This window comes from Camellia sinensis, chromosome 1 (genome assembly GCF_055761805.1).
Source record: "Camellia sinensis isolate YWXY chromosome 1, ASM5576180v1, whole genome shotgun sequence".
Classification (NCBI taxonomy): Eukaryota; Viridiplantae; Streptophyta; class Magnoliopsida; order Ericales; family Theaceae; genus Camellia; species Camellia sinensis.
The window spans coordinates 186,441,832-186,510,770 of NC_138961.1; the positions used below are offsets into that span (position 1 = coordinate 186,441,832).

Below are 68,939 nucleotides of genomic sequence, written 5' to 3' on the forward strand. Positions count from 1 at the left end.
AACAGTCCTCAAATGATGTTCATGTTCAAGTCTATCTTTAGAGTATATCAAAATATCATCGATGAAGACTACAACAAACTCATCAAGGTAGGTTTTAAAAATTCTATTCATTAAGTCCATAAATGCTGCCGGAGCATTAGTCACTCCAAACGGCATAACAAGAAACTCAAAATGACCATACCTCGTTCTGAATGCGGTTTTCTCAACATCCTCTGCCTTAACTTTCAGCTGATGATACCCGGATCTCAAATCAATCTTAGAAAACACCTGGGATCCCTGCAACTGGTCAAATAAGTCGTCAATACGGGGTAAGAGATATTTGTTCTTTATCGTTACCTTGTTTAACTCCCGGTAATCAATGCACAGGTGCAAGGTACCATCCTTTTTCTTTACAAATAACACTGGTGCACCCCAAGGCGAAGTGCTAGGCCGGATAAACCCTTTATCAAGAAGGTCTTGCAACTGTTCCTTTAATTCTTTCATTTCGGCAGTAGCCATTCTGTAGGGAGCCTTAGAAATAGGCTGGGTGCCTGGCATAATTTCAATGGTAAACTCGATCTCCCTGTCTACCAATTCCCCTAGTAATTCCTTCGGAAACACATCCGGAAATTCTCTAACAATAGGAATATTATTCAATTCAACATTCTCAGATTGTTCAGACAACACATAGCACAAATAACCCTGGCACCCTTTCCTAATCAGTTTACATGCTTTCGTTGCGGATATCAAATACGGTGGAGGCACTACCCCATTACCCACAAACACAATCTCTTTCCGTTCTGGTAGGTTAAATACAACCCGTTTTGTCATACAGTCTATAGTGGCACAATACTTGGTCAACCAATCCATGCCCAAAATTAAATCGAAATGTCTAAAGTTCAAGGGTAACAAATCTACATATAGGGTAGCACCCTTGATATGCATGTCACAAAACCGATATATATAATCGCATAACACAGATTCCCTCGATGGAGTAGACACACATAACAAATATGGCAATAGCTCTAGGGGTCTATTCAGTCTAGATGCAAACGTATATGTCACAAATGAGTGCGTTGATCCAGAATCAATTAATACAAAGGCATCCTGATTACATATTGAAATAGTACCTGAAACAACGGCATTGGCATTCCGTGTATCGCCCGGAACAAGTGCAAAGACTCTCCCTTGTCTCACTGTGTCCCCAGGAGTAATAGATCTCAAAGTATTTCCCGGCTTTGGAACTGATGCAGTTGAACTAGCTGCGAGTTTCCCACTGTTCTGATTATATTCTCGGGCTATGTGCCCTTGCTTTCCACATTTAAAATAGGCTCCTGATGCACGGTAACAGACTCCACGGTGCCTTTTGCTACAAATATTGCACATGGGAGCTGCGTCTCAGGAAGAACTCGAAGTATTTGAGGAGCTTGTGTTTTGCTTTTTCGAAAATTTCTTCTTCGAAAAGAAGCCTTGTCTTTTGTTGCCTTTCCATTCTGTTACTGGCTTAGCTTGCCTGGCTATGTTAGCCTCTGATATGATGGCTCTGTCAAGCACCCCAATGTAGGTTTCCAATTTCAGGACATTCACCCTCTCTAGGATGTCATTGCGGAGCCCACCTTCAAAATGTCTTGCCTTCTTATAATCAGTGTCAATCACGTGTGGTGCAAATCTGGCCAACTCAGTGAATTTGGCCTCATACTCCGCTACAGTCATGTTGTCTTTCTTGAATTCCATGAACTCTGCCACTTTCCTATCCCGGACACACTGCGGGAAGTACTTGTCATAGAAGATTTCTAAAAATTTCACCCAATCAACATCTCTGTGGTTTTCTCTCATCAACATCCACCATCTTCTCGCTTCATCTTCTAGCATAAAAGTGGCTAGAAGCACTTTCTGAGTCTCCGAACAGGGAAACACTTCGAATAACTTCTCAATGCCGAGGACCCATGCTTCGGCTTTCAACGGATCTAATCCCCCGTGAAACTGTGGTGGTTTCATTTTCTTGAATTCCTTAGTGAGAGCTATAATCCGGTCATCGTTCTGATGGTCTGGCACAGGTGGTGCCGGAGGTGGAGGTGGCAGGTGTGGTTGCTGCCACTGTTGTTGCCACTCCTGTTGCTGTCTCAAAGCTTCTGCCATTTCTTGGATCATTCTTTCCATTCTGTCCAGTCTGGCAGTAGAAGATTCCTCTAACTCATCACCTCTGGTTCTCACCATCTATATTTTACACAAAAGATCCACAAGTGTGCATATACTAAGAAGCGCATATTATCAGATAATTTGTAGTGCAAGTAATTCACAACTTACACATATAATTGTTCATATCAAAACATTTAAGCATATAATCAATGCTTCAAAATTCGTGTTTATGAATGCATCCTAGATCTTATCTAGACGCTTATTGCTCTTTTGGACAAGTGTGTGAGTTATTAACTCGTGCTCTGATACCACTCTGTCACGACCCAAACCCGCCCCTATGGGTTAAGGACATGACCGGCCAGTAATCCCATGATTACCTACAGCCTCAAACTGAAACAAGATGACTTGTCAGAGTAAAGGGGCCAAACGGAAGCAAAAATTTAAAAACTTTGTCCATAGAGTCGTGCTTATATGCACATCAAACAGACCATACTCAGATACGTTAATAACCCACATCAAAAGTACAGTTCCACAAAATTCATTACACACAGGATCATCCAAAACGAGTCAACCTATGACAGACTATTTATAGACATACATAAAGTCCTTGCCGGCAAGACAAAATGTAATTACATAGCAAAAGGCAAGGATAGGTCTCAAGAGTGAGACGTAAGGCTGACTTCCTCAAAACTTGGTTTTTCCCTAGCAGACTTCACTGGGGCTGGGTTTGGACTTCCCTTGGCTCACCTACAAACACATGAATGAGCATGAGCGATAGCCCAGTGAATAATATCAAAGACAGAAGTCATATAAACAATATGTACATTTATACAGACTTTAGATCAAGTGACTGTAGTTCTAAACATATTGGCCTTTGGCCCATTCTGATTTCCATCTACGTCAAAATGGCCTTCGGCCCATTCATTTATGTCAAAACGGCCTTTGGCCCATTCATTTGTATCAAAACGGCCTTTGGCCCATTCATTTGTATCAAAACGGCCTTTGGCCCATTCGTTTATATCAAAACGGCCTTTGGCCCATTCATTTGTATCAAAACGGCCTTTGGCCCATTCATTTGTGTTTATTAATATCGGACTCTCGTCCACAATTCCGAATAGCAACTCATAAAGCTTAAAGGAAATAACAATTGGACATTGACAAATATTCGAATATCGATATTACTCACAGTGATCGGCTTGTGGATTTGCCCTGGAACTTGACCCTACACATTTCATGAGCACAAAAGGGTCACTAACAGTTCAATCCGTTCTTTAATTCACATATCTCTCTTTAGGCTTAATTCGCATATCTCTCTTTAGGCTTAATTCACATTTCATTAGCTCATTTACAATGCTTACCATATGCCTAAGAGTGCTTACAAGTGAAAGAGAACGGAAAACAGAACTCAGCATGCAAAAACAGAATCTCAGAAAACAGGGTCCCCGCTCGAACGGACCCTTAGGTCTGCAAAAGTACTGGTTGCCTTCAATTCCAGCTCGAGCGTGAACTCGGCTGCTCGAGCGTACTGCCTGTCAACATAGCTCCTCGCTCGAGCGTCAAATTTCCCCGCTCCAGCAGGAACCATGTCTGTAAAAATGCTGGGAGCTCGATTTCTCCGCTCGAGCGGCACTTCCCCCGCTCGAGCGGAAGTCAAAATTCTGGAAATTCCAGATTGTGTTCGTGAGCTTCATCTCGACATTCAAAGGCTCTAAATGCATGATTTCGGTCCAAACTTCACATAATCATGTACTAACATGGTACAAACATAGAATTACAACATATTGAAGCTCAATTTCATAATTTATCTACATGCATGGCTCATTTTCCACCAACTCATTACCAATGTAACCATTTCATGCATTCAAAGCTTCTACTTCCATGGATTGTACATGCATGTGACGTATAACCTTCATTCTCGTCTCATATGATGAAAAGATGGTTAAATACATGGATTTCAACCAAAATTGCAACATGAGTCATGTAATTCAAGCTCAAATATGCCAATTCAAAACAATACATACATGCATGCATGTATAGTCTTCAAATTCATCAAACCAACTCCTTTCATGTTCTAGATCACAAATTAATCTTCAATTCACGAAATCACAACTCAAATTCATGAGTTAGGGGTTGGTTACTCACCTAGGAGCTTTAATCTTCCAAACTCTAGTCAATTCTTGAGTTAAATCTTCAAATTCCCAAGCTAGAGCCAAAAATTGCTCAAGTCTCTTCGTTTCTCTCTCTATAGTCGGCCTCTCTCTCACTCTCAATTGCCTAACTCAGATTTTGAGTTTTAAGAGAGCTAAAGGAGAGTGCAATGCAAATATACAACAAGCCCCACTAACAAATATTTTAATATAAAATAATGGGGCACTTAATTTATCAATTTAATCAATTTAAATTGACCAGAATCAATTTTCAATTAAATTTCACCGTAGGCTCTAAAAATTATGCCAATCACAGTGGCGTAATCAATTTCGGGTTCTGTGGCCGATAAGGCCCTCAATTTAATTCCCGAAGCGGACTATTCAAACAGATTTTCCTACGGCGAACAAATAGAAATTCAAAATCATATAACATAATGGCACATAAATCACATCAAAACGCATAATCACATACATATTAGGGACCAATTCACATAATACAGAACAGGAGTATCACACTGGTTGTGACCAGGGCTAGGAATCTAGTATCTAAACTTAATCAACAACCCAACGAGAATTCTTCGGACAAGATTGGGGGTAAATTGGATTCGCATACAGATATTCCATGGGCTTCAGGGGCTCAAAGTTCTAGGGGTCAACAGAGGGGAGGTAGATCGGGATTTTCTACTACCAGTATGGGAGGCCGAGGAGCTCGGGGTCAGGGCCCTTACCTAGGTGGACTGAATGAATTTTCAGCAACGGTGGGGGAGGGGACATCACCTAAACCTGTTGAAAAGAGCTGGGCATCTGTTGCTACATCTAATCAGAGGTCATCTGTGAAGTTAATGTACTTTCCTCCCTCTGTAGTGGACAATGATATAGTTATTGATCTCCCTAAAAGGGATGATATTGAAAAATGGGAAGCCACTCTCGTGGGCCATTTTCTGGACAAAAATATGAGTATTGCATACATTAGGGCACAAGGCTCTAATTTATGGAAAAATAAGAGTTTGAAGTCGGTGCTGTCTACTGCTAATGGGTTTGTCATGTTTATGTTTGATACAATAGATAGTACTACTGCTGTTTTAGAGGATGGCCCTTGGTTCATTGGTGGACATTTTATTGTGCTCAAGAAATGGCATAGCATGATGAAATCATCTAACGACCAAATAGATAAATACCCATCTGGGTTAAACTGTTTAATGTTCCTATTGAGTATTGGGATGATGATGGTCTGAGTAGGATAGCTAGTGCTTTTGGTGAGCCTCTCTACATGGATAGATTAACTGCTCATGGAGATAGAGTATCATTTGCAAAAGTTTGTGTAGAGATTGGAGTTGATTCCATTCTGCCCACTGATTTCCTTATAAAATGTGAGGATAAAAGTATTGAGGTTAGGGTGGAGTATCTGTGGAAGCCTTCTCAATGTACTAAATGTCAGGTTTTTGGTCATGCTGATGATAGCTGTATCAGAATTCAAGTGGAAAATATTGTTCAGAGTTCTACAGAGCAACAGGTTCAGAATAGTGATAAGGAATGGAAGACAGTTATGGCTAAAGGTAAAAAGAAGGTAGGTGAACCCTCAATTGAGGTCTCTGATGTAGCAAGGCAAGATGGGGATCAGGTTGATTCTGGGGGTTCAAGAGCTCCCAGTTACTGGTATATTATCCGAGATTGAGATAGCTACCTCAATTGAGGTCACTAATGTTGCAAGGCAACATGGGGGTCAGGATGTTTGTGACGTTCAAGAGGTTGCAATTACTGTTTCATCATCAAAGATTGTGAAAGCTAGGTCTGAGGTGCCCGAATCTATATTGGATCCTTCAGAACTTGATCCTGAAATCCAAGAAAATTCTTTAAGCTTGGAGGAGGAAGTGGCTGACAGAGTGATGTTGACTCAAAGGATGTTGAGAAGTGCTACTAAACTTGTTACTCCTAAGGCTACTAGTTCTTCTAGCAGCCGTAGGAAGAAAAAGAGGTAAATCCTGACTTTATGTGCTATCCCCATAGTGTTGTGTGCGTGATCTTTTGTATATATTTCTTTATGTCTACAAAGATTTGTGCTTGGAATGCTAGGGGTCAAAATGATCCTAGTAGGCAAAGAGAAGTTGCTAAGTTTTTGAAGAAGGTGGACATTAATATTGTTGGTTTGCTCGAAACTAAAGTGATTGATAGTAATCATGTTAGAATTCTTAACCATGTTTTTCATGATTGGGGAAGTTTGTCTAACTATAAGCATGCTATTTTGGGAAGGATTTGGGTTTGTTGGAATCCTGTTTTTTGTACAGTTGATGTCCTGGATAGCTCTGATCAACACATGTGGTGTAAAATTAAAATTTTAAATGGGGATGTTCACTTTTTTGCCTGTATTGTGTATGCTCAAAATACGTATGGCCCGAGGAGGCCTCTATTTAATAAGTTGGAGGTTTTGGCTCATTTGTATAGGGACTTTCCTTGTATTCTCTTGGGGGATTTCAATGCTATTAGGTTCCCATATGGGAAAGTGGGAGGGGACCATAGTTGGTCGTCTTGTAAAAATGAATTCAATTTGTTTATTAATCAATCTGAGCTTGATGACTTGAGCTATGGGGGTTGCCATTTTACTTGGGCTAATAAACAGTGTAAGGATAGATTTATTTCATCGAAGATTGGTAGGGCGTTGGTTAATGGGTTATGGCTCAATAATTTGCCTCACTCCCATGTTTACTTCCATCCTTTTGGGACCTCTGATCACTTTCCTTGTGTTGTTACTGTGCCTTTGAAAATTCATAGGGTGTGCAAGCCATTTAAATTTTTTAACATGTGGGCTGATCATCCGGATTTTATACCTGTGGTTAGGGGTGTTTGGTGTAAGTATGTCAAAGGTTCTCCCTTGTTTAGGATTTGTAGTAAGCTTAGGTCTTTAAAGCCTGAGCTTAAAGCTTTCAATAAGAAGCATTTTAGTGATATCTTGGTGAGAATTTCTTGTGCCAAAGAGGATCTAGATAGTGTTCAGCATCAGCTTGATAAAAATTCGGGTGACTCTAATCTTCAATCCCTTGAGAGGGATCTTTGTGCTAATTTTGCTAAACTTTACAAAGAGGAGGAGTCATTTGCAACCCAGAAATCGAGAATTCAATGGCTTAGCTTGGGTGATAGTAATAGTCGATCCTTTTTCCGTTCTATTAATAATAATAGAAATCGTAGCAGGATTAGTAGTGTTATGCTGGATGATGGGAGCATTATTGTTGATCCGCATGATGTCAAATCTATTTTTGTCTCTTATTTTGAGGGGTTTTTAGGGAAGCCATTTGTTGATAGGTACAGTGGTGGGTCTAGAGTCCAGGAGCATATTAAGAGGAAGCTCTCTCCTGCTCAGGCGGAGGAGATGACTGTTGATGTTTTGGAGTGTGAGATTGAGAGCGTTTTTTGGTCTGTCAATAGTAATAAGGCTCCTGGGCCTGATGGTTATCCGGCTAGTTTTTTTAAGAGTTCTTGGGATGTGGTTGGTAGGGACGTTATTCAGGCTATAAAGTCATTCTTCCATTATAGTGAACTTCGTAAAGAGGTTAATAGTACCGCTATTGCTCTTGTTCCAAAGATTCAAAATCCTAGCAAAGTGGGTGACTATAGACCTATTTCTTGTTGTAACACGGTGTATAAGTGTATTGCTAAAATTTTGGCAAATAGGATTAAGAAGGTCCTCCCTGATGTTAGTGATCCAGTCCAGCCTGCATTTGTTCAATGGAGGAGGATTTCGGATAATATTTTCCTTTCCCAAGGATTGATGAGAGGTTATCATAGAGGTTCTGGGTATCCTAGGTGTGCAATGAAGGTTGATATCATGAAAGCCCATGATAATGTGAGGTGGGATTTCATTTTTGATACTCTTACTGGTATGGGCTTCCCTAGTAGGATGATTGGTTGGATTAGGGCTTGCATTACTAGTCCTTATTTCTTGATCTGGATTAATGGGGAGCTTTGTGGCTATTTTCGGGGTGCTAGAGGGCTTTGACAAGGGGACCCTATTTCCCCTTACCTGTTTGTTATTGTTATGGAGGTTTTAGCTAGATTGTTGGCTGAGAAAGCAAAGAGTCCTAATTTTAAGTTCCACTGGAGGTGTGAGAAGAACAAAATTATTAATCTTTGTTTTGCTGATAACCTTATAATTTTTTGCAGAGGGGACATTAGTTCTGTGTCTCTTATCATGGAGGCTCTTGATGAATTCCAAGGGCTCTCTGGTCTGTCCCCCAGCCCTCCTAAGAGTCATATGTTTTTTGCAAGGATGGATTGTCACTTAAGGGGTGAGTTACTCTCCATTATGGATTTTAAAGAGGGGAATCTCCTTGTGAGGTATTTGGGGGTTCCTCTTATCTCAACTAATCTGAGTAAAGTAGATTGTGATCAATTGGTGGCTAGGATTACCAAAAGGATTCAATTGTGAACCAATAAAGTGTTGTCTTAAGTAAGGAGAGCCCAATTGATTAAATCTATCTTGTTCTCTATGCCGGTTTATTGGGCTTCGTTATTCATTCTCCCTAAGAAAGTGGTAAGGGAGATTGAATCTTGTTTAAGGGCTTTCTTTTGGAATGGTCCTGATTTGAAGAAGACTGGATCAAAAGTTGCTTGGGTGCACCTTTGCGTCCCTCAGAATGAGGGTGGTCTAGGGTACGGGAGTCGACGCCTGGCAATCTCTATCTCACAACCACGACACCCTCGATCTAAGTTAACTGTACCCCAACTAGTGACTCTACTCTGAGCGGAGACGCTAACCGTGCCACCTCTTATCCCAATGCAGACGCAAATGCAGTAGATATAAATGAATGAGACGCACCTGTATCTATCAACACATTTTCCAAGGAATTACACACAACAAAAATACCTATCACAACTGAGGACCCCAGCAACTGCTCTGGCGCGGTAATAGCATACACATGTCCTTGTGGCCTCTGATCAACCTGCTTATCTCTCAGAGCATAGGCCTGCTGCACTGAGTAAGCCGAAGTGGCTCCCTGATTAGCTCGTGAAGTCTGTATTGAGTGAGCTTGCTGGTGGCTCTAAGTCTGCCTCGATCCTGATGCGCTAGATGCACCTCCTAACTACGGGCAAGCGCTCTTCATGTGCCCTGACTAACCTCACTGATAGCAAGTAGGCCCCTGTCCCCTACTCTGAGACTGACTCTGAGATCGATTAGGTGGTGGTGGTGACAACATCTGCTGTTCTCCTCCCTTCTATGGACATGCAAAGGCCTTGTGACCCGGTTGGCCGCATTTAAAACAAGAAAAACACCTGGTGCACTCTGCCCCAAGCCCGCACTAGGCAAGGGAAAGGTAGATCTACACTGCTGCGGTTGGGACTGGGATGAAAATGTGTTTCTGCTCTTCTTGTTTGGCCTATAATCCCCTTGTGACCCTTAACCCCTCAACCTTGACCCTCGGATTCTCTCCTCCTTGGCCTCCACGATAATCTCTACGTATGCCACCACTTCCACAAGTCGATCATAATTCTGGATCATGTGCCCGACAACCTTGAACAAGATCTTGGTTCTTAGTTTCTTCTCAAACTCAATACAATGGCGCTCTCCCGTTGCCACTAACTCCGGTGCAAACCGGAACAAACTAGAGAAAGCCGCTTGAAACTCGGCCACGGACATATTGTGTTGCTTAAGATCCTGAAATTCCTGCCTCAATCTTTCCCTAGCAGTGGGAGGTAGGTACTTGTCTTGGAAAGCCATCACAAATGCTTCCCATGCCGGTTCTATTCAGCCCTTGGCGTATTTTCACCATTGACCCGTGTCCCCCTTGAGGTAGTAACTCACAAGAGTCACTCTAAGCTCACTGTCTTCCATATGAAGCATCTCGAATGTCTTCACTTTCTGTTCAAGCCATTTATCCGCTTTCTTACGCTCGAGGCCACCATGGAACTCATCCGGTTTGGCTCGCAAAAACTCTCTAGTGAGAAAGCTCGCCTTCATCGCTACGGAGTTCTCTCCAGTTTGGGTCTCCGCCTTTTGTACGTTCATCGACTCTCTCAAGGCCCCCGCCATTTCTTGGGCTAGGGCCCCCATTGCGGCTTGACCCGCTTGCCCCAGAATCTCTGCTTGCCCCACTTGCTCGGCCATATTAGCTTGGCCCAACCCTTCCTCTTGCACCAAAACCTCATGAACCGGTAATTCATGCACACCCCAGCGAGCCCTACCATGCCTTCCACTCCTACCACCACAAGTTTGATCCCTTCCTGACATCCTAATTAAGGAACAAGATAAATAATTTAGCACATAAGCTCAAATGTGCTCGCGAATCCTCTCACCCATTTGAATATGACAATTCTACACAATTTCTACCATACAAACAATTCAATCCGCTCTACATAAGCACTTAGTTACGTAAGCACATACGAATTATTCTTTTGTGATGAGATTCGTCCCACAAAAATCAAGAATTCTTAGTAGAATGAGTATTGATCAAGTACCCTTCTAATAAGACCTCCAGGAATTTAATAGGCACAAATAACATCCCAAAAGTCCAATCCCATACGCATATAGTCACATAAGCATGTTGTCGCATAATCACGAAAAACAAAACGTTTCCTAATCATGCGAAATGAACCCACTGTGGCAAAACAAACACTTCCCGCGAGCCCCAAGTATTCAAACCTGATAGCTTTGACACCAAGTTGTAATGCCCCGAAATAACCCACACCAACTAGGTACATTAACTAATATCCATTAAAGAATAATTGCAAGATTCCAACCTTTACACCATTAATCAATAAGGTTTGTACAAAAATTCCACATGCGAGTTATACATTCAAAAGTATAAAAATACATGAATTTATAGCATGTAGAACATCAAATCCCAAAAATAACAAAATGCCCTCATGGGCTTACAATTTCCAAGGCTTAAGCCCAGTTACACAAAAATGGTTTCACGAACCCATACATTTAAAGCCCTTGGCTAGCAAATAAATCACAGCAGAATATAGTCATTTACTCTTCACAAAAATTTTTCCATGCCCTTAACTCGGCGAAATCAGTACATCTTTTCCTGCACCAAAATCCTTAACAAAGTATATACATTTATGCAGATTTTTGATATTAAATACAAATGCCTTGCAAAGCCAATTAAAAGAGAATTTCATTTACATGCCTTTTAAAAAGTCTCAATGTTCAACCATAAGTTGAAATCTCAACAACTCTGAAATTTACAATTTTACTTAATGGGGCAGTAAATATGGCTCAGGTAATCCCTAGGTTAGTGTCTACAAGAAGGCTCAACTAGCACTACCAAAAACCCCCATTTTACCGGTTGCTAATCGGAAGGGAAGTGGTACCTCCTCCGCGCGTGTTTTCGGTCTTTCACCCCGAACACTCAAGCCCATTTATCAATTCCATCTACACCTCCTATCCGGACTTACCAACGTATTTACCCCCAAAACATTTCCTTAGTTCTCTTTTCTCAACAATTCTTTTCTCAATGCGAGATAATCAACTTCAAATCAAAACATGCAATAACCAAACAATAGTGTATGCAAAATAACAATTGATAATGCTACAATAATCATTTCCTTTTCATTCTTAAATATTTCAACAATAATCTCAAAATAAACGAGCTTTCATTCCTTCCGTTCCATACCATCTCACAATGGAACCATGTTCCCATTTAATTTGATCGACAAATAACCATATTTCCATGTCTCAAGCAATTCGAACAACATAGTTATTTCCAGACTATAGCAACAATTGAACATTAATTTCTTTCCAACACCAACAATTCCCCTATTTTATGAGATTCATCATTTGTAACTATAAGTAAGAATCTTTTCTTTCTATAACTCATTTGATATACAAAATAATGCATTAATAATATAATCCATGAGTTCTCACCATTTGTTTTGAAAACCCCCAATTTCTAGGTTTGACTTCCACCACCACAACACACACACACCCAAACATTTGAAAGAAACTTGAAAAAAGGACATTACTTCTTAACCAAGGTTATTCAAACCCTCAAGAGACTATTTAAAAGAAACATGGGTAACCCACCTTTGAAAACCATAACATTCTTGCACCAAATGTAAAACTTTCATATTATCATCAAGAAGTTCCAAATTAAACATCAATCTAGCAAATATATATATATATATATATAGCTCAAAGAAAACCCTACCTCAAGTTCTTGATGAAGAGGTGAGATGAAACCCTAGAGCCAAAGATGAAAAATCTTCGATTTCCACCACACAAAGTGAAGTTCTAGCTTTGATCTCCAAAACTTGTGAGAGATGATGGATCTAGAACCAAAGGATTGCAAGAAATCAAAGGTTTTGGGTGTTTTAGTGGAGGTTTTTAGAGATAAGGAGGAGCAAAATACTTTTTAGAGTGAGAAGTAAGTGTTAAAAGTGATATAGATTCAGCCCGAAAGAAGGGAAAAAAAAATAGAGGTTTCGGACTACCCAGCGCCCTGCACGTTCGGCACGTACCCCCGCATGTGCGGAGCCTACTTCCCGGAAGTGTGGCCCTGATCCCCACACGTGCGGCCACCTAATCCGCCCATTGCCCCGCACCTACATATAATGTAATGTGCAAGGCTGAAAATGCCACACCTTCCTGCATGTGCAGCCCTGGTCTTTCCAACCCATAATTTCTCAACCCAATTCTAGGCACTTTAGACCTGGCCTCGCACTCTTCGGAACCAGAGAAATCCAACATCGAGACAAGTATGAACAAAATTTTGAGAAGGATTTCGTACACAACAAACCCAAGCAATTAATAAGACTCCAAGTTAAACCGACATCCCAACATAACCAACCCAAAGTTAAACGAGGGAAAGAAAAAGAAAATGAGATGTGTAGTGCACCCGATCATCATAGATTAAATAACATATGACCCCATAGGATTTGATTTTTCATCAATTAACCGTAGTTATGTTGACTACTTTTAATAAGATTAAAGAAAACAAAGCTAATATTTTTATTTTGTTGTCATAAATTTTGTATTCTAAATATTAAGTAACAAATACTATTCATTTATTTTTTTGAGTTGATTATAATTTTATCACAGTCTTATTTATTTCATATTTACATTATCAATTTCGTTTATTTAGTCTTTGAAATATTCATGAAAATAACTAACAATACAACATTGGCATGATAAAAGTCTCTCCACTCATAATCAATGGTTTTAAGTTGAATGTACATCCCACATCCATAAAACTTTAACCGGTCAATAATAGGATGGGTTCAGGCCCGCCCATCTTATATTTTTAAAACCCATAACCTATTCATGTGCTTAAAAAAATGGGCCTATGGGTCTCAGGGCAGGCTTAGCTCATATGGGCCTAATTTGACATAACTTTCAGCTTTAATTCTGATTTTTTTTTATTAAATTCCAAAGTTATTAAAAAATAAAGATTTGTAATACAAAATTTTGAAGTACATTAGAACAACTATAGTCACTTTTTCAATCATGAATTCTTTTTCTTTTTTTTAAAATTTTTTTTATTTATTGAAATACAAAATTACCTCTGTTATGGTTATGTTATTGAATTATATGCATCTTTAATCTCATAGAAATTTAATTACTAGTTTCATATAGATGGCATGCTAATTTTTTTATTGTTAAAATTATTATTTACCAAAAAAGGATATATTCTCGTAAGAAGGAGGGGAAAAAATGTGAAAAAAAAAACCCAATTGTGTAGTGTATATAGGTCCAATGTGGGCTTTTGGGATGGTCCTATGGGTCGAGTTTCGGGTCAGGCCTCAAAACACCCATGAGGCCCAGAATCCCTATCCTTCAATCTAAGCCCAACCCCAACCCATATGTTTTAGGGTTCAGTCAAGTCAGGCCAATGCTAGGCCAAAAATAATTGGAAGATTACCATAACCAAAATTTTGAAATGGGAGCCTAGAGAAAGATCAATAGTGTCATCATTATATCAATAAGGAGCCTAGAAAAAGATCAAGAGAGTGTCATCATTTTATGAGAGAGAGAGAGAGAGAGAGAGAGAATACTATTTAACAAACTTGATTATTATAAAATCATAGGAAAATAACAATCCACTTATTTATGCTATATTGCAACATATTTATTTAAAGTTTAACAAATAATAGATTCATAGGTTCTCCAATCTTTCTTTCTTTAGTTGTTGGGCCACCAAAATTGAGCTTGAAGATAGTCTATCACCTTCTTGTCCACTTGGAATGCCTCGACAAGAACATCATCAGAAATCCTCGGATTTGACCCGAACATCGCATTAGCAACAGTAATAGTTCCCGGATTTTGGCTATTTAGGGCAGCAAGAGCTACTGCATTAGTCTTTCCATTATTAAATTGAAAGTGAATAAGACCTTGGGGGAACACAAAAACATCTCTTGGGTACAAGACCTTTGTGAAGAGACGGTTGTCAGTGTTGGGGGTCACGAAACCGACGTAGAGAGTACCGTCCAAGACCATGATGACCTCTCTTGCACAAGGGTGTGTGTGGGGTGGGTTGATGTAACGCCCCAAATTTCTAGCCCAAATGATAATGCAACAATCATGGCTCTCTTAAAGAAAAACCAAATATAACTTCCCATACTTGCATTACATAATAATAATAGGTCCTCATGCGATATTACATTGATTCAACAACAAGTAAATAACCAAATAAGCACCCCAAGGGTTTACAATCTTCCAAGGCTTAAGCCTGGTACACAAAATGGTTATTCAAACCCACACATACATAGCCCTTGGCTTACAAATAGGATCACAGCAAATGAGAACTTTAGTGCTCTCAACACACAGATTTCCACGCCTTCAATTAGGCGGATTCACTACGTCTTTTCCTGCACAAAAATCCGGTAGGTGAGCATAAAGCCCAGTAGGAAATCCTTAACAAAGTATATACACTTTATACAAGTCTCAGGAGATGAATGCACATGCCATGCCATGCCTTTTTGAAAATAAAACACATCTTCATCTTTTGAAAACTATCATGCTCAATGATGTTATGCAACTTCAACTATTCAAAAATTATCAATTTAATTAAAGGGGGCGGTAAATATAACTCTGGTAATCCCTAGGTTGGTGTCTGCAGGTAGGCTATATGAGTACTACCAATTGTCATTTTTACTGGTATTAACCGGAAGGCTCGACACCTATCTGCGCAACTTTCTGGTCTTGCCCCAAGGACACTTAAGCTAACTTAAACAATTTCATCTACACCACCTATCAAGACTTACCACCGTATTTATCCCAAAACCATTTCATGAAAACCATTTCCCAACATTCTTTTCTCAATGCAAATTTCCAAAGCGTAACATAGTTCAATGAATTGAAATGCCAATGTATGCTTAATAATGCAATGCAACATTACTTCCATATTCAATTGTTCCACACAATATACCATTGTGATCAAAATTCCCAATCCTCTTTTCAACACAATTCCACAAGACGTATATATATATACTTTGATATCCAATTCATTCAAGAGAATAACGTAATTCCCACATTTCAAGCAATCTCAACAATTTAGTCAATTCAAGACCAAATCAACATTTTGACAACAATTTCCAAAATAAACAACATTTCTCATTTTTTTCATAAAATTCGTCATTTATATATAAATAAACAATTTTCAAAGCATCCATTTATTTTGGTATACAAAATAAATATGACAACATCTTCCAAGGATTTTCAACATCTTTAAAAAAAAAGACCCAATTTCTAGGTTTTCTCACCAAAACCATTCATCTCCAAGATATTTAGAAGAATCTCCCCAAAATCGTCTTTCTTCAATCAATATGGTTCAAAACCTTCAATTTCTATTTTAAAAGGAAAAGAAATTAAACCCTCTTTCAAAATCACTCATCATCTTGAAATCAACAATCAATTTCTCAAAGTTAATCAAAGGATGATTTCGAAAATCATCTAGATCTTGCAAAAACATATATATATATATAACTCTAAGAAAATCCCTACCTCAAGTTTTGAAGAAGAAATGAGAAGAAACCCCTAAAATCAACAGTGTCGAAACTCGATCTTCATCGCACACAACGAAGCCCTCGAGAGAAGATGACTTATAGAGAGAGAAGCTCCCGATCTGAAATTCTGGAGAGTTTTAGAGAGAGAGAGAGGACTAAAAAAGTGATATGAAATATTAGATTCACGAAATGATATAACATGGTCTGCTCGAGCGTGGAATGCCCCGCTCAAGCGTCCAATACACTAACCTAGTACTTTTGCAGACAGGTCAAACTTCTGAAACCAAACATTCTTCGCTCGAGTGCATAAATGGCCGCTCGAGCGGACAAGCATCTTCGAATGCATTTTGCATTTTTGTTTTGGGGCATTGCCCTTCAACCCCGCCAGGGCGCTGCCCTAGGACCCGCTAAGCGGCGTTGCCCCCTAGACCCCCGCCAGCTGACCGGGCAGCTCGACCCCTACCAGGGTGTTGCCCTTGGACCCGCCAAGGGGCGCTGCCCCCTGGACCCCCGCGAGCTGACCAGGCAGCTCGACCCCCGACCGGCCCAGTCGAAGTGGCAAAACATGAAAGAAGGATCGAAACCGGGATCGCTACAACCTTCCCCCCTTAAAGAATTTCATTTCCGAAATTTCAAATCAAACTACCCAAACAAAGGGGTTTCTAGCGATCAAAGCCACGCTATTTCATTTTGAAATCACAATACTAACTCTCAACCAAATTCCACCATTTCCACCATCGTTATCCAATTAACAACAACCTCCCAAATATGCATAAACATGAAATTTCTCAAAAAGTAATGGCAACTCTAAACAATCTTATGCTTAAAACAACAATGCACATATCAACATGTGGTTAACAACTTTAAACAGGTTTTCCCTCAACACTAGGGAATATTACAAAGAAAAGAAACTTAAGCATTTTCAAATAAATTCAGATATTTGGAGTGGACTTCCGCCTCCCGTTCCCACGTTGCCTCTTTAACCCCATGGTACCTCCACGACACCTTCACCAATGTTATAGTTTTACCCCGTAGCACTTGCTCCCGGGTATCTAATATTTGAACCGGTCGTTCTTCGTAAGTGGCATCCTTATCTATCTCCAAGTCAACCTAATCAAGAACATGAGAAGGGTTGGGTTCATACTTCCTAAGCATGGATACATGAAATACATTTTGAACTCTCGAAAGTTGTGGCGGAAAAGCTAACCGGTATGTCACTTCCCCAATTCGCTCTAAGATCTCAAAAGGCCCACTGAACCATGGAGAAAATTTACCACTCTTACCAAATCTTATCAAACCTCGCCTTGGTGAGATTTTTAGAAACACATGGTTACCATCTTCCAAAGATAAAGGTCGTCTCCTCTTATCGGCATAACTCTTTTGTCAGCTTTGGGCCATAGCTAACCTCTTCCGAATGAGAACAACTTTCTCGGTTGTTTCTCTAACAATTTCTAGACCCAGTAATGGTGCATCACCCACTTCGGCCCAACAAACCGGTGATCTACAAGGTCGGCCATATAAGGCCTCAAATGGTGCCATCCCAATACTATCTTGGTAACTATTGTTGTAAGCAAACTCAATCAATGGTAAGTGCTTTTCCCAAGGCCCCTTAAAATCAAGGACACAAGCTCTAAGCATGTCCTCCAAAATCTGAATGGTACGTTCTGACTGTCCATCAATTTGAGGATGATAAGCGGTGCTAAGAGTCAACTTAGTTCCCAACGCCTCTTGAAGGCTTTGCCATAACCGGGCAGTAAAACGAGGATCCCTATCCGACACAATAGTCGCAGAGACTCCATGAAGTCGAACTATCTCTCTGATGTACAACTCTGCCAAGCGTTCAACTGAGTTGTTGGTGCACATCAAAATGAAATGGGTAGACTTAGTCAACCTATCAGCAATCACCCAGACGACGTCATTGCCTCATTGTGTTGTAGGAAGCCCAACTACAAAATTCATGGTAACACGCTCCCATTTCCACTCAGCTATTGGTAAGGGTTGTAACAAACCCGTTGGTCTTTGGTGTTCGGCCTTCATTTGTTGACAAGTAAGGCACTTTGATACAAATAAAGCGACATCCCATTTCATACCCCTCCACCAAAACTGACGACTAAGATCATGACACATTTTAGTGCCTCCTGGGTGTACCGCAAGGCGTGAGTGATAGAACTCCTGAAGTACTTCCTCTCTACAAGATTCTGGTACAAATAAACGGTCTAGGTAACGTACACTTAGATCCAAGTGAACGTTCAAACCTTTCTCTTCCTTTCCATTGGAAATCTTAACATGGATTGATTCCACATCACGGTCTCCTCGTTGTGCCTCTATGACCTTACTAACCAAGGTAGGTTGAGCGTTCAAAGTAAATAAGGTAGCACTCTCTCTGGACTCACCCAAGTGCAAATCAAACTTGCTAATAACATTTAGCATATCCCATTCTTGAATGGCCACAATTGCCAAACTACTCACAGATTTTCGACTCAAAGCATCGGCCATCACATTGGCCTTCCCTGGATGATAGTATAACTCAAAATCAGAATCCTCCATAAATTCCATCCACCTTTGTTGTCGTAAATTCAAGTCTTTTTGAGAAAACAAATACTTTAGACTCTTATGATCGGAGAAGACTTCAAACTTCTCACTGTACAAGTAATGCCTCCAAATTTTCAAAGCAAAAATCACCGCTGCTAATTCTAGATCATGGGTGGGGTAATTTTTCTCATGAGTTTTCAATTGTCGTGAACCGTAGGCCATAACTTTTCCCTCTTGCATCAAGACACAACCAAGTCCATCCCTGGACGTATCACAATAGACAATGTAATTCAAATCCCTTACCGGAATTATCAAGACCGGTGTGGTGGTCAATCTAGTCTTAAGTTCTTGGAATGGCTTTTCACAAGCCTCACTCCACACAAATTTGATACCCTTTCTAGTCAACCTAGTCAAAGGTGCAGCTAGTCTAGAGAAGTCCCTAGCAAAACGTCGATAATACCCCGCTAATCCCAAGAAACTCCGGATCTCAAAAACATTCTTGGGTAGTTCCCAATCTTGTATAGTATCTATCTTTGAGGAGTCTACTGTTACTCCCTCTCTTGACACTACGTGCCCCAAAAATTTTACCTCAGTTAACCAAAACTCGCATTTCTCAAACTTGGCATACAAACGGTGTTTCTCATGCAATTCAAGCACTACCCGTAAGTGAGCGTCATGTTCGTCCTCGGAGGTTGAATAAAGTAAGATGTTATCCACAAACACGACCACAAAACGGTCCAAGTATTCCCAAAAAATTCCGTTCATCAAATACATAAAGGAAGCAAGCACATTGGTTAACCCAAAAGGCATTACAAGGAATTCATAGTGGCCATAACACGTACGAAAGGCCGTTTTCTGAATGTCCTCCTTCCCCAGACTCTCAACTGATGGTACCCCGACCTCAAATCTATTTTTGAGAGGCAACGAGACCCTCTAAGTTGGTCAAACAAATCATCTACTCTAGGTAAAGGATACTTGTTCTTAACTGTAACTCTATTAAACTTGCGGTAATCAATACACAACCGCAATAACCCATCCTTCTTCTTCGTAAAGAGAGTCGGCGCTCCCCAAGGCGATGTACTAGGGCGAATAAAGCCCTCGTCTAAATTTCTTGGAGTTGAATCTTCAACTAATGCAATTCGGCGGGTGCAAATTTATACGGTGACATGGAAATCGGTGCCGTGCTAGGCACTAATTCAATAGAGAACTCAATCTCCTGGTGAGGTAGTGAACTAGTAAGATCTTCTAGAAAGACGTCCGGGTATTCACAAACTACCCTTGGTAACTCAACATGAGCCCTGTCACTCTCACTATCCAAGAGAGTTGCAAGAAGGCCATTAAGCTTGCTCCTACTACGAGGGTCAACAATTGGTGACAAGGGTCTATCAACTCGGATCCCCCGAAAATAGAAATGATCACCACCCAAAGTGCACATGGTAAGTCTCTAACGATAACAATCAATCACAGCTTGATAAGAACACAACTAGTCCATGCCTAAAATGACATCAAAACTCGACATATCTAGCAACACAAAAGCAAACAGAAGTCGACGCCCGACAACTTCTACTTCACAATCACGACAACCCCAGTTTAAATCAATTGTATCCCCAACAAGTGACTGTACTCTGAGTGGAGGCACTAACTATGCTACCTCTAACCCCAATGCAGAAGCAAATGCAGTAGATATAAATGAATGAAACGCACCCGTGTCTATCAATACATTAGCCAAAGAATTACACACAACAAAAATACATCTCACAATTGAGGATTCTGGCAACTGCTCTGGCACGGTAACAGCATACACGCACCCCTGTGGCCCCTGATTAACTTGCCCCCCTCTCGGAGCATAGGCCTATTATACCGACTGAGGCAAAGTGGCTCCCTGATTAGCTCGTGAAGCCTGAACTGAATGAGCCTGCTGGTGGCTCTGAGTCTGCTTCGACCCTGATGCGCCAGGTGCGCCTCTCAACTGAGGGCAAGTTCTCTTCATATGCCCCAGCTGACCACACTGATAATAATTAAATCCCTGGCCTCCATTCTGAGACTGAGACTGACTTTGAGATCGGTTAGGTAGTTGTGGTGGCAAAATCAACTATCCTCCACCCTTCGGTGGGCACGAAAAGGCTTTGTGGCCCGGCTGGCCACACTTGAAACACGTGAAGCTACTAGATGTACTTTTTTCCAAAACCACACTAGGCAAAGGAAAAGTGGATTTTGACTACCGTGGTTGTGGCTAGAATGAAAAACTACCCCTACTCTTCTTATCCTGCCTATAGTCTCCTTGAGAGGCCCCTAGGCCTCAAACTTTGAAGCCTCTCCTCCTCGGCTTGTATGAAAATCTCAATGTATGCCGCCGACTCTACAAGACGGTCATAGTTCCGAATCATGTTCCCAACAATCTTAAAGAAAATTTTGGTTTTCAACTTTTTCTCGAATTCAATGCAACGGTGCTCTTCCGTTGCCACCAACTCTGGTGCAAACCTAGATAAACTAGAGAAGATTACCTCGAACTCGGCCACGGTCATGTCGAGTTGTTTGAGGAATTTGAACTCTTGCCTCAATCTCTCCCTTGCAGCGGGAGGTAAATACTTATTTTGGAAAGCAACCACAAATGCTTCCCATGATGGCTTCACCCTACCCTTGGCATACTTCTACCACTGACCCGCATCCCCTTTAAGGTAGTAACTTGCTAGAGTCACCCTCAACTTGCTATCATCTATATGAAGCATCTCGAACGTCTTCACAGTTTGTTCGAGCCACTCATCCGCTTTCTTGGGCTCGGGGCCACCATGGAATTCATCTGGTTTGGCCCGTAAAAACTCTCTAGTAAGGAAACTCGTTCTTGACTCCATGGTGTTCTCTCGGGCTTGATTCTCCGCCCTCAACACATTCATAGACTCCTTCAAATCCCCCACCATTTCTCGAGCTAGGGCTCTCATTGCAGTTTGACCCGCTTGTCCCACCTGTTCGGCCACATTAGCTTGGACTGCTTGCTCGGCCTTTTTGCTCGGCCATATTAGCTTGGCCGAACCCTTCTTCTTGCACCGAAACCCTATGGATCGGAACCTCATGCACACCTCGGCGAGCCCTACCACGCCTTCCGCCTCTACCGCCGCGGACTTGACCCCTTCCTGACATCCTAATAAAGGACACAAGAGAAATAATTTAGCACATTAACTCATATGTGATCGTAACTTGACTCGCACGTTCGCCTACAACAATTCCATATATTTCTCTACCATATACACAATTCAATTTCACTACACATTAGCACTTAGTCAATAAACACATACGGATCATTCTTTCATGATGAAATTTTTCCCACAAAAAATCAAGAATTCTTAGTAGAACGAGTATTGATCAAGCACCCCTCTAATTAGACCTCAAGGAATTTAACAGGCGCAAACAATATCCCAAAAGTCCAATCCCATACCCATTTAGTCACATAAGCATGTTATCACATAGTCACAAAATGCATAACACTTCCTAAGCATGCTAGATGAACCCATTATGGTTAAACAACCACTTCTTACGAGCTCCAAGTATTCAAACCCGGTAGCTCTGATACCAAGTTGTAACGCCCCAAATTTCTAGCCCAAATGATAATGCAACAATCATGGCTCTGTTAAAGGAAATCCAAATATAACTTACCATACTTGCATTACATAATAATAACAGTTCCTCATGCGATATTACATTGATTCAACAACAAGTAAATAACCAAATAAGCACCCCCAAGGGTTTACAATCTTCCAAGGCTTAAGCCTGGTACACAAAATGGTTATTCAAACCCACACATACATAGCCTTTGGCTTACAAATAGGATCACAACAAATGCGAACTTTAGTGCTCTTAACACACACATTTCCACGCCCTCAATTAGGCGAATTCATCACGTCTTTTCCTGCACAAAAATCCGGTACGGTGAGCATAAAGCCCAGTAGGAAATCCTTAACAAAGTATATACATTTTATACAAGTCTCAAGAGATGAATGCACATGCCATGCCATGCCTTTTTGAAAATAAAACACATCTTCATCTTTTGAAAACCATCATGCTCAATGATGTTATGCAACTTCAACTGTTCAAAATTTATCAATTTAATTAAAGGGGGCGTTAAATACAACTCTGGTAATCCCTAGGTCGGTGTCTGCAAGTAGACTATACGAGTACTACCAATTGTCATTTTTACCGGTATTAACCGGAAAATTCGACACCTATCCATGCGACTTTCTAGTCTTTCACCAAGGACACTCAGGCCAACTTAAACAATTTCATCTACACCACCTATCAAGACTTACCACCGTATTTATCCCAAAACCATTTCATGAAAACCCATTTCCCAACATTCTTTTCTCAATTCAAATTTCCAAAGCTTAACATAGTCTAATGAATTGAAATGCCAATGTATGTTTAATAATGCAATGCAATGTTACTTCCATATTCAATTGTTCCACACAATATACCATTGTGTTCAAAATTCCTAATCCTCTTTTCAACACAATTCCACAAGATGAATATATATATATATATATATATATATACTTTTATATCCAATTCATTCAAGAGAATAATGTAATTTCCATATTTCGAGCAATCTCAACAATTTAGTCAATTCAAGACTAAATCAACTTTTTGACAACAATTTCCAATTTCCAAAATAAACAACATTTCTCATTTTTTTCACAAAATTCGTCATTTATATATAAATAATCAATTTTCAAAACATCCATTTATTTTGGTATACAAAATAAACATGACAACATCTTCCAACAATTTTCACAATCTTTCAACGAAAAGACCCAATTTCTAGGCTTTCTCACCAAAACCATTCATCTCCAAGATATTTAGAAGAATCTCTCCAAAATCATCTTTCTTCAATCAATATGGTTCAAAACCATCAATTTCTATTTTAAAAGGAAAAGAAATTAAACCCTCTTTCAACATCACTCATCTTCTTGAAATCAACAATCAATTTTTCAAAGCTAATCAAAGGATGATTTCGAAAATCATCTAGATCTTGCAAAAACATATATATAACTCTAAGAAAATCCCTACCTCAAGTTTTGAAGAAGAAATGAGATAAAACCCCCAAAATCAACGGTGTCGAAACTCGATCTTCACCGCACACAACAAAGCCCTCGAGATGATAACCAACTTTGGTGAAGAACTTAGGTCTAAATCCCAATGGATTTGGAGAAATCAAAGAGAGAAGATGACTTCTAGAGAGAGAAGCTCCTGATCTGGAATTCTAGAGAGTTTTAGAGAGAGAGGGGACTGAAAAAGTTATATGAAATATCAGATTCACGAACTAATATAACATGGTCGGCTCGAGTGTGGAATGCCCCGCTTAAGCGTCAAATACACTAAACCAGTACTTTTGCAGATAGGTCAAACTTCTGAAACCAAACATTCTCCACTCGAGCGCATAAACAGCCGTTCGAGCACATAAACTTCTGAAACCAAACATTCTCCGCTTGACCCCCGCCAGGGCGTTGCCTTTGGACCTGCCAAGGGGCGCTACCCCCTAGACCCCCGCAAGCTGACCGGGCAGCTTGACCCCCGACCGGCCTAGTCGAAGTGGCAAAACATGAAAGAAGGATCGAAACTGGGATCGCTACAGTTGAGGCCATAAGGTGCAAAGGCAATGCGAGCTAAGGAAATGCCGAGAGTATTGGGACCTAATATGTGCATAACATTTACGGGAGCGACCTTCGACCCAACTGGGTTTGATGTGTTTTGAGGAGCCAAGAGGCCAGAAATGAAGAAGTCATCGACTATGGCAAGCTTTGGGTCGTTGCATACTTTGCTATTCACGAACACTGCATGCAAAGGAAATGGAGTAGTGCTTCAATAAAGATTGGGTGAAAGAAAGAAAATGTTATTTAAGCTAATTAATTTTCAATAATGTTACTATAATCACATGTAAGAAATTAAAAATTGTTCCTTTACAAATTATCACTACAAGAATTTACACAATTGCCGACCACTTTTGCCGACCAAAAATTTTTTTGGTCGCAAAAAAATGACATTTGGCGACCAAATATTAATTAGTCGCGAATGATCGTTATTTTTGGCGACCAAATATTATTGGTCGCAGAAGGTTATATTTTGGCGACTAAAAAATGAGTTGGTCGCAGAAAGTGGTATACTTTTGCCGACCAACTACAAATTTGGTCGCGAAAGGTCATATATTTTTTGGCGACAAAAAATTTGGTCGCCAAAAACTTATTTTCAGCAACCAAAAAAAATTAGTCGCCAAATTAGTACTTTTAGCGACTAATATTTTAGTCGCCGTTGATTGAGATTTGGCGACTAAAAAAGTTTGTCGGCGAAAGTACCTTTTCTGCGACTAATATGGTCTTTTGGTCGCCAAAAGTGGGGGGGGGGGAAGGAATTTGAAACATGGAGGGGGAAATGAATACCAATTCGTAAGAAATGAGATTATCCATTCCCGCCACTGCCATACGGGAATGGCTCTTTCGTTCCTCTCAGTCTCAGGTCGGCCATCGACCTCTCTCATCAGTTGCCTCACCGCCCCTCCAGCTCCGCCGCCACCAAACCCTAACCCAACCGCCTTACCCTCCTTAACCTGCGCCCTCCAATGCCCTCACTTCCAATCGTACGCACCACCACTGCAGTTTCGAAGCTCCATCGAAGCTCCAGATCGAATCGATTTCGAAGCTCCATCGAAGCTCCAGATATGAACTCTGACCCCTCGATTACTCGCATTTCAAGTAATATGCACATTTCGACCCAATTCTTCCTTTCCCAAGCCGCTCGACTCGGTACACTTTCGGTGAGTCCTCTCTCTCTCTCTTTACTTAGATATGTCCATGTATCTGTATATGTATTTGTTGATTATGTTGATCTTTAGTCTTTACAGCTTACCATGTAGAATATGAGATGTTATTAAAGTAGAGTTCAATGGGTTACTGATGATTTCCACATCTGAATTTGTGTTCCTTGATTAAGTGTATATGTATATATGTGTTTATTTTATTTTTTTTGTATAGACACAAATTGGTGAATTTTGACAGTGTTTGTTCTTTAACTTGTAATTTGGTGATCATCTAATTCTTTATACCTTTCTTTGTGATTATTTGTTTTTCCTCACTGTCCTTTCTTTCACACAAAGTGTTTGATAAAATGCCAAGGTGAAATTTATATAATTTGTTGGACTTGAAACTGATGCACACTGTGTATTATGTAACAATGAGAATTTGCTGGGAAATAAAGAAGAAATGGTTGAGTAGTGGAATGTGTATATATGAGCAGATCAAGTGAAGAAAAAGAAAGAAAATTGAGCTTCAAAGAAGAAGATGAGAAATAATTCTTTTTTATTTTAGGCTAGAACTTTTTTATTTTAGGCTAGATGGGTTCAAACCTTCTCCTCCTCTGTCTAAAACTTTTTTATTTTAGGCTAGAAAAAACTGCCACGTGGCATGACGTGTGGGCTTGGACACCAAGTTTAGTCTTCACTTAATAATAGTATAGACATAGATAGATGGTTTTATGGATTCATTAATGGTTTGAACAATTTCATTACATTAATAAGTAGTTGACAGTGGGGATTGCCTAAGAACAGTTACTAATATATAGTATTTGAATGTTGATTGACTTTGGAATTCTGTGAGGAGCTGCCTTCAAGTTTACGTCCAATAAGTTTCACTGGAGATACATGGTTCTGCAAGACAACTGACCTCACAATTTGGTAGTCACTGGCATTTCTGAGACTCCTCCATTTGTGTTGGAAATATGGTGATTTGTTTCGAGACGACTGTCTTAATATTACATAAAAACCAAATATGGTTTTAAATACTGTGATACATTTGTAAGGCTATGTAATTGTTTTGTATGTCAAGTTTCAGAATTATGATCTATGTTTTAGACCTTTTTAGTTTCATACAATTATCAAACCACTTTGAAACTGACTTTGCAAAGCTGGCCCCAGGGAAAAGTCATTGGTATGGCCTCTTTCATTACCTGTGTATCAACTAAGGATAACATAAATTGAACTAGGTTCAAATGCATCCCCCTGACATCTTTTGAGGAGATTCAGTGTTGTTATATATATATGCTATAAATTCTCTGTGGACAAAATGCTTATTATCTTTAAAAATTTTCTCTTAAAGTGATAGCTACCTAGGATGACATATCATGGAGTGATCACAATGCATCTGTGTAAATTTGAAACTTGATGCAACTCTTAAGATGTTTATCACAATCTTTTTGTTTCACCCGTTTAATATTATTATTATTTTGAATGCTTTACAGTATACAGGTAAAAGAGGTCAGGTTGAGCTCCTTGTTTTAAAAAAGCTTGCTAGAAATATCCTATGCTAAGAGATTGGGGTCGATATATGTGAATGCCCTGATTCTGGTATGGTAATGTGGTTAAAAATTTATGAAGTTTGAAACAGGATCATTTCTAATATATGTTTTGATTATTGATCAATTGCTAACCTTTTCTTTTGCCTTCCAATGAGTAGAAATTCCTTCGTTTGGATAGATGTGGATTTGAAGTCAAAGGGATTTGAGGTTGGATTTTATAAAATATTAGAGATCGACTTATTATAGGTGGATAGAAAAACTAAAAAGATGCAATTTAATAGCATTTTGTGCCTAGTAGGAATATCTTCATCATGATTTCAAATAATTATTTTTGCATAAGTATTTTAAATATATTGTAATAAAGCTCTTTAATTTAAACTTCAAATAGTTAGCTAAATTATTAGATCTAAATTTGAGTTATTCTTCTTACTTTCTTCTTTAATGAATAATGCCAAATCTATGTATTTCAAGTTCATCAATACAAAAATGTCTTAAGCTCAACCTTATACCATTGGGACAGCATGTCATTGGTGATCAATCATTTGTTTGTTTGATCTTCTTCTTATACTTCTTCTTCCCCTAGAAAACATTTCTGAAAATTTTATTTTATTTTCTTGGAAATGACCAATTGAACGACTGACCAAATTTGAGGAAACAATTAGACCACAATGTATCAAATTAAACTTTCACTCAAATTTTTGGTGATGAAAAATTTGAATACAGGTGGGAGATGCTCTAATTAACTACTCTCGATTCACTTCTCCCTCCCTCTGCCTAAAATCACCTGTAAAACCGTGAGTCGTCGCCGGCAATTTCTCTCTCTCTCTCTCTCTCTCTCTCTCTCTATAATTTAACAACAACAATAATGGCGTCGTCGGTCACTCTCTTTCCTCGCTCTCTCTTTTACTCTTCCTCTTCCTTCCCAGAATCAATCTCTCTTTCTACCAAGCCCCATCGCCACATCCTCTTTGAATTTCAGGACCATCTCTGCATATAAAAGATGAGTCTTTTGGACTCCCAAATTGCCTCATAGCAGGTGTTATATTTTTTAGTTTTGAATTCTAGTTTTGAAATCTATTTTGATGCTTTAATTTTAGTTTTTAATTTTGATGCATCCAAAATTTTGTTGAGCAGGTACAACTATTTGAATGACTTACCTTCCCTGGATCCAGAGTTATATCGCCACCTTATTTTCTTAAAGGTGATATTTCTCCCTCTCCCTTGCTCTCTTCTTTGAGCAATAGTTTTTAGTGAAATCTTATGCTTCATTGATTTGCAAAATTAATGAAGCTAAGAGATGAATTGTTTGAACATTGTTATTGCCTATCCAACCAGAAGTTATAACTGAATCTGTATATATTATCTTCTTGTCAACCAAACAAATTTTTTGACATCTTTGGATGTCCATGCAAATGGAAAAGTTTCAGTTTTCCATTGCATTTTACAAGGCAAGAAAATCTCCCGTAGAATAATCACTGAAGAAAATGAAGTGTACACAAATGGTAGGATGAAATTAGAATAATCACCTTTTGTTGTTTTGTGGCTAAATTTCATGGCCAATCGGGTGGTTCTGTGTAATTTCGTGTTATTTATTGATTTATTTATTTATCTTTTGTTTGATGTACAACATTATGAAGGTGATACTTCAAAGTTGGAATTGTACTTTGTTATTGTGAACAATGAATATGGAGAGCAAACAGAAGCAGAGTTGCTTCCTGGAGGGAAAAGCATACGTGTTACTAATGAGAATGTCATTACATTTATTCATCTTATAGCCAACCATCGTTTGAATTCTCAGGTTGCAAGGGTTTTCCTCTTTCATTTATTAAGTTTGTTTTCAAATTTGATCATTTTCTCCTGTAATTATGATGTCGTGATATAATTTTCAGATACGCCAACAAAGTTCCCATTTTATGAGGGGATTTCAACAGCTTATAGAGAAAGATTGGATTGGCATGTTTAATGAACATGAACTTCAGGTATTGTGATTCTTGTTGAATGATATTTAAGAACCACGTGGTGAAAGCATTACTGTAATTACTTCATTTAGTAGGGAGAGCTATGAGCCTCGTAAAAACATACAAACAAATAATAGTTTGCTGTTGTATGTGGCCAATATGAAAAAAAAAAAAAAAATTGACTTTTTTAATAAACAACTTAACATTGCTTGCTTTGTTCCATCTATTTCTGTTTTGGAAACAGGGCTGTGAACTTGCCCAAGTAAAAAAAGGAAAAAAAAATAGAAAAAAAAGAGAGAAGAAAGTAATGAAACATTCTAACATTAACTACCTAAATCTTGTAGGGTTTTTTGATATGTGCATCCGTTTCAACGCACCAATACTCAACAGATATGTGCTCAGTTTTTTGACTGGCCTCCTGAGAAAACAGTTTTTGTAATTCACAATCTTAATTATGTATTCTAGAGTAATTTGTAAGCATGCACATGCTCACATCATTTGGATTCATGAGTTTTTTCGAGTTAGGTATCTGTACTTCTATCGTCTAGTTGGTTCACTGGTTCATTTACAAGACAATATCAATTAGCTCCTTATTGGGCTGTTCCTCAGCTTATAGATTTTTGTTACAGCATGGGCAACCAGTATTGGAACCTTGCTTTCGGACTTTTAGTAACACTGCCAGCAGATCATAACTATTGTTTTCACATTTTTCTGTTGAAGGAAACTGTCAAACTAACTCTTGTAGTGGGATGAGTCAATTGTTACACTAAACTGTCAAACTAACATTTGTTTTAACGTTAGAGAAATCTTTCTACAATAAGGTGTCTGTAGTAATGACATCTTTCCACTGGAATAAAATTTTCCTTTTTAGATATCAATCTTTTGACCACCCTTTTAAGTAAGAATGTGAAGAGTTGAATCTATCTTAGCTTATAACTCAAAATTGTTAGGCACAAAGAATTTGTCCATTGCCTATAAAAAAAAAGGGCACTGGCATAAACTTCTCCTTCCATTCCTAAACAAAAGGTTTGTTTCCTTTTTAACCTTTGAATTTTCATGCATTGATTAAGATCTCTTGAATTGAGGTCTTGTTCCTCTACAATTGATGTCTTCTTCTAACTCTAAACTCAAAAATTGGATCAAACAATGTATCATGGATGTTAAAATATGTTCAAACTTAACTTTCAACCTAATAAATCAAAATTTCAAATGAATTTTTAGGTCTTATTTGATTAGTGAGATTAATAGTGAGAAGATTAATAATCCATATGATTAGTGTAGGAATAATTATCCAGTTGAATTAGTGGGGTAAATAACTCACTCTTGTCACATTTGTTTTGCAATAGATATAAAAATATATAATCCTAATTATATGTTTGTTTTGTGTTATTAATTGTATGATTAAAAAATTGTCACTTTATTGAATGAAATTTTCATCGGAATCTAATTCAAATAATAGAAATTGAAATCAAATACTAAAATATGAGTGCTATAATTTAATAATTTTATTTCTACATTATAATTTGCTCATTTAAATATGCTCTTAATGTATCAAATATGAGTCGCGCTCAAATTACTTGTTGTGTCCAACTCATTTGTGATGCCTTCGAGATAGTAGATTAAAACATGGGTGTGTCCAACTCATTTGTGATGTCTCCGAGATAGTAGATTAAAACATGGGTGTTGAAAGGTAGAGGATTCTGAAGGTCAACCAAAAAAATATGCTACACTTTTCGACTAGTATGGACCCCAAAATGCACTTGATTATCCCTTTTCACCATCAGATGCTGATATCTACAAAGGAATTAAGCTTTTTAGCAGTCTGCACCTTGTAAACTCAATAACATTTGTACCTTAGAGGTCATAACTGTTTGACATGTGTCACTCAATAAATACCCATCATGGTAGAGACAAAAATAAAAAATATTAACAATGATTAGTGTAGTTTTGTGTTGTCCTAACATCAATGTGCAAAACTGGTATAGTTTTCCTTTGCCTTGTATTAAAGCAACAAATTCTGGAATGGTCTAGTCTTGTAGACTTGCTCCTCTATGCAATTGAAGACATGCATTCTTGCCCTATACCTCATATATTTTCATTGATTTTCATGCAGCAGGTAAGGCTTCTAGAACACTCAGCTGGTGGTGTTTTAATCCAGGAATTGCCATGGAAGAATTTTCCCAGTTGGGTGTGGGATCCATCATTTTGACATCTGGCACATTATCTCCTATGGATTCATTTGCTCAGGAATTTAAGTTGTAAGTCACTTTAGACAGATTGGTCTTAGTGTTTATTTGGTTGTGTCATGAGTTCCGAAATTGATAAAAAGAAAAAAAATTCTGTCATTCTTTGATTGTCATGTCAGAGAATTTCCTGTTCGTTTGGAGAATCCTCATGTTATATCTGCAAATCAGATATGGGCTGGAGTTGTATCAGCTGGTCCATCTAGTTACTCTTTCAACTCCTCATATCGAAGCCGTGATTCTGTAGAGTACAAGCTAGAGCTTGGCAATGCTATTGGTATATAATTAGGTATTAAGATTGCGGGTTCTATGTAATGATAAACATGTATCACAAACTATCTCTTTGTAAATGATTTGAATACCTTGTGCATGGATAGTTTTGGGGTTTGATGGTTTAGGAAGAATATGACTTTTTTAAAACCTGACTTGTTTTCCTGATGGAGGAAAATTTTGGCTTTTCATTGCACTTAACTGAAGATGTTTACATTTTTTACAAGGAAAATTGCAAATGAAGCTTTGTTTAAATCAATCTTCCTTCTGAAGTCAGTAGCCTCATTAGTATGATAATTATTTCATGAAGTTTTTGTTCCGTGGTTCTGATGCTTCAGTCAATTTTGCTCGAATTATGCCGGATGGCTTGCTAGTATTTTTTCCATCTTACTACCTTCTGGATCAATGTATTGGGTGTTGGAAGAATAAGACCTGTTTTTTCCATCTTGTTTTTGGAATCAATGTTGCTGCTGCTGAGTTATGTGTTGAAACTTGGATATAGAAAATTTTATAATAAGACCTGTTTTGATAATGAATTCGTCCTATTTTGATTATGAATTCGCTAAATATTACAGGTGTATTATTTTCCTACTTTGGCGACCAATTTATTAGTCGCGACAAATAAATTATTTTTTTTCGCGAAAAATGACAATTGCCGACCAAGAGTTTTGGTCGCAAAAAATACATCTATTGCCGACCAAAAATTTTGTTGGTCGTGGAAACTCACTTTTGCCGACCAATAGTTTTGGTCGCGAAAAGCAACAATTGGCGACCAAACTAATTTTGGTCGCACAATGTCACAGTTGGCGACTAAAATTTTTGGTCGCGAACTGTCACAATTGGCGACCAAACTTTTTGGTCGCGAAATGTGTCAATTGGCGACTAAGAAATTTGGTCGGCAAAAGGCGACTTTTCGCGACCAAAGTGTTTTAGCGACAAAATGAATTAGTCGCGGTAATTAAATATTTAGCGACCAAAAAATTAGTCGGCAAATCCAACTTTTGCCGACCAATGAAAATTTTGGTCGCGAATTACTTTTGCCGACCCTCAATTGGCGACCAAACTAGCGACCAAAAAAATTGGTCGCGAATAACTTTTGCCGACCAAAAATAGACTTTTAGCGACCAATTTTTTTGTTGCTAAAAGTGTTAATTGTTGTAGTGTATAACAATTAAAATGTTGGAGACCAAAACGAAACATATTGTATATTTTGCTGACCGAAAGGGTAATTAACCTTTTTTTAAAGTTGATATGTATTTTTTGTTCATAAAATGTTGTTTATTTTGATGATGAATATTTACAATGACAACGAGAGAGACAAATTTAATACTTTTAATACTGAAATATTGACTATCAAAATGACACAAAAACATATTTACAATATTTGATTTCAAAATGAAAGACTGACATGGATTATAAATAATTCCAACGAAAAAACTGTGGTTTTGATTATATGATTTTACTGACAAAACTTATTTAAAGCAATTGTATTTTGATGATAATCAAAACCACAGTTTTTCGTTAGAATTATATATAATCCATGTCAATTTTTCATTTTGAAATCAAATATTGTAAATATGTTTTTGTGTCATTTTGATAGTCAATATTTCAGTATTCAAAGTATTAAATATGTATTAAATTTGTCTCCCTTGTTGTCATCGTCAATATTCATCATAAAAAAAAACAACATTTTATGAACAAAAAATACACATCAACTTAAAAAAAGGTTAATTACCCTTTCGGTCCGCAAAATATACGATATGTTTCATTTTGGTCTCCAACATTTTAATTCTTATAATTTGTAAAGGAACAATTTTTAATTTCTTAGATGTCATTATAGTAACATTACTGAAAATTAATTAGCTTAAATAACATTTTCTTTATTTCACCCAATCTTTATTGAAGCACTACTCCATTTCCTTTGCATGTAGTGTTCATGAATGGCAAAGTCGGCAACGACCCAAAGCTTGACACAGCCGATGACTTTTTCTTTTTTGGCCTAAGGTCACTCCTATAAATGTTATGCAAATATTATAGCGATCCCAGTTTTGACCCGACCTTGTTGTATTCCGAACTCGGGTTTCGTGGTTTCATATTGTTATCCATGTCTTGTTTTCCTCCTTTAACTCTTTGAATTTGAGCTTTGGAATATGTTGGGCGTGTTTGGAACAGGTTGGTGGTTAGTTGGTCTAGGTTGTTGTTGCCCAGATTTTGGCTTCTTGCGCTCGAGCGACGCTTCTTGCGCTCGAGAGAGGCTTCTTGCGCTCGAGAGAGGTTTCTTGCGCTCGAGCGAGATTTGACAGTCCTCGGGTTTCTTTCCCAGACGCAGAAGTTCTGGGAAGGTGAAGTTCTTTACTCGAGCGAGCATGTGCGTCTGTAAAACTTCTGAAGCTTTGCATTCTGCACTCGAGCGAGGTCACTTGTTGTGTCTGGTCACTTGAGCGACAACTCCTTCGCTCGAGCGAAGGTCACGTATATCAGTTCGCAACAAAATAATTTTACATCACTCTTTGATTCTTATTCTCCTAAAAACCCTAATCTGGCACTCTCTCTCTCTCTCTCTACAAATACTCTTTGATGCAAGCACCACCACCCTACTTCCTTTGAGAAAAAGGTGAAGCATCTTGTGGGCTTCCATTCCATCTGAACAAAGCTTGATTTTGTGCATTTTAAAGTTCTTCTTCCTCTCATTTAGGCTTCTACACTTGAGGTAGGGATATTCTTCACCTTAATATGGCTTTTAACCTAGATATGTGTTGTTGTGTATAGATGGTGGGATTTGAGAGTGTTTTTGAGTAAACTAGGGTTTGGGTTCAAAATTTAAAAGAGGGGTTTTCCATGTTGATCTATAAAATGACCATAGGGACTTGTGTATGAAGTTTCTCTAGTGCTAAAATGGTGGAATCTAGCCATTAGGTCGAATTTGAGGAAAAGGGAGAGATTTGCCCTAATTTGAGTTAAATAAATTATTTTTTATAAATAATGAAATTGATATAGGAAATATGAATTGGGAGGGTGTAGGAATGAATGGTGCAGTTGGATTTGATAAATCACTCACCTATGAAAATTTGATTAATTATCTATTTTAAAGATTTTCTATCTATCTAGAAATATCTGTTTTGGGCTATTGGTGGAGAATAGCTACGATTGTTGTAGAAACTGCATGACAACTAAGTGAATTGAAACCTGTCATTTAAATTATGTCATTGAATATGACAGTAAGATTGAAACATTCAATATGTGTTGTGGATAGTCATTGTATGTGACAAAGTTTTAATACATTGTATATGTATAATTCCGTGAAATGAGAAAGGGGATGTACTCCATTATTTGAGAGGAGATAGGAGTTAAACTCCATTTAAAATTAAGTTGGCCGGAGCGTCTAGGGTGAAAGTCCTGAAATCTTGTGTATATATAGGTGTCGATTCCCTCGGATGAGAATTCCGTAAAATGACAAAATAGAAGTGCTGGAGTGATAAATGTATTGAATTGTGAACCATTGAGTTGTAGTCTCATTTTGGTTAATTAGATAATAATGAATTTAGTTAATAGATTAACCTGAAATGGATGAATGGAAATGGATTGAGATATGGTTATCTACATTGAATGGTCATGGGAAGAATATAAGTTGGTTATGAATATTGAACTTTTATCTGACACTTATTGTAATAACCCTCACACTGTCCTAACCATGTAACGCCCTCAAAATAATAACATTAAACCCATCAGATAAGACATGCATTTACATATAAACTAACCACATTTCTTTATCTCATTGAGTTTCATTACATAAGTATTACATGTTAACATCAAAACAAAATGCCCTACGGGCTTACAGCTTTCCAAGTTAACACTTGGTTACAACAAAAGAGTACTAACTCGTTTACACATTAAGCCCTTGGCTTGAAGTTACATGTAATACATCAAAAGTAAAACAACTACGCTATGTCCGCCTCTAGCCTCCCAAGCTATGTCCTTGGAGGTGGCATGCTTCCTGTACTTGAAAATGATATTCCCATATAGGGTGAGCCACAGCCCAGTAGAAATACACTAAACCAACCATGGACAATGACTAAAACATTAGCAATTGATAGTTGGTCAACACTGATACAATCACATAAATTACATATTTATGTCAACGACTTACAAGTCCCAATTACTTTTCATTTTCCCTTTTTCAACAGATAAGCATGCTAGCTGTATCATCATTTCCACAGATATGTATAAAAACTATATCTCACATTCAGATAAGCATACAAGCTGTATCCACATTCTACAACAGATATGTATATCAACAATATCCACAGATAAGCATACAAGCTGTATCCACACTTCACAAAGATAAGCATATGAGCTCTATCTTCACTTCTCTAGACAAGCATATGAGCTCTGTCTACGGAGTTCATCCCCTATCTCCTCCCAATACCTATCCGGTTTAGAGGTACATCCCCTATCTTCCCCTAAACCGCGGAGTACATCCCCTATCTCCTCCTCTACACATAACGTATATAAACACATTGGTTCTATATACAATCACACAATACACACAATTAATGTATTCTATCAACCGTCAAGTTCCATGACACATTCCATTGATTAGTTTCCGTTTACCTAATCATCATGCATTGTCTACAACAATCTCGACTATCCTCCACCGATAGCCCAAATCAGTTATTTCTAAAACAGAAAATAAATGCACAAATGGATATTCAATCAACATTTCATTTCCTCATTTCTCACCAATTAATTATCCCAATTAATTAAACAATGTAATTAGGCCATTTTCCATAATTACTATTTCAACCCTTAGGTTCCATTTTCATCAATGATTCAACAATCATTCCATTTTTCTATGCCAAACATGCATCTAGGTTTATTATGAATAAAACCCCAACTTTTGTAAAATTACACAAAAGCCCCAAACTTTCACAAAATTACCAAACCAAGCCCAACATCTCAAAATACCAAAATTTAAAGACAAAACCCATAGAGAGGAGTAGGATATCCCTACCTTGAAGTTTAAGCCAAAAAGGAGATGAAGACTCCAAGATCAACTTGCTCCAAATCCAAACTTTTTCAGATTAAATCGAAGCTCTCAACGCCCTCTATCTTTTTAACAAAGGCCCTAGGCTAGATTCACACCTTAGGGAGATCAAATCTTAGAGAGAGTGCAAGTTTAGAGAGAGAGGGTGTCAAATTTAGGGTTTAATCAAAGAAAAGGACTGAAAAAGTGATGTTTTAGACGCTGCTGTCCGCTGATATAAAACACGCTCGCTCGAGAGAAGGATTGGTCGCTCGAGCGACCAGACACAGAAAACTCTCGCTCGAGCCAAGAAGTTCTCGATCGAGCGAAGAAAAACCCAGACCGCTCGAGCCACGAAAATCTCGCTCGAGCCAGGAAATGCAACTCTCAGGTCCAGAACCAGACGCAACACCACTCTCGCTCGAGCGACAAACTCCTCGCTCGAGCGAAGGACCAAAAATCTGGGCAGCAACACTAGGCTCCCAAACACAACCAACCTGTAACAAACCTGCCCAACACATCCCATAACTCACTATACAAGGTACAAAGGATGCAAACATGATAATAAACAACAACCAACATCCACGGACACATGTCCGGATCACTGTACAACAAGGGTAAACCTGAGATCGCTATAAACCATGCTCATATGCATTCATATGATTCTGTCTTGTTAAGTTTGCATTTCAAGTCTTGTCCTTGTTCGCTTAAGTATTACAGCATGCTTTGTACCTTGCCTAGTGTGGGTTTAGCTAAGGTCACTCTGAGCCTAGGTCAGTTTTGGACATCTTACATCTAAGACCACCTTGGAATTTACTTTGGTCGACTCCACCTTTGCTCTGACATGTTGGCTGAGATGTCACCATCTAGGCCGAGGTGTTCGTCGCCGAGGCCGAGATGTGTATTATCTATGCCGAGATGTCACCCTTGAACCTAAGTAACCTTACTCCTGGATTGGTACGACCTAGACCGAGGTGTGGCACATCTAGGCCAAGGTGTGGCACAGCTAGGCCATGTGTTGTCCTTTCTAGCCAATGTCCTTGCCCTTTGCTTGCCGAAGTCTTGTTGTTAGCCGATGTCGTTACTTGTCGGAGTGCTCTTGCCGCCTAGCTTGTTGAGTACACTTTGTCATAGTCTTGTCTTTTCACTCAGTCACCTTTTTTAGTAGAACCAACCAGTCGTTGCCACGTACCCCTGCAGAGGGTTAAGTCAGCCGACAGACCCAGAAAATATACATTTTGTATTATATCTTTGCCTTGTAGAGAGAGAAGCTCCAAGAAGAAGAAGAAGTTTTAGAGTGAGAGAGCGGGCTTTTGAGCTTGATTCCTAGAGATCAAACCGTTAGATTCGTGTATTGAGGTTAGATTCTTGATTTACTTTTGTCGTTCTTTATGTTTATCTAGCTGCATTGCATGATCGAACCTGTTCTGCACGTCATTCATTGATTTAAAGTTGGTTTTAGAAAGAGAAAATAGTGTTCATGTGTTCTTGAAGAAAAAGTCTTGTTTGATCCGAAAGTTTGCATTAAGATTCATGTTTTTTGTGTTTGTTCTCACAAGATCCTTGAATTTGGGTACCCAGGTCCATGTTTTTGAAAGCATAGCATGAAATCTCAAATTTTGTAATAGCAAATTATGATCTCAGCATTCATCTTCCTCATGTTCATGTTCTTCATGTTTGTCATGTTCTTCAAGAGATGGAAACCTAGATTTTCCCGACTTCATTTCCTTGAATGTGGCCATCGAGGTGACACCTCGGCAAGGAGGTGTGGGACCTCGGCCTAGACCTGGTAGTTGCCCAGCATGTTTTCCCAAGATAAGGAACTGTGTTTTGTTTTGATTTGACTTAGTTTTTGAAGAATGCAGAGGTCATTTGCATGCATGCAAGACTTGTTTTGAGTAGTGCATTCAATAGACTTTGCCACGTGTTTGTAGGACTTGGACTTGCCCTGACCCCGAGGTTTGAAGAACAAGGTGAGTGGTATTTCTAATAAAGTTATGTTATTAAGTTTTGATAAAGTTTTGCCTTGCTTGTTTTGGAAAAGTATTTGTTAAGCATGAATGATTATCCCCCTTTTTGTGTATCAAGTATTAGCTTCGGTTTTGACATTCTTTGAAAGTTCGTACGTGCTAGGGGACTCTAAGCATTTGTAGCACAATCTTTGAAAGTCCGTATGTGCTAGGGGACTCTAAGCATTTGTAGCACAATCTTTGAAAGTCCGTATGTGCTAGGGGACTCTAAGCATTTGTAGCACAATCTTTGAAAGCCCGTACGTGCTAGGGGGCTCTAGCATTTGTGGCACAATCTTTGAAAGCTCGTACGTGCTAGGGGACTCTAAGCAATTGTAGCACAATCTTTGAATGTGTCATCCCTTGGAACTTGAAAACCTTGAAAGACCTTGATTGTTGAGACTTGAAAGATTTGTTAGACAAACTTGATTTGCTCTTCAATTTTGTACAAGATGTGACGTGCCTTGATTTGATAAAGATTTTGGAAATCATTCATGTAAACCCCTTTATTTTTTATACCATTCACTGAGTATCCAAGCTCACCGCTCTCTATATATATAGGTAGGTGACAAGCAGGACGGCGGTGACGCCTAGATGTACTTCCCACTTGTTTTAGATTTTGCACTTTTGCAGCATCTTGAAGATTATGCTTCTTAGTTGTATTTCATTGTATTCTTGTATTTGATGGCTCAGAAGCCTTTTGGTCAAGATGTATTTTTATACTTTATTTTTGTTGTAATTAAAGCTATGTAATGATGTATGCCATTCCATTTAACTTATGCACTGCTCTTATGGACTACTTAGCTTTGAATTTATTGCTTCCGCATTTGTAAGCCCCATATGTATACTCTGTTTGTGTGTGAATTTTGAAAGTTGGCCATCGGTAATCTCGGATTACTGGCCATCACGACACCATTCTACTAGGGGCGGAATGGGGTCGTGAGAGATTGGTATCAGGGCACAAGTTTCTTATAGTACGTTATTCACACACTTGAGTCCTAAAGAGCATAGGATTTCCCTTAGAAAAATGTTAGGATCGCATCATATTGCTTGCTATTTGACAAGGTGTGCATCATCTCGGCATGACCATTTGTTAGTTGCATACATGATTCTTGGTCCAGTTTGTTTTAAAGTTGCATTTTGCATACTCATAGCATCATGAGGAGAGGTAGACCACCAGTTGGCCGAGATCAATCGGAGGATAGATTGGACAGAGTAGAAAAACTGGTTGAAGGTTTAACCCGTGATTGAGACAAATGAGGCAACAGAATGCTAGTGCTACATCTACCCAGGCCGAGCAAACGAATGGCCGACATGCAGTTCCGCCTCCACCTCCTCCGATGCCTCAAGCACCTCCGCAGTGAACCTTATATGGGGACGACACGATCGCCTTGATTAGGGAGTTTAAGAAGATGAAACTGCTGAGATTCTTAGGGGGTATAGGGCCGATGAAGGCCGAGGCGTGGGTTTTGGAGATGGAGAAGCTGTTCAAGATCTTTCCCAGCACCGACACTCAGAAGGTGACATTGGCAGCATTCACATTAGACGATGACGCTCGAAGGTGGTGGATGATGATCCGGGAAGCTAATCTTGGTTTAACTTGGGCCAGATTTTTGGAGCTGTTTTACAACAAGCATTTTCCCCTTAGCGTTCGAGATCGTAAGGCCACCGAGTTCCAAGCTCTGACGCAAGGCAACAGGACAGTGGCAGAATACGACCGTGCTTTCACCGAATTGGTGAGATACGCGCCTCATATGCCGACTTATGTCGAGGTGTTAGACAAGGCCATTCTGGCGGAAGCCAACTTAAACCGATATCAAAATTCAGGAGAGAGCCAGAGAAAGAGACAGAACTATGAAGGTCTTTGGATGCCGTTTAATGCCAAGAAGAAGGCGAACGTGGGCAGTTCCAGCAACTCAAATCGGGATGGTAATTCTAAGCTGACGTGTGCGAGTTGTGGGAAGCCGCATCTCGGGGTTTGCCGTTGGGCAACCGGGGCCTGCTTTGAATGTGGCAAGATAGGCCACCGCATGAAAGACTGTCCGAAGACAAGGGCTAATGAGGGTAAGAAAAATGGGGGCACCTCGGGCTCTGCACACAGAAGCAACGTCGGAAGGACACAGATGAGACAGGGCAGAGTTTTTGCTCTAGTGCTAGGAGACACCCAGAATGCTGACACGGTAGTGTCAGGTACACTCTCAATTTGCTCTTAAGTTGCATACATCTTGATTGATTCGGGCTCTACACATTCATTTGTGTCTGCTAAATTTGCCGAGAAGTTGAACAGACTGTTAGAACCCCTTGATTTTGTGCTATCTGTATCTACTCCATCTGGGGGAACAAAAATTGTTGCATCCATATATAGGGCGTGTGTTGTGGTGATTGAGGGTGTAGAATTATTAGTTGATTTGATGCCATTAAGCATGACTCACGTCGATGTCATATTGGGAATGGATTGGTTAGTAGCGAATCATGCATCCATTAATTGTGTTACTAAGAGTGTCACATTGAAGACCCCAAACCAAGCCGAGGTCATTTTCCAGGGTAAGGGAGTAGTACCCCCACCTTAATCTCATCCATGAAAGCCTATAAGTTGATCCAAAAAGGGTGTCGGGGTTATTTGTGCAGTATACTAAGTGGTTTGAATGGAAGTGTTGAGTTGGCTGACATACCAGTTGTTAAGGAATTCCCTGACGTCTTTCAAAATGAATTGCCTGGCCACTTAGTCGATAGAGAATTAAAGTTTACTGTGGACATCATGTCGGGAACGCAACCTATCTCGAAAACACCCTATAGGATGGCCCCAGCTGAACTTAGGGAACTGAAACTGCGATTACAAGAATTGTCGGATAAGGGATTCATTAGGCCGAGCACTTCACCATGGGGAGCACCCGTTCTATTTGTTAAGAAAAAAGATGGCACACTTCGCCTTTGCATTGATTACAGAGAACTTAATAAGGTAACCATTAAGAACAAGTACCCATTGCCTAGGATTGATGATTTGCTTGATCAACTACAAGGAGCACGAGTCTTTTCCAAGATTGACCTTAGGTCAGGCTACCATCAGCTGAAAGTTAAAGCCGAGGACATTGAGAAGACTGCTTTTCGGACAAGGTATGGAGACTACAAATTTTTGGTAATGCCTTTCGGAGTGACCAATGCTCCTGAATCATCTGAGACTTGCCCTGCAAATCTTGAGAGACAAGAAGTTGTATGCCAAGTTGAGCAAGTGCGAGTTTTGGCTTTTCAGCATTTCATTTTTAGGGCATGTGATTAATGAAGAGGGTATATCAGTTGATCGAAGTAAGATTGAAGCCATTGTGCGTTGGCCAACGCCGACCAACGTGTCCGAGGTTCGTAGTTTTCTGGGCTTGGCAGGTTATTACAGAAAGTTTGTGAAGGACTTCTCAAGGATTGCAGTACGATTGACACAACTAACTAAGAAGGGAACAGCATATGAATGGACCGATGATAGAGAATCAGCCTTCCAAGAGTTGAAGACGAGGTTAGTTACGGCACCAGTTCTTGTACTCCCATCGGGTAATGAGGAATTTCAGATTTTCAGTGATGCTTCATATAAGGGTTTGGGTTGTGTATTAATGTAAGGGGGCAAAGTCATAGCATATGCATCTCGTCAGTTAAAACTTTACGAAAAGAAATATCCAACCCATGATCTGGAGCTTGCAGCCGTGGTGTTTGCTTTGAAGATTTGGTGTCACTACTTGTATGGAGCCTCTTGCCAAGTTTTTACAGATCACAAGAGCTTGAAGTACTTGTTCACTCAAAAGGAACTGAATTTGAGGTAGAGAAGATGGCTTGAATTGTTGAAGGATTACGACATGCAGATTCCGTATCACCCAGGTAAAGCAAACTCGGTAGCCGATGCATTGAGTAGAAAGTCAGTGGGAAGTTCGGCTTGCCTAGCCATGATTTCAGTGGAGTCGACTACTATTGGGGAAGTAAAGGCAAGGCAGATGGAGGATGAATTCCTGAAGAAAGTGGCGGACGAGATTATCACCAGGCCGAGGTCAGGTTACACCCTTGAGAATGGAGTGCTTAAGTTTGAAGGAAGATTGTGCGTGGCCGACGTCCCAGAGTTGAAAGGAAAGATTTTGCAAGACTCTCATGGATCCAGATTTGCAGTTCATCCAGGGAACACCAAAATGTATCAAGATGTAAAACAGACCTTTTGGTGGCCGAATATGAAAAGAGAGATAGCCGAGTTCGTGTCCCATTGTTTGTATTGTCAACAAGTGAAAATAGAACATCAGAGGCCAGCAGGGCTTCTCCAACCTTTGCCGATTCCTGAGTGGAAATGGGAACACATCTCCATGGATTTTGTGATTGGTTTGCCGAAGACACATAAAGGAATGGATTCGATCTGGGTTATAATCAATAGATTAACTAAGTCAGCACACTTCTTGCCTGTTAAGACTTCATTTAATGCTGATCGACTTGTTGTGTTGTATATTAATGAGATTGTTAGACTTCATGGTGTGCTGATGTCCATTGTGTCAGACCGAGATCCAAAGTTCGTTTCTAGATTTTGGCAGAGTTTACAAAGGGCTTTGGGGACCGAATTGAGGTTTAGTACGACCTTTCATTCCCATACCGATGGCCAAACAGAGAGAACAATTCAAACACTTGAAGATATGCTTAGACTTTGTATATTGGACTTCCAAGGAAGCTGGGAAGTGCATTTTCCATTAGTAGAATTCGCTTACAACAACAGTTATCAAGCTAGCATTGGCATGGCGCCGTACGAAGCCTTATATGGAAGAAAGTGCAGATCGCCGATATGTTGGACCGAAGTTGGAGATAAAGCTTTGATCGGCCCCGATCTAGTTCAAAGGACAACAGAAAAGATCAAGCTTATCCAACAGAGAATCAGAACCGCTCAGGGTCGACAAAAGAGTTACGCTGATCAGAGAATAAAGTAGTTAGAGTTTGAAGTTGGGGATCATGTATTCCTGAAGACCTCGCCGATGAAAGGATTTTCAAGATTCGGGAAGAAGGGTAAATTGGCACCCCGTTACATTGGACCGTTCGAAATTCTTGAGAAAGTTAACCCAATTGCCTACAGACTTGCTTTGCCGCCGAGATTAAGTCAAGTTCATAATATGTTTCATATCTCGATGTTGAGGAAGTATATTCGGGATCCACTGCACGTGATTGATCATTTTGGAATTGTGGTTGATGAAGATTTAAGCTATGAAGAAAAGTCGATGCGTGTTATCGATAGACAAGTGAGGCAATTGAGAAACAAGGCAATACCGATGGCGAAAATTGAATGGAAGGAGCATTACGGCAGGGATGCTACATGGGAAATGGAAGAAGAAATGAAAGTCCGATATCCGGAGTTATTATTGAATCGAGGTAACTCAAGTTTGGGGACCAAACTTCTTTAAGGAGGGTAGGATGTAATAACCCTCACACTGTCCTAACCATGGTCATATGCATTCATATGATTCTGTCTTGTTAAGCTTGCATTTCCAGTCTTGTCCTTGTTCGCTTAAGTATTACAGCATGCTTTGTACCTTGCCCAGTGTGGATTTAGCCGAGGTCACTCTAAGCCTAGGTCAGTTTTGGACCTCTTACATCTAAGACCACCTTGGAATTTACTTTGGTCGACTCCACCTTTGCTCTGACATGTTGGCCGAGATGTCACCATCTAGGCCGAGGTGTTCGTCGCCGAGGCCGAGATGTGTATTATCTAGGCCGAGATGTCACCCTTGAACCTAAGTAACCTTACTCCTGGATTGGTACGACCTAGACCGAGGTGTGGCACATCTAGGCCAAGGTGTGGCACAGCTAGGCCATGTGTTGTCCTTTCTAGCCGATGTCCTTGCCCTTTGCTTGCCGAAGTCTTGTTGTTAGCCGATGTCGTTACTTGTCGGAGTGCTCTTGCCGCCTAGCTTGTTGAGTACACTTTGTCATAGTCTTGTCTTTTCACTCAGTCACCTTTTTTAGTAGAACCAACCAGCCGTTGCCACGTACCCCTGCAGAGGGTTAAGTCAGCCGACAGACCCAGAAAATATACATTTTGTATTTTATATTTGCCTTGTAGAGAGAGAAGCTCTAGGAAGAAGAAGAAGTTTTAGAGTGAGAGAGTGGGCTTTCGAGCTTGATTCCTAGAGATCAAACCGTTAGATTCGTGTATTGAGGTTAGATTCTTGATTTACTCTTGTCGTTCTTTATGTTTATCTAGCTGCATTGCACGATCGAACCTATTCTGCACGTCATTCATTGATTTAAAGTTGGTTTTAGAAAGAGAAAATAGTGTTCATGTGTTCTTGAAGAAAAAGTCTTGTTTGATCCGAAAGTTTGCATTAAGATTCATGTTTTTGTGTTTGTTCTCACAAGATCCTTGAATATGGGTACCCAGGTCCATGTTTTTGAATGCATAGCATGAAATCTCAGATTTTGTTATAGCAAATTATGATCTCAGCATTCATCTTCCTCACGTTCATGTTCTTCATGTTTGTCATGTTCTTCAAGAGAGGGAAACCCAGATTTTCCCGACTTCATTTCCTTGAATGTGGCCATCGAGGCGACACCTCGGCAAGGAGGTGCGGGACCTCGGCCTAGACCTGGTAGTTGCCCAGCATGTTTTCCCGAGATAAGGAACTGTGTTTTGTTTTGATTTGACTTAGTTTTTGAAGAATGTCGAGGTCATTTGCATGCATGCAAGACTTGTTTTGAGTAGTGCATTCAATAGACTTTGCCACGTGTTTGTAGGACTTGGACTTGCCCTGACCCCGACGTTTGAAGAACTAGGTGAGTGGTATTTCTAATAAAGTTATGTTATTAATTTTGATAAAGTTTTGCCTTGCTTGTTTTGGAAAAGTATTTGTTAAGAATGAATGATTATCCCCCTTTTTTTGTATCAAGTATTAGCTTCGATTTTGACATTCTTTGAAAGTCCGTACGTGCTAGGGGACTCTAAGCATTTGTAGCACAATCTTTGAAAGTCCGTACGTGGTAGGGGACTCTAAGCATTTGTAGCACAATCTTTGAAAGTCCGTACGTGCTAGGGGACTCTAAGCATTTGTAGCACAATCTTTGAAAGCCCGTACGTGCTAGGGGACTCTATGCAATTGTAGCACAATCTTTGAATGTGTCATCCCTTGGAACTTGAAAACCTTGAAAGACCTTGATTGTTGAGACTTGAAAGATTTGTTAGACAAACTTGATTTGCTCTTCCATTTTGTACAAGATGTGACGTGCCTTGATTTGATAAAGATTTTGGAAATCATTCATGTAAACCCCTTTATTATTTATACCATTCACTGAGTATCCAAGCTCACCCCTCTATATATATATATATATATATGTAGGTGACGAGCAGGACGGCGGTGACGCCTAGATGTACTTTCCACTTGTTTTGGATTTTGCACTTTTGCAGCATCTTGAAGATTATGCTTCTTGGATGTATTTCATTGTATTCTTGTATTTGATGGCTGAGAAGCCTTTTGGTCAAGATGTATTTTTGTACTTCATTTTTGTTGTAATTAAAGCTATGTAATGATGTATGCCATTCCATTTAACTTATGCACTGCTCTTATGGACTACTTAGCTTTGAATTTATTGCTTCCGCATTTGTAAGCCCCATATGTATACTCTGTTCGTGTGTGAATTTTGAAAGTTGGCCTTCGGTAATCTCGGATTACTGGCCATCACGGCACCATTCTACTAGGGGCGGAATAGGGTCGTGACAGATTGGTATCAGGGCACAAGTTTCTTATAGTACGTTATTCACACACTTGAGTCCTAAAAAGCTTAGGATTTCCCTTAGAAAAATGTTAGGATCGCATCATATTGCTTGCTATTTAACAAGGTGTGCATCATCTTGGCATGACCATTTGTTATTTGCATACATGATTCTTCGTCCAGTTTGTTTTAAAGTTGCATTTTGCATACTCATAGCATCATGAGGAGAGGTAGACCAAAAGTTGGCCGAGATCAATCGGAGGATAGACTGGACAGACTAGAAAGACTGGTTGAAGGTTTAACCCGTGAGTGAGACAAATGAGGCAACAGAATGCTAGTGCTACATCTACCCAGGCTGAGCAGACGAATGGCCAACATGCAGTTCCGCCTCCACCTCCTCCGATACCTCAAGCACCTCTGCAGCCAGCCTTATATGGGGACAGCACGATCGCCTTGATTAGGGAGTTTAAAAAGATGAAACCGCTAAGATTCTTAGGGGGTATAGAGCCGATGAAGGCCTAGGCGTGGGTTTTGGCGATGGAGAAGCTGTTCGAGATCTTTCCCAGCACCGACACTCAGAAGGTGACATTGGCAGCATTCACATTAGACGATGACGCTCGAAGGTGGTGGATGATGATCTGGGAAGCTAATCCTGGTTTAACTTGGGCCAGATTTTTGGAGCTGTTTTACAACAAGCATTTTCCCCTTAGTGTTCGAGATCGCAAGGCCACCGAGTTTCAAGCTCTGACGCAAGGCAACAAGACAGTGGCAGAATACAACCGTGTTTTCACCGAATTGGCGAGATACGCACCTCATATAGTCAGTGATGAATAGAGGAAAGCCTGGAAGTTTGAAAGTGGACTACGTGGACCGATCTAGGATCGAGTCAACAAGCTCAATATGCCGACTTACGCCGAGGTGTTAGACAAGGCCATTCTGGCGGAAGCCAACTTAAACCGATATCAAAATTCAAGAGAGAGTCAGAGAAAGAGACAGAACTATGAAGGTCATCGGATGCCGTTTAATGCCAAGAAGAAGGCGAACGTGGGCAGTTCCAGCAACTCAAATCGGGATGGTAATGCTAAGCCGACGTGTGCGAGTTGTGGGAAGCCGCATCTCGAGGTTTTCCGTTGGGCAACCCGTGCCTGCTTTGAATGTGGCGAGATAGGCCACCGCGTGAAAGACTATCTGAAGACAAGGGCTGATGAGGGTAAGAAAAATGGGAGCACCTCAGGCTCTGCACATGGAAGCAACGTCAGAAGGACACAGATGAGACAGGGCAGAGTTTTTGCTCTAGTGCTAGGAGACACCCAGAATGCTGACACGGTAGTGTCAGGTACACTCTCAATTTGCTCTCAAGTTGCATACATCTTGATTGATTCGGGCTCTACACATTCATTTGTATCTGCTAAATTTGCCGAGAAGTTGAACAGACTGTTAGAACCCCTTGATTTTGTGCTATCTGTATCTACTCCATCTGGGGGAACAAAAATTGTTGCATCCATATATAGGGCGTGTGTTGTGGTGATTGAGGGTGTAGAATTATTAGTTGATTTGATGCCATTAAGCATGACTCACTTCGATGTCATATTGGGAATGGATTGGTTAGTAGCGAATCATGCATCCATTAATTGTGTTACTAAGAGTGTCACATTAAAGACCCCAAACCAAGCCGAGGTCATTTTCCAGGGTAAGGGAGTAGTACCCCCACCTTACTTAATCTCATCCATGAAAGCCTATAAGTTGATCCAAAAAGGGTGTCGGGGTTATTTGTGCAGTATACTAAGTGGTTTGAATGGAAGTGTTGAGTTGGATGACATACCAGTTGTTAAGGAATTCCCTGACGTCTTTCAAAATGAATTGCCTGGCCACTTAGTCGATAGAGAATTAAAGTTTACTGTGGACATCAAGTCGGGAATGCAACCTATCTCAAAAACACCCTATAGGATGGCCCCAGCTAAACTTAGGGAACTAAAACTGCGATTACAAGAATTGTTGGATAAGGGATTCATTAGGCCGAGCAGTTCACCATGGGGAGCACCCGTTCTATTTGTTAAGAAAAAGGATGGCACACTTCGCCTTTGCATTGATTACAGAGAACTTAATAAGGTAACCATTAAGAACAAGTACCCATTGCCTAGGATTGATGATTTGCTTGATCAACTACAAGGAGCACGAGTCTTTTCCAAGATTGACCTTAGGTCGGGCTACCATCAACTGAAAGTTAAAGCCGAGGACATTGAGAAGACTGCTTTTCGGACAAGGTATGGCCACTACAAATTTTTGGTAATGCCTTTCGGAGTGACCAATGCTCCTGTAGCATTCATGGACTTGATGAACAGAGTCTTTAAGCCGTATCTAGATGAGTTCGTAGTTGTTTTTATTGACGACATGTTGATCTATTCCAAGAGTACAATTGAGCACGAGAATCATCTGACACTTGCCCTGCAAATCTTGAGAGACAAGAAGTTGTATGCCAAGTTGAGCAAGTGTGAGTTTTGGCTTTTCAACATTTCATTTTTAGGGCATGTGATTAATGAATAGGGTATATCAGTTGATCGCAGTAAGATTGAAGCCATTGTGAATTGGCCAACGCCGACCAACGTGTCCGAGGTTCGTAGTTTTCTGGGCTTGGCAGGTTATTACAGAAAGTATGTGAAGGACTTCTCAAGGATTGCAGTACGATTGACACAACTAACTAAGAAGGGAACAACATATGAATGGACCGATGATAGAGAATCAGCCTTCCAAGAGTTGAAGACGAGGTTAGTTACGGCACCAGTTCTTGTACTCCCATCGGGTAATGAGGAATTTCAGATTTTCAGTGATGCTTCATATAAGGGTTTAGGTTGTGTATTAATGCAAGGGGGCAAAGTCATAGCATATGCATCTCGTCAGTTGAAACTTTACGAAAAGAACTATCCAACCCATGATCTGGAGCTTGCAGCCGTGGTGTTTGCTTTGAAGATTTGGTGTCACTACTTATATGGAGCCTCTTGCCAAGTTTTTACAGATCACAAGAGCTTGAAGTACTTGCTCACTCAAAAGGAACTGAATTTGAGGTAGAGAAGATGGCTTGAATTATTGAAGGATTACGACATGCAGATTCTGTATCACCCAGGTAAAGCAAACTCGGTAGCCGATGCATTGAGTAGAAAGTCAGTGGGAAGTTCGGCTTGCCTAGCCATGATTTCAGTGGAGCCGACTACTATTGGGGAAGTAAAGGCAAGGCAGATGGAGGATGAATTCCTGAAGAAAGTGGCGGACGAGATTATCACCAGGCCGAGGTCAGGTTACACCCTTGAGAATGGAGTGCTTAAGTTTGAAGGAAGATTGTGCGTGGCCGACGTCCCAGAGTTGAAAGGAAAGATTTTGCAAGACTCTCATGGATCCAGATTTGCAGTTCATCCAGGGAACACCAAAATGTATCAAGATGTAAAACAGACCTTTTGGTGGCCGAATATGAAAAGAGAGATAGCCGAGTTCGTGTCCCAGTGTTTGTATTGTCAACAAGTGAAAGCAGAACATCAGAGGCCAGCAGGGCTTCTCCAACCTTTGCCGATTCCTGAGTGGAAATGGGAACACATCTCCATGGATTTTGTGATTGGTTTGCCGAAGACACAGAAAGGAATGGATTCGATCTGGGTTATAATCAACAGATTAACTAAGTCAGCACACTTCTTGCCTGTTAAGACTTCATTTAATGTTGATCGACTTGTTGTGTTGTATATTAATGAGATTGTTAGACTTCATGGTGTGCTGATGTCCATTGTGTCAGACCGAGATCCAAAGTTCGTTTCTAAATTTTGGCAGAGTTTACAAAGGGCTTTGGGGACCGAATTGAGGTTTAGTACGACCTTTCATTCCCATACCGATGGCCAAACAGAGAGAACAATTCAAACACTTGAAGATATGCTTAGACTTTGTATATTGGACTTCCAAGGAAGCTGGGAAGTGCATTTTCCATTAGTAGAATTCGCTTACAACAACAGTTATCAAGCTAGCATTGGCATGGCGCCGTACGAAGCCTTATATGGAAGAAAGTGCAGATCGCCGATATGTTGGACCGAAGTTGGAGATAAAGCTTTGATCGGCCCCGATCTAGTTCAAAGGACAACCGAAAAGATCAAGCTTATCCAATAGAGAATCAGAACCGCTCAGGGTCGACAAACGAGTTACGCTGATCAAAGAAGAAAGCAGTTAGAGTTTGAAGTTGGGGATCATGTATTCCTGAAGACCTCGCCGATGAAAGGAGTTTCAAGATTCGGGAAGAAGGGTAAATTGGCACCCCGTTACATTGGACCGTTCGAAATTCTTGAGAAAGTTAACCCAATTGCCTACAGACTTGCTTTGCCGCCGAGATTAAGTCAAGTTCATAATATGTTTCATATCTCGATGTTGAGGAAGTATATTCGGGATCCACTGCACGTGATTGATCATTTTGGAATTGTGGTTGATGAAGATTTAAGCTATGAAGAAAAGTCGATGCGTGTTATCGATAGACAAGTGAGGCAATTGAGAAACAAGGCAATACCGATGGCGAAAATTGAATGGAAGGAGCATTACGGCAGGGATGCTACATGGGAAATGGAAGAAGAAATGAAAGTCCGATATCCAGAGTTATTATTGAATCGAGGTAACTCAAGTTTGGGGACCAAACTTCTTTAAGGAGGGTAGGATGTAATAACCCTCACACTGTCCTAACCATGGTCATATGCATTCATATGATTCTGTCTTGTTAAGCTTGCATTTCCAGTCTTGTCCTTGTTCGCTTAAGTATTACAGCATGCTTTGTACCTTGCCCGGTGTGGGTTTAGCCGAGGTCACTCTGAGCCTAGGTCAGTTTTGGACCTCTTACATCTAAGACCACCTTGGAATTTACTTTGGTCGACTCCACCTTTGCTCTGACATGTTGGCCGAGATGTCACCATCTAGGCCGAGGTGTTCGTCGCCGAGGCCGAGATGTGTATTATCTAGGCCGAGATGTCACCCTTGAACCTAAGTAACCTTACTCCTGGATTGGTACGACCTAGACCGAGGTGTGGCACATCTAGGCCAAGGTGTGGCACAGCTAGGCCATGTGTTGTCCTTTCTAGCCGATGTCCTTGCCCTTTGCTTGCCGAAGTCTTGTTGTTAGCCGATGTCGTTACTTGTCGGAGTGCTCTTGCCGCCTAGCTTGTTGAGTACACTTTGTCATAGTCTTGTCTTTTCACTCAGTCACCTTTTTTAGTAGAACCAACCAGCCGTTGCCACGTACCCCTGCAGAGGGTTAAGTCAGCCGACAGACCCAGAAAATATACATTTTGTATTATATCTTTGCCTTGTAGAGAGAGAAGCTCTAGGAAGAAGAAGAAGTTTTAGAGTGAGAGAGTGAGCTTTCGAGCTTGATTCCTAGAGATCAAACCGTTAGATTCGTGTATTGAGGTTAGATTCTTGATTTACTCTTGTCGTTCTTTATGTTTATCTAGCTGCATTGCACGATCGAACCTATTCTGCACGTCATTCATTGATTTAAAGTTGGTTTTAGAAAGAGAAAATAGTGTTCATGTGTTCTTGAAGAAAAAGTCTTGTTTGATCCGAAAGTTTGCATTAAGATTCATGTTTTTGTGTTTGTTCTCACAAGATCCTTGAATATGGGTACCCAGGTCCATGTTTTTTAATGCATAGCATGAAATCTCAGATTTTGTAATAGCAAATTATGATCTCAGCATTCATCTTCCTCACGTTCATGTTCTTCATGTTTGTCATGTTCTTCAAGAGAGGGAAACCCAGATTTTCCCGACTTCATTTCCTTGAATGTGGCCATCGAGGCGACACCTCGGCAAGGAGGTGCGGGACCTCGGCCTAGACCTGGTAGTTGCCCAGCATGTTTTCCCGAGATAAGGAACTGTGTTTTGTTTTGATTTGACTTAGTTTTTGAAGAATGTCGAGGTCATTTGCATGCATGCAAGACTTGTTTTGAGTAGTGCATTCAATAGACTTTGCCACGTGTTTGTAGGACTTGGACTTGCCCTGACCCCGACGTTTGAAGAACTAGGTGAGTGGTATTTCTAATAAAGTTATGTTATTAATTTTGATAAAGTTTTGCCTTGCTTGTTTTGGAAAAGTATTTGTTAAGAATGAATGATTATCCCCCTTTTTTTTGTATCAAGTATTAGCTTCGATTTTGACATTCTTTGAAAGTCCGTACGTGCTAGGGGACTGTAAGCATTTGTAGCACAATCTTTGAAAGTCCGTACGTGCTAGGGGACTCTAAGCATTTGTAGCACAATCTTTGAAAGTCCGTACGTGCTAGGGGACTCTAAGCATTTGTAGCACAATCTTTGAACGCCCGTACGTGCTAGGGGGCTCTAAGCAATTGTAGCACAATCTTTGAATGTGTCATCCCTTGGAACTTGAAAACCTTGAAAGACCTTGATTGTTGAGACTTGAAAGATTTGTTAGACAAACTTGATTTGCTCTTCGATTTTGTACAAGATGTGACGTGCCTTGATTTGATAAAGATTTTGGAAATCATTCATGTAAACCCCTTTATTATTTATACCATTCACTGAGTATCCAAGCTCACCCCTCTATATATATATATATATATGTAGGTGACGAGCAGGACGGCGGTGACGCCTAGATGTACTTGCCACTTGTTTTGGATTTTGCACTTTTGCAGCATCTTGAAGATTATGCTTCTTAGTTGTATTTCATTGTATTCTTGTATTTGATGGCTGAGAAGCCTTTTGGTCAAGATGTATTTTTGTACTTCATTTTTGTTGTAATTAAAGCTACTTAGCTTTGAATTTATTGCTTCCGCATTTGTAAGCCCCATATGTATACTCTGCTTGTGTGTGAATTTTGAAAATTGGCCTTCGGTAATCTCGGATTACTGGCCATCACGGCACCATTCTACTAGGGGCGGAATGGGGTCGTGACACTTATATCTTAGTTAAACTTCATATATTGTGTTAGTTTATCTCTATTAGGCTTTGGCTCACCCTACTTGGGAAACCACTTTCAGGTACAGGTGATATGCTTCCTCTAACGACATAGCTTGGGAGGACTTAGGAGCAGAAAGCTCTATTTTGTTATTTTTGTATTTAAATGTTTATTCAAGCCAAGGGCTTTACATGTATAGAGCCTAGGACTCTTTTGTTATAACCAAGTGATATCTTGGAAAGATGTAAGCTCGTAGGGCATTTATTATTGTTATCAACTTGTAGCGATCCTAGTTTTGCCACTTCGCTGAGTATTTCGGGGGTCAAGCTGCCCAGTCAGCTCGCGGGGTTCTAGGGGGTAGTGCCCTGGCGGGGTTGAGGGGCAGCACCCCTAAAACAAAAATGGAAAACACATTCGAAGTTGCTTTTCCGCTCGGTCGGTCAGGGGTGTCAGGAGTTGAACCGAGGGAATTTCGGGCTGGGCGCTAGGGCCACACGTACAGGAGAGGGGCCGCACGTACGGGAGGCCAAGTCGTACATGGAGGGAATACGGGCAGAGGGTGTAGCATTTTGCTAAAAAGGCAGGTGCAGGGGAAGGAAGCCGCACATGCGGGGGTGAGGGCTGCATGTGCGGGAGAACGCACCACACGTACGGGAGGAGGCTCCTCACATGCGGGAAGTTAGGTGAGATCCGAATTTTCATCTTTCTCCTCTCTTTGGGCTGATTGTGTATCACTTTTTGCATATCTCTCTCTCTAAAAACATTTCCTCTTCCTTCTCTCTACATTTCCTACGAAAAAACCTCACAAGATCCTTGATTTCTCCAAATCCATTGGGATTTAGATCCAAGTTCCACATCAAAGTCGGTTATCTAGATGAGGGCTACGTTGTGTGTGGTGGAGATCGAATTTCATCATTGTTGATTTTGGGGTTTTTTTTTCAACTTGTTTCTTCTTCAAACTTGAGGTAGGGATTTCCTTTGAGTTATATATCTGTTTTTGCAAGATCTAGATGATTTTCGAAATCATCATTTGATTAGCTTTGAGAAATTAATTGTTGATTGCAAGAAGATGAGTGATTTTGAAATAGGGTTTATTTTCTTTTCCTTTTAAAATAGAAATTGAGGGTTTTGAACCATATTGATTTAAGAAAGATGATTTTGGGGAGATTCTTCTAAATATTTTGGAGATGAATGGGTTTGGTGAGAAAACCTAGAAATTGGGTCTTTTTTGAAAGATGTTGAAAATCCTTGGAAGATGTGGTCATATTTATTTTGTGTACCAAAATAAATGGATGTTTTGAAAATTGTTTATTTATATATAAATGACGAATTTTGTGAAAAAATGAGAAATGTTATTTATTTTGGAAATTGTTGTCAAAATGTTGATTTAGTCTTGAATTGACAAAATTGTTGAGATTGCCCGAAATGTGGGAATTGCGTTATTCTCTTGAATGAATTGGATATAAAAGTATATATTATTCATCTTGTGGAATTGTGTTGAAAAGAGGATTGGGAATTTTTTATCACAATGGTATATTGTGTGGAACAACTGAACATGGAAGTAATGTTGCATTGCATTATTAATCATACATTGGCATTTCAATTCATTGGACTATCTTAAGCTTTGGAAATTTGCATTGAGAAAAAAATGTTGGGAAATGGGTTTTCATGAAATGGTTTTGGGATAAATACGGTGGTAAGTCTTGATAGGTGGTGTAGGTGAAATTGTTTAAGTTGGTCTGAGTGCCCTTGGTGAAAGACCAGAAAGTCGCTCGGATAGGTGTCGAGCCTTCCAGTTAATACCGATAAAAACGACAATTGGTAGTACTCGTATAGTCTACTTGCAGACACTGACCTAGGAATTACCAGAGTTGTATTTACTGCCCCATTTAATTAAATTGATAAATTTTGAACAGTTGAAGTTGCATAACATCATTGAGCATGATGGTTTTCAAAAGATAAAGATGTGTTTTATTTTCAAAAAGGCATGGCATGGCATGGCATGTGCATTCATCTCTTGAGACTTGTATAAAATGTATATACTTTGTTAAGGATTTCCTACTGGGCTTTATGCTCACCCTTCTGGATTTTTGTGCAGAAAAAGACGTGGTGAATCCGCCTAATTGAGGGTGTGGAAATATGTGTGTTGAGAGCACTAAAGTTCTCATTTGCTGTGATCCTATTTGTAAGCCAAGGGTTATGTATGTGTGGGTTTGAATAACCATTTTGTGTACTGGGCTTAAGCCTTGGAAGATTGTAAACCCTTGGGGGTGCTTATTTGGTTATTTACTTGTTGTTGAATCAATGTAATATCACATGAGGAACCATTATTATTAATACGTAATGCAAGTATGGGAGGTTATATTTGATTTTCCTTTAAGAGAGCCAGAATTGTTGCATTATCATTTGGGCTAGAAATTTGGGGTGTTACACAACTTATATTACATGCTGTAGATTTAGAATGAACGTTTATGAATGTATAATGCATGTAATACCATTTTGTAATATAAACTCCGATTGATGAAAGTATATCATTTTCATTAAATCAATGGATCTTATGAATGAATTATTTATATTGTATTTCGAGGGCGTGACAAATATTAGGTCTCAATACTCTCGGTATTTCTTTAGCTCGCATTCACTTTGCACCTTATGGCCTCAACCCACCCCACACGCACCCTTGTGCAACTGAGGTCATCGTGGTCTTGGAAGGTACTCTCTATGTCGGTTTCGTGACCTCCAACACTGACAACCATCTCTTCACAAAGGTCTTGTACCTAGGAGATGTTTTTGTATTCCCACAGGGTCTTATTCAGTTTCAATTTAATAATGGAAAGACTAATGTAGTAGCTCTTGCTGCCCTAAGTAGCCAAAATTCGGGAACTATTACTGTTGCTAATGCAATGTTCTGGTCAAATCCAAGGATTTCTGATGATGCTCTTGCCGAGGCATTCCAAGTGGACAAGAAGGTGGTAGACTATCTTCAAGCTCAATCTTGGTGGCCCAACAACTAGAGAAAGAAAGTTTGGAGAACCTATGAATCTATTATTTGTTAAACTTTAAATAAATATGATGCAATATAGCATAAATAAGTGGATTGTTATTTTCCTATGATTTTATAATAATCAAGTTTGTTAAATAGTATTCTCTCTCTCTCTCTCTCTTCTCTTATAAAATGATGACACTCTCTTGATCCTTTTCTAGGCTCCTTATTGATATGACGATAACACTCTTGATCTTTCTCTAGGCTCCCATTTCAAACTTTTGGTTATGGTAATCTTCCAATTATTTTTGGCCTAGCATTGCCCTGACTCAACTGAACCCTAAAACATATGGGTTGGGGTTGGGCTTCGAGTGAAGGATAGGAATTATGGGCCTCATGGGTGTTTTGAGGCTTGACCTGAAACTCGACCCATAGGACCATCCCAAAAGCCCACATTGGACCCATATACACTAAACAATTGGTTTAATTTTTCACTTTTATCCTTTCTTTTTTCCTTCTTACGTGAATATATCATTTTTAGTAAATAATAATTTTAACAATAAAAAAATTAGCATGCCATCCATATGAAATTAGTAATTAAATTTCTATGAGATTAAAGATGCATATAATTCAATAACATAATCATAACAGATGTAATTTTGTATTTCAATAAATAATTTTTTTTTAAAAAAAAGTAAAAGAATTCATGATTGAAAAAGTGACTATAGTTGTTCTGATGTACTTCAAAATTTTGTATTACAAATCTTTATTTTTTAATAACTTTGGAATTTAATAAAAAAAACATATGAATTAAAGTTGAAAGCTATGTCAAATTAGGCCCATATGAGCTAAGCCTGCCTTGAGACCCATAGGCCCATTTTTTTAAGCACATGAATAGGTTATAGGTTTTAAAAATATAAGATGGGCGGGCCTGAACCCAGCCTATTATTGACCAGTTAAAGTTTATGGATGTGGGCTGTGTTAAAACATTCAACTTAAAACCATTGATTATAAGTGGAGAGACTCTTATCACGCTAATGTTGTATTGTTAGTTATTTTCATGAATATTTCAAAGACTAAATAAACAAAATTGATAATGTAAATATGAAATAAATAAGATTGTGATAAAATTATAATCAACTCAAAAAAATAAACGAAAAGTATTTGTTACTTAATATTTAGAATACAAAATTTATGACAACAAAATAAAAATATTAGCTTTGTTTTGTTTAATCTTATTAAAAATAGTCAACATAACTATATTTAATTGATGAAAAATCAAATCCTATGGGGTCATATGTTATTTAATTTGAGGTTTAATCTTTTTTGGTGATAAGGACATGTGTTGAAAAATTGTCGGTGCTAAAAAAGTCTCTGAAAAATTGATAGGAAAAAGTAGCTAGTGGTTGGTGGCAATAAAGTAGACTAATAGATGACATTGGGTAGATGGGTGAATAGATATGTGATAAGTGTACAAATATGTGAACATTTGAACATATAGGAGGTTATAGCGATCCTGGTTTTCCCCATCATTTATTTTGTTCTGGACTTGGGTTCCGTCGTGGTTGTTGTTGTCTATATCTCGTTTTCGTCCTTTAAATCCTTTGTATTTGAGTTTTGGGATGTGTAGGGTGAATTTGGAACAGGTTGGTTGGGTGTTGGAACAAATGGTTACTGTCCAGAATTTGGCGTCTTTGCTCGAGCGAGGCTTTTTGGGCTCGAGTGAGCCTTGGGTTTTGGTTTCTTCGCTCGAGCGAGGATTCTTGCGCTCGAGCAAGCTTTGTGTGGTGTGTCCCTTCGCTCGAGTGAGCACTCTTGCACTCGAGCATGCATCTACGTCTTTGTAAAACCTGAAGGTTTGTAATCTTCGCTCGAGCGACGCTTCTTGTGCTCGAGCTCACTCGCTCTATGTTTTGTGTTCCTTTACTCGAGCGAGAACTCTTGCGCTCGAGCGTGCGTCTAGGTTGCAGACCTGAAGCTTTAAATTGTGCGCTCGAGTGAGATTCTTTTGTGTCTGGTCGCTCGAGCGACCACTCATTTGCTCAAGCGAGCCTCGAATATATCAGATCGCAGCAGCGTGATTTTAGTCACTTTTTCATCCCCCTTTTCACTCCAAACCCTAGATCTGACTCTCTCTCTCTCTCTCTCTCTCTCTCTCTACACACTGCTTCTCTCTACAAATACTCCATGTTCTAGAGGTCCTCTACCCTAGTTCCTTTGTAAGAAAGCTAGAGTATTGTGTGGGCTTCAGTTTGATCCGAAAAAGTTGGACTTTGGAGCATCTTAGGTTTTTCCTCTTCATCTCCTTTGAGTCTCTCCAGTTGAGGTAGGGATTATCTACTCCTTTCTATGAGTTTTAACATAAATGTTGGGTATTTGTATAAATGTAGGAATCTTGGATGTTTTGGAAAGTTAGGGTTTGATTTGAAATTATAAAAGAGGGGTTTCTTGGTTTTGGACTCTATTGTGAATGTGAGGTTTTGAATTGGGAACTATGAGTGTACAATTGATGAAATTGAGCCTTAGAAGTGTTATTTGAGAAAGAGGGAAAAATGCCCTAATTGGGATTAAATGAATTATTTGTCAAAATAATGAAATTAATTATGGGAATACATAATTGAGTTGGAAATGATGAAATTGGGGGGAAATGTAATTGATTGGTATAGTTGGATTGAAAATCGCTTACCTATGGAAAATGTATTAATTTATCTGTTTGATAAATTTTATTATCTGTTTAGAAATAACTGTTTTGGGCTATCGGTGGAGGATAGCCATGATTGTTGTAAAATTGCCTGATGATTAGGTAAATTGAAACTAATCAATTGAATTATGTCAGTGAATATGACGGTTGGATTAACACATTGAATATGTGCTTTAATTGATCATTGTATATGATAAAGTGTTCAAATGCATTGCATATGTATTTAATTTGGAAGGAGAAAGGGGATGTACTCCATGGTTTGGGAGGAGATAGGGGACGTACTCCACGGTTTGGGAGGAGATAGGGGATGGACTCCATTGATAACTAAGTTGGCCGGAGTGTCCATGGTGAAAGTCCCAAAATCTTAAATACATCTGAATGATGTTGATGATTGAAGTGTTGATAATATGAGTTGTAGTCTCATTTTAAATTGTTTATGATTGAAGTGTTGTTAATATGAGTTGTAGCCTCATTGTGATTTGTTGAGATAAACAATGATCCATGTTAATGAACTGATTTGGATAAACAAATGGAAATGGATTGGAATATGGTTGTAAATGTTGGTTGGTTATGGAAAGGATGTACGTTGGCCTATATGTGTTAAACATTTATCGAATGTTAATGTTTTAGTTATTTCTCATAGTTGGTTTAGCATGTCTCTACTGGGCTTTGGCTCACCCTTCTTGGGACATCATTTTCAGGTACATGTGACTTGCTGCCTCCAAGGTTATAGCTTGCGAGGTCTCGCGGTTGAAGTCTCTCTTTTGTTGCATTATTTATGTTTACATGTTTTTATTTCCAAGCCAAGGGCTTTGTATGTAAAGGGCGTCTGACCCTCTTTTGGTTGTATCCAAGTGTTGACTTGGAAAGTTGTAAGCCTGTAGAGCATCTACTTTTGTTGTCAACATGTAACATCTTTTGTAAACAGGACTCTGGTGAATGAAAACATAATGTTTCCTTTATGATTCTAGGACTTGTGAATGATTGATTATGTATTATTTTGAGGGCGTTACAGGTGACACATGTATAAATATGTGACGCTTTGAACAGATACACAGATAGCTAAGATTTGAACAGACATGTGTCATTGTGGTAAAATAATGTCCTTTTAGCCCAAGAAGATTTAGTTTGGGCCTATTGGTCTGAAAGTTTCAAGAATGGACCTTTGGCCCAAGAGCATCAGCAACAGGCTTTTTAAAAAAGGCATGTTGACTATTATGGCTACCACCGTCCTATTTTACCTCTTCCAATGGACTTGTTACTACATTAATCACTTTAACAAAAAAAAAAATCAAGCTAATAGCCACATATAGAGAGCTTTGGGAGGCTCTTTCAACAGTTTGTGTGAATAAATATGTAAATAAAAATATAGCATTGTAGTTTCTTTACATGCCAATGTAACTATAACAAATTTATAAAATTTATTGCATTTTTTTTAAAAACAAAAACTCAAAAATTATAGGATAAATTATAAATATACCCTTTGACATTTACTTAGAAGATGGATTGTTCCCTGTGTGATTCTAAAAATTACATCTTGTCACTTTAAGTTTCTAATTGCATAATAATTGACCTATTTTATTAATAAATCGTGAACTCAATTAGCAATTTTTAATGATATCATAAATGTATTTTAATCAATTCAAGTAATTTTATTATTGTATAGGAGAGTAGTTAATAATTTTATTTTTTATGACAATTATGTTACATAAAAAATTCTGACAATTATGGGTTATTTATAATTTTCAAAACTTTAAGAACAATTCTGTATTTTAATCAAATCTCAAAAAGTATATTTATAATTTATCCAAAATTATAATTATAATTTGCCTAAGAAAAAATGCTAACTCAAAAATTATAAGGTAAATTTTAAATAAGCTAACCATAGAAGAGAAGACTGGTTTTAAATACATTATTATTATAAGCTTTGTATTGGAAAATATTAGATGATTTCTTAATGATTCTTTTTATCATATGTTGATTAACAGTTCTAAAATTTTTATTATTGTACGGAAAGATAATTAGAAATTTTATTTTTTCTGTCAACTCTATTAAATGACGAATTCTGATAAAAGAGTATTTGTAATTTTTAGAATGACAAGAAATAATCAGTATTTTAAATCAAACTGAGAATGTATCCATATAATCCTTCAAGTCATGAAAATAATCTCTAACATATACTCATTTATATATTTGCCTTTTTGATATAACTCAAAATGATAATTATAATTTGCCTAATCAAAGATGTTGAATAACCATTCATCATGGAATTAGACATGGCAACCGTAGAAGAGAAGACTCGGTAACAAGACATTATTATAAGCTCTGTATTGAAAAAAAAATTACGATCACTCTTAATTAAATATTATATATAGAGATATAGATACGTCTGACATGCTAGCTTCGTCACATCATTTCAAGCACGTAGGCATAAAAAGGTCAATTTGCTCTCATTGGTGAACACAACCTTAGATCCTTTGGAAATATAATGACGAATTCAAAACTCTCGTTTAAGAACATATTTAATCGAGCGTATTATACAAATATGATTAAAATTATTAATTTATGAGAGTTATATTTTGTTGTTTGGTTCAATTTTTATTATCTGAAATAGATTCCAATAGATATTTTACAACAAAATTGTGGAATTTTATAAGATCAAAAAAATAGAAAAAATTAGTGAAACATCTCTCTCCAACTTTGTATAGTATGAGATTTTATTAGCTAAGATCCCTCAATATTTTCATAAAGAAAATTCGACTCAGAGAAATTTCGTCCGACTTAAAGAAATTTCACCTGACTCAAAGAAATTTTGAAATTTTTCTAGTATGATCACAGAGAAATTTTCAAAATTTCTATGTGAAAATTGAATTTGTCTGAGTTGAATTTTCTCTATAGAAATGTTGAGGGATCTTAACTACTATGAAAATATTGTATGTCCTTTAGCTTATAAAATCTTAATATCATGGACCTTAAAAAAAAATTCCAAATGTCATTGCACGGATAGTCACTGAAAGGTCATTTCAAAAAAAAAAAAAAAAAAGATAGCGTTTTAGCAATTAAATTTTAAAATGTTTTTATTAAATGCACCTTTGGAGACAAAATAATTTAGCCCCAATAGGGTTTACTTGTTAAGGCAAAAAATTTAGTCCAAAAAAGATAATAATTCATTATTAAATGTTCAATTTCGTCACTAAAAATAAAATGTTGACGCTTTTACACTTTTAGCAACAAAACATTTTCGCTCCTAAAAATTGGTTGTCTCTAAAATTTTCTCTCTAAAACCTTAATTTGTTGTAGTGAAGTTTTTTTTTTTTGTTTGATTTTTTTATCAGCAAAAATTGAAATAGTAATAAATAAAGAGATATTCAAAGATATCCAAATATTGTAAAACTTTAATCATTTTCTTTCTTCAACAAATATTTTAATAAGTTCAGATATAAATTATAGGGAAAATTATACATGTGGTTCCTATATTTTATCTTTCGTGTCATTTTAATCCATACACTTCCAATTAATTCAATTTTGACTCTTAATTTTACATTTTTTTGTCCAATTGATAATATTGTTAGTGTTTTTTTTTAAAGAAAATTACCACTAAATTACTTTAGGTTAATTGACTGAATTTAATAAGTTTAAAATTTTGCCTTTAAAAATATGACATATGACACTTTTGTGCGTATTTTTCAGAAAGAGATGCTAAGAGTTGTAATTAATTGGACAAAATTGAGACAAAATTATAAACTCATGGTCAAAATCGAGCCAATTGAAATTATAGAAACTAAAATGACACAATGATCAAGAATTACCATCATAATCAAATGATGAAATTATGATGAACTAATCATTTTCTTTCTTCAAGAATATTGGCCATGCTCCTTGCAGTTTTGGCTTTTTAACTTTTTTGCTTATTTTTGTCTGGGGCTAAAAAGTCCCATTTCAGATAGGCTTTTTGGCTTTTTTGATTTTTGTAAGAGAAAAAATGAAATGATTATCGATTGAATGTGATATTTTGTTTTATTGAGCTAAAAAACCTATTTTATCTTTTTGTAACTAAAAAAACTAAAAAACCAAAAAGACTGGCATACCAAATGAAAACTAATAATTTATAGATGATTATGCATATCTATAACTTATTCCTAGAAACTTATGGTAGATGATAGTGCCGTGTGGTTGAAATTGTCCGTCTAAAAACTAATAATAATAAAAACTAAAAAAAACAATGAAAGAGAAAAGTCCATAGCAGCGTTTCAATCAGCAATTAGAAAAAATGAATGAGAAAGGGTTTAGTTGTTGAAGAACCGTTCGTTCTTGTATTAAATGGTGAATGAGGAAAAATGTTACCCACTGAGGACTTGGTAATTATTCTCTCATTTGCATTGGAAAATACTTAATGAAAAATTCAACTACTCTTATCTATCTATATCTATAAATAGACACTTTCCACGCTAGATATCTATCTCCTCCTTCAAGCAATTAGCCATAGAAATTTCAATTTTCTTCAATTACAATGGGCACTCACTTTATCCTTGTAACCATAGCCATCATGGCTTTTGCATCGCTTGTATCTGCTTCTGACCCTAGTCCTGTACAGGATTTTTGTGTTGCCATCAATAACTCTGCTGGTATATTTTATGCTTGTCTCTCCCATCTCTGTGCCTTTCAAAAGTCTTAGATTTTGATATATAATTTTAGTGACAACTTATTTATAGCGATTGCATTTTGATGATAATTAAGACCTCAATTTTTAAATTTTCATTTTGAAGTCAAATATTGATTGATTAATTGTACGTTGCGTAAATATGTTCTTGTATCATTTTGATAATCAATATTTTAGTGGTGACAATTTCTTTTTCAAAGTATTAAATATGTATTAAGTTGGCTCCCTTGCTGACATCGTCTATATTCGTCATCAAAACAAGCAGAATTTTATGAACAAAAAAATCCACATCAGCCAAAAAAAATAAAATAAAAAAATTAGAAGTTAATTACACTTTCGGCCTCAAAATATATGATATGTTTCATTTTGATTTCCAACATTTTAATTGTTTAATTTGTGAAGGGCCAAATTTTAATTTGTTAGATGTCATTATTGTAACATTATTGAAAATTTATTAGTTTATATAACGTTTTCTTTCTTTCACCCAATCCTAACTCAAGCACAACTCCATTTTTTTTGCATGCAGTGTTCGTGAATGGCAAAGTCTGTAACGACCCAAAGCTTGCCACAGCTGATGACTTCTTCTTTTCCGGCCTCCTTACTCCTCAGAACACATCGAACCCAATTGGGTCGAAAGTCACTCCCGTAAACGTTCTACAAATACTAGGCCTCAATACTCTCGGCATCTCCTTAGCTCGAATCGACTTTGCGCCTTATGGCCTCAACCCACCCCACACGCACCCTCGTGCAACTGAGATCATCGTAGTCTTGGAAGGTACTCTCTATGTCGGATTCGTGACTTCCAACACTGACAACCGTCTCTTCACAAAGGTCTTGTATCCAGGAGATGTTTTTGTGTTCCCAGAGGGTCTCATTCACTTTCAATTTAATAATGGAAAGACTAATGCAGTAGCTCTCGCCGCCCTAAGTAGCCAAAACCCCGGAACCATTACAGTTGCTAATGCAGTATTCGGGTCGAAACCAATGATTTCTGATGATGTTCTTGCCAAGGCATTCCAAGTGGACAAGAAGGTGGTAGACCATCTTCAAGCTCAATTCTGGTATCCCAACAACTAGAGAAATAAACAATAGAGAGCCCATGAATCTATTTGTTAAACTTCAAGCAAATATGATTTAATATATAGCATAAATAAGTGGGTTAGTAATGGATGATTTCCTTAAAATTTGTTTTCCTGTAATTTTATGATAATGAAGTTTGTTACATTATTTCCTTAAAATTGTTTTCCTATAATTTTATAATATTGAAGTTTGTTAAATAGTACTGTCTCTCTCTCATATATTTTTTACACTCTCTTAATCATTCAAACAATTCCCATATTCAATTGTTTAAGAGACGACAATGGACCAGCAAACTTTTGGTTATTAGAATCTTCCAAGTAGTTTAACTTGTTTATACTCTCTACGTCGCGGATATTAGAATTCAGTAACCAAAGCACAATTTGAAAAGAGAAATTCGCACCGTTTTTTGTTAGTTGTCTTTAGCTAAAAATAACTCCAACAAGCTAGCTAAATTCTTCTAGTGGGGTAGTCTTTCACACGTCTTGGGGGTCTCCACAGCTTAGTTATTTGCCTAATTATTTTACCTTCCCCAACTTTTTCTAGCTAAATTTAGCGATTCAAAAATCATTCTCTAAACATTAAAAAATGGGAAAAGTTAGGGATCATGAAAATTTTGTCATGAAAATAATCATGAAAAATTTATAATCCTTAGATTACCTTGATTAGTGTGTGGTGTTTTATTCTAAGTGTAATCCAAGGGTCACCAAGCTTTCATGATTATTTTCATGACAAAATTTTCATGATACCTAGCATTGCTATTAAAAAATAGAGAAAATTTCATTTTGCTCTCCAAACTATACATTGATGATCAATTTACACCTAAACTATTCAATTTTGGATCAATTTCACCTCTCGTGTCAGCTTCCGTTTATAATTAGACGACATTTGCTGTTGTCTTCATTTGAGATTTCATTCTACTATCAAACTATCCCCAAAATATAAATTAGACCCCTAAACAATATGAAGTTTGGGGGTCTATATTTTTGAGATAGCTTGGGAGGCAACTTAAAATTTCAAACAAAATTCCGGTGTGACATCTGCAACTTCTATTTGATTATAAACTGCAGCTAACGGCAGTGGTAAAACTGATCCATAATCAAATAGTTTAGGTGTAAAATTAAAATTATAAGAAATAAAAGAGTTAAATTGATCATTGAAGTATAATTTGGGGAGTAAAATAAAATTTCCTCTAAAATAAATATATTCACTCATTCTCCATTTCTCATCTTTTTTCCTCTTTTCTTAGAAACCGACAACTAAAAACAAATAAGCATTCAAAATAACTAGCTAAGTAGAGAGTATTATTGGAATACATATTAGCTAAAGTGATTAGCTAAGATAAATATCGCATTTTTTACTTTAGGCTTGTAAAAATAGCTATTAGTATTCTTAACATATTATTAGTTATAATCTTTTCTTTTTTCTATAAAAAAATGCAAACTCAATCATAATATGCACAAGTGTAATGATTAAACACTATTGGGTGGATTTTGATTGTATTTGGTTTATGGATTTGGGTAGCCTTTTAAAAAAAGAAATGGAAAAAAATGGGTGAAATATAAATAAAATATAATTATATTTCACACATCTGTTTTCTTTCTATTTCTCAATAACTTCCCAAATCAATGATCCAAACACGGCATAAGTCTTGAATAAAGTGTTGTTGGTTGTCAAGATTCATGAGATATGGGTAGGGGTGTAAAAATGGCCCAAGGCCCGTGTGCAGCCCGAAGGTCGAGGTGAGTCCGGCCCGTTTCAACCCAGTTCGGCCTGGGCCTTCTATTTGGGGCCCGGCCCGACCCAAAAAAATTTCAGGCCCTGCGAGCAGCCCAGCCCTCTCTCTACCAATGGTCAAATTTCAAAAAATAAAAATTAAAAACAACTTGTAATGGTTAAATAATTAAAAAAATAAAAAATAAAATAAATAAAAAGATTGATCTTATAAAAAAATAATAATTAAAATAATTAAATAAAATTTAATCTTGTAAAAATAAAATTTATATAATTAAATAAATAACATTAATAATTTGAAAATAAAACAGGCCATGGTCCGAGCCCAACCTAGTACTTTGGGCCTAGGCCCGGCCCAAAAAAATTTCAGACCTTGCGAGCGGCCCGACCCACCCATCCGACACTCTCTACCAGTGGTCAAATTTCAAAAAATAAAAATAAAAAACAACTTGTAACAGTTAAATAATTAAAAATAATAATAAATAAAATAAATAAAAAGATTAATCTTATAAAAATAAAAAATTTAAATAATTAAATAAAAATAAATCTTGTAAAAATAAAAATTTATATAATTAAATAAATAACATTAACAATTTAAAAATAAAACAAAAAATAATAATAGTTTATTAAATTAAAATCAAACTAATAATAGTTTTTTCTTTGGCCGAGAGAGAGAGAGAGAGAGAGAGAGAGAGAGAGAGAGAGAGAGAGAGAGAGAGAGAGAGAGAAATGGAGTGTGTGTGTGATGCGATCCAGTATATCGACCTCGGATCTCTACCCGACTGTCATGGTATTCTGGATCCAAATCTTGTTGTTTGATGCTGCCGGTTATGTCTTTCTTCCTTACATCTCTTGAATTTGAGTTTTGGAATGACTTGAGCGTCACTGCTACAAATACAGATAAAGATCACACTTTTTTTGTGTGATGTATGTTTTTTTAATTACACCTTTTATGTAGCAACCCTCACCTTACTCTTGTCATACTTGCATACATTCATGCATGATCTTGTCTTGTTATGTTGTTTTGCAAGTTTTGCCTTGCCTTGTTTGTTTAAGTGTTGCTGCATGATTTTGTTCCTTGCTTGGTGTATAGCCGAGGTCATCTTGAGCTTAGTTCACCCCTGAACCTTTGTACTTAGAACTGTTTTGGAACCACTTGGTCGACCCCCATCTTCACCCCGGGCATGGTTGCCGAGATGTTTTGCACTTAGTAATCCTTGTTCTTGGGCAGGTATGGCCTAGACCAAGGTGTGGCACAGCTTAGTCAAGTGTCGTCCTCCCTAGCCGATGTCTTTGTTACCCTGTTGCCGAAGCTTTAACTTTAGCCGATGTGTCTTGCCCTAGCTTGTTGCATACGCTTTGTCATAGACTTGTCTTATCAATCAATCACCTTTTGAGTTGAACCAACCCAGTAGCGCCACGTGTCCGAGCTGATTGTTAAGACAGTCGGCAGACCTAGAAACAAATCATTTTGTCTGAAATCTTTGCCTTTAGAGAGAGAAGCTCTAGAGAAAGGAGGAGAAGTTCTTGAGTGAGAATAGATCTTCCAAGCTTGATCTTCGAGGTTTGAACCGTTGGATTCGAGTTTTGAGGTAAGAATCTTGATCTACTCTGGTTGTTGTTATTGGTCATCTAGCTGCATTGCATGATCGAATTTGTTTTGCATATCATGCATCGATTTGAAGTTGGTTTCGGAAGAGAAAGATAGTATTCATGTGTTCTTGAAGAAAAGTCTCATTTTGATCCGAAAGTTTGGAACAAGAACCATGTTTTGTGTTTGTTCTTGCATGACCTTCTTGTATGGGTACCCAGGTCCATGTTTTGAACTCATGAAATGAAATCTCAGATTTTTGTAACGAGTTATGATCTTGCATTCATCTTCCTCACGATCATGTTCATCATGTTCTTCATGTTCTTCAAGGGAAACCCAAGTTTTCTCGACTTTGTTTTTGAATGAGGCCATCGGGACCACACCTCGGCAAGGAGGTGTAGGACCTCGGCAAAGACCTGGTTGGTACCCAGTGTGTTTTCATGAGACGGGAGCAGTGTTTAAACTCCCAGCATGTTTTGCTTTGTTACTGATTTGGATCTGGTAAGAATGCCGGGATCATTTGCATGCATATAAAGCTTGTTTTGAGAATGTGAATTGCCATGTGATTGTAGGTCCTTGATCTTTGCTTTGAGCCTACACCCGAGGAGATCTATGTGAGTGGTATTTCTAATAAAGCTATGTTATACTGTTTTGATAAATCTTGCTTTGCTTTGTTTTGACGAAGTATTTGTTAAGCATGAATGAATAGCTCTTTTTTGATGTATCAAGTATAAGCTTTGTTTTGATGTCATTCTTGAAAAGTCCCTTATACTGGTGGACTCTAAACTTTTGCAGTACCAAGTATAGAAGTCCCTTGTGCTGGAGGACTCTAAAGTTTCGCAGCACTAAGTATAAAAGGATACGGTCCTTTCTTGGAAAGACTATCGTGTTAAAGCGGGCTACGGGCCTAAGTAACACAAGACCATCGTGTTAAAGCGGGCTACGGGCCAAAGTAACACAAGACCATCGTGTTAAAAAGAGCTAC

At 38.5% G+C, this 68,939-nt stretch overlaps 3 protein-coding genes and 1 pseudogene across 5 annotated transcripts; 3 read left to right on the plus strand and 1 right to left on the minus strand.

Moving 5' to 3' along the window:
* Window positions 1-14,379: 14,379 nt before the first annotated feature.
* LOC114266348 (putative germin-like protein 2-1) lies at window positions 14,380-26,699 on the minus strand. The gene is made up of 4 exons (XM_082918056.1): window positions 26,670-26,699; window positions 26,327-26,514; window positions 24,362-24,582; window positions 14,380-14,735 (listed from the first exon to the last, which is right to left on the minus strand). The coding sequence occupies exons 1-4, from the start codon at window positions 26,697-26,699 to the stop codon at window positions 14,380-14,382; spliced, it is 795 nt and encodes a 264-aa protein (XP_082774182.1).
* On the plus strand, window positions 24,931-31,645 carry LOC145800705 (E3 ubiquitin-protein ligase UPL6-like). Of its 3 annotated transcripts, none has more exons than XM_082890434.1 (4): window positions 24,931-25,533; window positions 27,012-28,866; window positions 28,958-29,047; window positions 31,140-31,645. In XM_082890434.1, exons 2-4 carry the CDS (start codon window positions 28,621-28,623, stop codon window positions 31,233-31,235), a joined length of 432 nt encoding a protein of 143 aa, XP_082746560.1. In that variant the 5' UTR covers window positions 24,931-25,533; window positions 27,012-28,620; the 3' UTR covers window positions 31,236-31,645. The 3 variants fall into 3 exon arrangements, with proteins under 3 accessions (XP_082746560.1, XP_082746564.1, XP_082746568.1); XM_082890438.1 differs by lacking the exon at window positions 24,931-25,533 and having other exon boundaries at window positions 25,540-28,866; window positions 31,140-31,284; window positions 31,392-31,645; XM_082890442.1 differs by lacking the exon at window positions 24,931-25,533 and having other exon boundaries at window positions 25,540-28,866; window positions 31,143-31,645.
* Window positions 31,256-56,222, plus strand: LOC114266347 (putative germin-like protein 2-1 pseudogene; annotated as a pseudogene).
* A 7,121-nt stretch (window positions 56,223-63,343) lies between these two features.
* LOC114257545 (putative germin-like protein 2-1) lies at window positions 63,344-64,829 on the plus strand. Its single transcript, XM_028197308.2, has 2 exons — window positions 63,344-63,517; window positions 64,079-64,829. Exons 1-2 carry the CDS (start codon window positions 63,403-63,405, stop codon window positions 64,627-64,629), a joined length of 666 nt encoding a protein of 221 aa, XP_028053109.2. The 5' UTR covers window positions 63,344-63,402; the 3' UTR covers window positions 64,630-64,829.
* The last annotated feature ends 4,110 nt before the right edge of the window (window positions 64,830-68,939 follow it).

Bases quoted from the DNA above. Each gene is read 5' to 3' on its own strand.
- LOC114257545 (XM_028197308.2), top strand. From the start codon at position 63,403: ATGGGCACTCACTTTATCCTTGTAACCATAGCCATCATGGCTTTTGCA. The intron at 63,518-64,078 runs GTATATTTTATG...TTTTGCATGCAG, and splicing joins TGCCATCAATAACTCTGCTG to TGTTCGTGAATGGCAAAGTC.
- LOC145800705 (XM_082890434.1), top strand. From the start codon at position 28,621: ATGGCCAATCGGGTGGTTCTGTGTAATTTCGTGTTATTTATTGATTTA. The intron at 28,867-28,957 runs GTTGCAAGGGTT...TATAATTTTCAG, and splicing joins ACCATCGTTTGAATTCTCAG to ATACGCCAACAAAGTTCCCA. The intron at 29,048-31,139 runs GTATTGTGATTC...ATTTTCATGCAG, and splicing joins TTAATGAACATGAACTTCAG to CAGGTAAGGCTTCTAGAACA.
- LOC114266348 (XM_082918056.1), bottom strand. From the start codon at position 26,699: ATGACTTTTCCCTGGGGCCAGCTTTGCAAA. The intron at 26,515-26,669 runs GTCAGTTTCAAA...ATATTAAGACAG, and splicing joins CCTGGGGCCAGCTTTGCAAA to TCGTCTCGAAACAAATCACC. The intron at 24,583-26,326 runs GTAACTGTTCTT...TCTTTATTGAAG, and splicing joins CATTCAAATACTATATATTA to CACTACTCCATTTCCTTTGC.